Raw genomic sequence first — 72,089 nt, 5'->3', positions numbered from 1 at the left:
TTTTGAACTCTTGTAACTTAGTAAAGGGGAGTTCACTTGTTTTTTACTCTCTTAACTTAAAATTCAATTTTTCATCCTTTGATTTAGTTGTGGGAATTCGTATTGTACTTGAAGGAGAAACAACTTTGAATTTCATCTTTTGTAAGTTCACTTGCTTTAAGTTATGAATTGAAGCTTTGTTATCTCTTTCTATCTTATGAGCAACTAAAACCCATAACTAGGGTTGTGGGATCTATGATTATTATTTCATTGATTTAATAGTTGGATTAGGGTTTGAGTGATTGTGGAAATGTCTTGAAATTTTGTTGTTTTAACTTGAATCTATTGGTTGCAAACATTAGGTTATGCCTTAGGTTTTATTTGCTTCTAATGGAGAAATAGACTAGAGGTCATGAATTATCAATAGGGACTCGGAAGAGACAAACCTTCTGTTTAATGATTAATGTCATAACTGGATCAATCTACCTAAGATAACATCTGATTAGAAATAGATATGTTATCTAAGTTCGAGAAAATTAGATAATAAATTATCTGGTGAGGTCGAGAGATAAGTTATATAGTATCATCAAAAGGGATAATCTACTGTTCCCACCTATCACAAGAATCATGAACAGTTGTTATTCAATGGAGATTAATAGTCACAGTGATCACAACCCTAGTTTTTCTATATCATTGATTTGAAATATTAAAATCTAAGTTTTGAGTTCTAAAATAAGTTTAAACATTAATATTTATCTGATTGATAAAAACCCCTATTTTATCTTTTCTTATTATTTATTTGAATTTAACTTGTAGCAATAGTTTCGAACTACTTTAATCGCCACTCACATTGTTCCCTGTGGATTCGACCCCGACTCTGAAGTTGGGTAAATATATTGACGACAACCGCCTTGCACTTATTTGAGATGTAAGTTGAGCATTATAAAAAATGGCGCCGTTGTCGGGGAACAATTTAGCATATTGAGTTGGTTTGGAATTTTACCTTACTTGCTAGAATTCGAACTTGTAAATATTTGTTTGTGATTTCCTTTGTTTCGTGTGTTAGGTAGATTTTCTTTATTTTTGCTTATTTACTACTATGGCATCATGGAATGAATGTGAGTTTGATGGTTGGAAATCTTATCTAGATGATCTATGTCCATATTATGATGGACCCCACTTTTGGCATGACTGTAGATATGCTCCTCGGAGAGAGATGTATGCACCATCTCCATCCTACCAGGAGTATAATTGTTCTTTATGTTGTGGTCAAGATGGACATTGGTGTGATTGCTCAAATTCCCCCTCCCCCTATTTCACTAACCCAAGTTCTAGTTCTTCTTATGAGTATGACAGGTCTTATGGTTAAGAAAAGGAAGAACGCAGCACTGGAAAGAATGACATTAAAGCTATGCTTCAACTAATGTTGGATCGTATAGACACAATGAATGATGCCATATGTGACATACGTCAAGACATTAGGGCATTTAACGAGGTAAGAGAAAGGATAGAAGAGATGGAACTCGAGGTCAATCATCCAAAACACTTTTCGACATTATGCTTAGATGATATCTTGTCTGTGGAATTATTTAAAATAATGGAAGAGTGTGACGATGAAGAGCAAGATTTATATACTAATGATGATCTTGATATTGATCAACCCTTGGAGATTTCCCAACCAACCAAGCCAACCATGAGGGATGATACCAAGATTGAGGAAATAGTGCTAGAGGCAAAACAAGAAGCCAAGCCAATCTCTTATGAAAACTCTAGCCCAATTCAAAATAAAAATGTTGAGAAGATGAATAAAAGTGAGTATGTAGAGGATAGTGTAAATTTTAAAGTAGGATTTGTTGGGCCACACTCGAAGCATTTTTCCATATTACGTTCAGATGATATCTTGTCTGTGGAATCATCTACACTAGTGGAAGACTGTGAAGATAAGGAACAAGAATCCTATATCCTTTATTTTACACTTGATAAACAACATAACAATATACCTCACTTTTAGGTCTAGTTTTTTACCATGCATCATTCATTACTCGGCTTCTTAATCTTTGTACCACCTCCCTATGAGCGAGGCAAGAAAATGGACTCTAAGTTGGGGGTGAAATTCATATCCTCAAGGTGGAGAAAAAAGCTGAGTTGGGTCATGCCGTGACGTTAAACTAGGCGCTTCTTGGGATGCAACCCAAGGTAATTTGTTGTTTGTATTCATATTATGTGATTGACATCAGATCTTCGTACCCATGGTGCCACAGGTATGTTTCTAACTCTCTTGTTTAGATTTGATGTGTTGGGAATAATGCATGATATTAAGTTGAGAGTGGGGCTACTTGTGGGTGTTGATGTCCTCCTGGGGTTTTTGTTGTCGTGCCTCTTTTCCCCGAAGTCTTGTTCCTACTAGAGCTGGCATGTTTAGGCGTACTGTGTTTGTTTTGTAATGTGATATGGTTAACTGGAGAAAAATAAGTATCTAGAGCAGTTGACATATTTTTGTTGATTTTTTAGACTGATAAACACCTCTCCGTTGGTCTATTTTATAACTGTGTGATATACATTTATGTGTGACCACTCTGCATCTTGTTATGGCATTAGTACTAGTGACATGATATCCACTGCTAAACAATCAGATGAACCGGATAGGTAGTATCTTGTGATGCACCTTTTTGCCATGTGTGTGTGAGATACTACTTAGTTCCCTTTGTGTGTTAAATCCAGAACTTGCCCGGTTAGTCTTACCTTGGTGTAAAGATAGGGGTTAGGAAAGGATCATAGGCCGTTTTGATTTTTAAGTCACTTTTTGCCTAAATGACCTTTCTTGAATGAATGATATCTCGTGATCCCTATACTGAGCCTGAATTGACCATTTCTTTCTATAACACCTATCACCTTCCCGTTTAGATCAGAATGAACCTATTTTGGCCCTGGTCCTCCTTGGACACTGTGCACCTAGACTTAGGTAAACAACCTAAGTTGAGGATAGCTATCATAGGGGTGCGTGATGTAAACTGAGTATGAAGAAAGGTAGAATAATAGGAAAAGAATAAGTGAAAAAGAATCAAAATCTGGGTGGTGCGGAAAAAGAATAAGAAAAGAAAAAGAATGGAAAAGAAAAGCCATATCCATCCTGAATAATGTGTGATCAAGAAAAGGAGAAAAAGAAGAAAAAGGTTAATAAGTGAACCCCAAAAGTTAGGGTAGTGCCAAGGAGGCTTAGTCACTATAATTGCCATTGAATATCATACCAACCCTTAGCCTACATTACAAGTCGAAGAAAAGACCTATAGTGATCCTAACTTACCTGTCTGGACACCTTGGCAATGAAAATAAGGGCAAGCATATGGTATTTGACATGCATTGATTGGAATTTCTTTCTGAGATTAAGTTTCTCTTGACTGTCCCCCCATTGAAATGCTTGAGTTCATATATGAGTGAGAAGGGACTTCTTTATTGTAAGGGCACATCGGTTGCATTGCTACCTGTTAACTTATTTGGATAGTGTAATATTGGTACATGCATGGTTGTTGTTGCTGAATTGATGCCATATCTTGATTCCTTTGGGTAACATTGTTAATCTTCATGGATATGCACAATTGGATTGAACGTGAAGAGTGTCATAAGTTTTGAGCTAAACTTGATAATCAACTGTGATAGGTATCTTATGTGTCTCTTGGTTAAGAATCGTAGTATGGTGTTATGTAGTTGCTTGAGGACAAGCAATTATTTTAAGTTGAGGGTGTTGATGTGTGAGCAGATTCTAACATATTTGAGGCTTTTAACTCTAAATAATTGCGAAATTTTAAGCAACTTTTGGTTATTTTTTATCGTTTTCTTGTGCTATTGTAGTGTAGCAAGGATGGGAAGAAAACATAAGGAAAGATGAACAAAATAAGTAAAATCTAGTACAAGTGAGCTGATATGAGTCTGACGGCATTTTTTGCAAGCCATTAGAGATGTGGTAAGCTACCAGAAAAAGGTGTCAGGAAGAACAGTGAAGAAGAGTTGCTGGATGAAGGTGACAAAATTCTCAATATGTCGTCACAAGTGTGGTAAGCTGTCATAAGATGCCGTCAAGTGGGACAGAACATGGTGAAATAAGCTGAAGGTCTGATGACATTTGCTACATGCCGTCACTCCTCTGGTAAGTTGTCACAGGACATTGTTAGAGTGAGGCAGAACAGGTTAAGAAGGCACGACTTCTGATGACATATCTGAGACGCCGTCATAATCCTGATGATCAACACCAATATGCCGTCACCTAAATCTGAGCCCAACTGTGATTTTGTTATTTTATTACCTTAATTAGTCTTTGGTATAAATAGCATATTTTAGGGTTTCATTCACAGCTTCGGAAGAAGCTTTTGACATCTTGTAACTTAGTAAAGGGGAGTTCACTTGTTTTTGACTCTCTTAACTTAGAATTCAATTTTCCATCCTGTGATTTAGTTATGGGAAATTCTTATTGTTCTTGAAGGAGAAACAACTTTGAATTTCATCTTTTGTAAGTTCACTTGCTTTAAGTTATGAATTGAAGCTTTGTTATCTCTTTCTATCTTATGAGCAACTAAAACCCACAACTAGGGTTGTGGGATCTATGATTATTATTTCATTGATTTAATAGTTGGATTAGGGTTTGAGTGATTATGGGAACGTCTTGAAATTCTGTTGTTTTAACTTGAATCTATTGGTTGCAAACATTAGGTTATGCCTTAGGTTTTATTTGCTTCTAATGGAGAAATAGACTAGAGGTCGTGAATTATCAATAGGAACTCGGAAGCTACCAACCTTCTGTTTAATGATTGATGTCGTAACTGGATCAATCTACCTAAGATACCATCCGGTTGGAAATAGATATGTTATCTAAGTTTGAGAGAATTAGATAATAAATTGTCTGGTGAGGTCGAGAGATAAGTCAGATAGTATCATCGGCAGGGATAATCTGCTGTTCCCACCTATCATGAGAATCATGAACAGTTATTATTCAATGGAGATTAATAGTCATAGTGATCACAACCCTAGTTTCTCTATATCATTGATTCGAAATATTGAAATCTAAGTTTTGAGTTCTAAAATAAGTTGAAACGTTAAAATTTGTTTGATTGATAAAAACCCCTATTTTGTCTTTTCTTATTATTTATTTGAATTTAACTTGTAGCTATAGTTTTGAACTAGTTTAATCACCACACACATTGTTCCCTGTTGATTCGACCCCGACTCTGAAGTTGGGTAAATATATTGATGACGACCTCCTTGCACTTATTTGAGGTATAAGTTGAGCGTTATCACCAAATGAATGCCTAATCAAGCCAACTGATGAACCCCCAAACCAACTTCTTCTTATCATTCTCAATATTAGCAACACTACCCATAGACAATCTACTAAGGGCATATGCCACTACATTGGCCTTGCTTGGGTGATACAAAACACTTATATCATAGTCTTTCAACAAATCCAACCATCTTCTCTGATGAAGGTGCAGATTTTTCTAGAAAACACATACTGCAAGCATTTGTGGTTTCTAAACACATCAACATGCACCCCATAAAGATAATGCCTTCAAATTTTTAAGGCAAACACAATAGCTACTAACTCAAGATCATAGGTAGAATAATTCTTTTCATGGGGCTTAAGTTATCTAGAGGCATTGGCTATGATCTTAAATTTTTACATTAAAACATAAACCAAACCAACTCTAGAAGCATCACAGTAAATAACAAACCCATCTGAACCATCTAGCAATTCAAAACTAGGGCTGAGGTGAGTCAAGTCTTCAACTCCTGAAAACTCTTCTCACAGGAATCTGACTACTAAAACTTGTCTTTCTTCTGAGTCAATCTGTACACAGGGATGCAATATATGAAAACCCTTCAACAAATCATTTTTAATAAATAGTCAAACCTAAGAAACTCTTGATTTCTGATGGAAAAATGGGTCTAGGCCAGTTTCTCACTGCTTTGATCTTTTAAGGGTCAACTCTAATGCCATCACCAGAAATAATATGGCCAAGGAAAGCTATTGATCTTAGCCAGAGCTTGCACTTACTGAATTTGGAGAATAACTGATGGACTTTAAAAGTCTGCAATACTATTTTAAGGTGGTCTACATGATCATTTTCATTACAAGAATAGACAATAATATCATCAACAAAGACTATAATGAATATGTCCAAGTACTACTTGAACACTAGGTTCATTAAGTCCATGAAAGATGTCGAGACATTTGTTAGATGAAAGGACATGACTAGGAATTCAAAGTGACCATACCGAGTTCTAAAAGTGGTTTTCAAAATGTCATATCCTTTAACTCTGAGCTAATGATAATCGAATCTAAGGTCTACTTAAAGAAATACTTGGCACCCTGAAGTTGGTCAAATGAGTCATTGATTCTGGGGAGTGGGTACTTATTTTTATGGTAACTTTGTTCAACTGAAGGTAATCAATCCATATTCTAGGAGAACCATCTTTCTTTTACACGAAAACGACTAGAGCACCCCATGGGGAAACACTGGCCCTGATGAATCCTTTATCTAAGAGATCTTTCAAGTTTTCTTTGAACTCGCTAAGCTCATATAGAGCCATTCTGTAGGGCAGAATAGAGATAGGTTGGGTATTTGGAAGAAGGTCTATTCCAAAGTCAATTTCCCTTTTGGGAGGAACTACGGGAAGGTCTTCAGGAAATACATCTGGAAATTCCCTCACTACTAAAATAGACTCGAGATTGGGAGTCTCAAATTAGAATCTTTGACTCAAACTAGATGATATACACATCCCTTGGATATCATTTTTCTTGCTCTAAGGTACAAAATAAGCTGAACCCTAAGCGCTGAAGAACTACCCTTACATTCAATAATTGGTTCATCTGGAAACTGAAACTGAATAACTATATTTTTACAATCAACTGAAGCCTAGCATAAGTGGAGCCAATCCATGCCGAGAATGACATCAAAATTAGTCATCTCTAACTTTACAAGATCAATTGAGGTAACTTTCTAGGATATTGTGATCGGATAGTTCCTGTATACCTGCCTAACTACAATAGAAACACCTACTAGAGTGGACACTGAGAAAGTTTCTGCTAATGTTTTAGGTCTGACTCCAAAGTTAACAGCTATATAAGGGGTTATAAAAGAGAGTGAAGCTCTGGGATCTAATAAAGCATAAGCATGTAAATGAAAGACCTATAATGTACTATTAACTACATTAGGAGAACTTTTCTGATCCTATCGGGACTAAAATGCATACAATCTGTTCTAAAACTTACCTTTGGTGGCACTGGAAGTGGTGCACCACTGAGTGGGGTAACTTACGGGTGCCACTGAAGAGTTAGTTTGACTCTGCTGGCAATTATTCATATATTTCCACATACCTATTAGATATTCCCTCAACCTGTAGACTGGCTTGACCCATCCAAAAAACACATCATTGCTAGCCCTGTATACACCTTGATGATTCCTACCATACTTTTGGTAAAATGGATTAGTCCGACCATTGTTCACACTACCCTGAATCTTAAAGCCTGGCGCCCTCTCTTGATTACCATTTCTAAACTTTATACTGGTGCACTAGCTGAAGATGGAGCTAGGGATAAATATTTTTGACAGAACTAAGGATGGTTACCACCCTCTGACCTCAACTAAGCAAAACTGAAGCTACCTATGCGAGATTTATTATTATCTTTCTCTCTTTTCTTAAACTTCTGCTCCTCAATTTATTGAGCATGGACCATAAGCATAGATATGTCCATCTCCTTAATCAAAATCACAGTCCTACACTCCTTGACCATACTATCAGCTACACCAGGGACAAACTTACTCATCCTAGATCAGTTATCAGACACAACATAAGGAGCATACCTTGCCAGTTGAGTAAACTTAAAAGAATAATCCCTCACTCTTATGTTACACTACTTCAAGTTGATAAATCCAGAACCTTAGCTTCCCTTAACTCCAAAGAAAAGAAACTATATAAAAAGGCTATAGCAAAATCTTCCCATTCAATAGGCCCTGCATCTGTACCTCTATCTCCCTTTCAGTGCTTATACCAGGTATGAGCTATACCCTACAACTACTAAGCACCCAACATTGAACTCTAACTAGAAGTCACACCCATAATGTCAGTTACCTTCTAAACCATATCAAGGAACTCATGTAGACCCTCATCAGACTTGGATCCCGAAAATAAAGAAAAGGTCATTCAGGTGAAGTCCTAAATCCTAGATGCAGTAGTATTACCCTATGGAACGGTTGGGACAGCATCCTGCTGATTATTTTGAGTTGCTACTAAGTGACCTAAAGTAGTGAATGCAGCTTTGAATTTGGTACGAGAGACATGCTTGTTCAAGGGATCTTCCTGAATAAGTGAAGGTGTCGGTTGATTCCCATTGCTCCTTTCGTTATTCTTTTTTGGGAGGCATGTTCTGTAAATGGAAAGAAAATTGAACTATAAAAAGAGATTAAATTGAGCTCATGCTCATTCGCATGACATGAATACTTAAAGAAGGAAAACTTTACCTAAAATATCTTGTAGTTTCTTTCCCATAAGTGTGACGTGTTTTACACCCATCCACAAGACTCTACTCAACGTAACCTACAAATTCCCTAGGAAACTTTAAAAAAGTAGGCTTTGATACCAAGTTTGTAATGCCTCGGGAGTACATGCTAGATGTCACACAATGCTTACGATCACAAGTGACTACAAGCTAACCCATAAGTTGGTACCTGTTGTGAGCACTGAATAATAATAACAAAATACACATGTACAGAATAACTGAAATATGCCATAGGGTTTTAAATACTAAAACATTACTGAATTATAAATCTAAAAACAACTATCAGAAAACTGATAAAATAATGACAATTGACTGACTATCTGAAGTATCTAAAAGCCTCTAAAACTGACTCACTAAGAGTTGATAGGATAGGCCCCAACTTACTACTGAACTAAAAATCATGAAATAAATATAATCGATCCTCGATATATGAGGACTCACTAATGTTGTTGTTGTTGATATGCTAGAATGTCTAAGTGCGGTCAAAACCTAAGGATCTAAAACTATGATATAAGACATCATAGAACAAGAAATGAGTATGAGGTCAGTACTTTAAATGTACTTATATACTAGATATGGTTAGGCTGATATGCATGGGATCATGTACATGAATAATAACTGACTGAATAGCATAAGATAACTAAGTATTAATGCATAAAACTATAATATCTGAGAATGCATGACCAAGTATGTAAAATGATACTGAAGTAATCTGTAAACTAGAATACTTAAATATTATTGCTGAATAACTGATAAAAGTAGGCTATGGACAAGATAACTAGAAACTGAACTATATACTGAAAACTAAATTGAGACTGTGGGAGCTAGCTATAACCATCATGCCCCAATGTACAATCAGGTTCTAAACTATAACCCCTGTTTAAAGGGTGTCAGTACCATGCCATAGGTACTAACATTGATTATGTGGATCCACTAATCTAATATCTCGAAGGATGAGGGTTTCAGGCCTAACTATCGAGGACTTTTCAAAGTCTATGGTGGCGTTGTAGGTCTGGAACCTAGGGACTGCTACTAATGTCTCATACCTACTGAAGGGGGAGACAAATGCCTCATGCATTACGACGGAGGAGTCGCCATCCCTACATTCACTTAGTGCTAAGCTTTACTCCCAAGTAAAAGACAATGATTTTTGAACTATTCTAAGTTTAACTGAATATGATAGCTGACTGACTGATAATGTTCTTACATATCTAAAACCCTTCTAAAAATACTAAGACTAAGTAAACAGCTAAGTTTTTGGGTATTCACAAACCCCAGGACTCGGTAGCAATAACAATAGGAACACATGTATAATTTAAAACCATGATAGGTACCATTGTTCAAAACTCATCTCTTAAACATTTCATCAAACACACGAGGGTCGTGAATTTAAGCATGAAAATAGTTAAACATAAGATAATAACATAATTTCACTACAAAAATTCATGAGTTAAGGATATGACATGCAAATATCACCATTTGTTTACATGGTTTTAGTATTTCCAGAACGATTTTAGATAAACCATAAGCATTATCATTGAGTCAGTTATTATGACCAGTTCTTGGTTCAGTTAACATCAGTTCAGTCCAGTAGTCAGTGGCTTTAAGTTGGGAGTAAAACTTAGCACCGAGTGAACATGGGGATGGTGTCTCCCCTGTTAGTTAGGCATGAGGCATTTGTGTCCTCCGTCAATTAGGTAAGAGACGTTGATAGCAGTCCCTAAGTTACATACCTACGGCACCACCATAGATTTTGAGGGGTCCCCCGTCAGTTAGGCATGACACCCTAGTCCTTTGGGATATCAGATTAGTAGATCTACACAGTCAGCGTTAGTACCTGTGGCACGGTACTAATACCATTCCAACTGAGATTACGTGTTGAACCCCAACAATAGATTTGGATCATGTTGTTTATATCTAGCTCTCATAGTCTTAATGCAATATTCAATACAGATTCAGCTCAGGTTTGTTTGACAAACCATACAGATTATCAGTTATCCAGTTATCAAATTTTAGTATTTCAGTTTATAGATTATTTTAGAAATTTGTAAATGCTTGGTCTTGATATCTCACATATCACAGTTTTATGTACTCATGCTCAGTATATTTTCATATTCAGATCCTTGAGTTATATCAGTTTCCTTCTTGTAGTTCTTAACCTAGTATTCGTATAGTACCCATGTTTTATTGTCTTCCAGATTCAGTTCTACTTATATTATAAAGTAAGGTTTTAAGAAACTAAGTGTAGTGATTCACCAGCTTATCAGATTATATTTGTTACTCATGATTTAAGCTATTTCAGATTTCAATTTATTTCAGTCTCTTGGTGAGTCTACTTACACTTAGCATACATGTTTTAAGATTACATATGAAATTAGTTTTACTTATTATATTCACCCTCACATACTCAGTATATTCTAGAAGTTTTGATCCATATATACATCTTTGTGGCTACATTATTTCATAATGTAGGTACTAGTTATAGCCCATACATCATGACCAGATAGTTGCCGTTCCAGCCAACAGGTGATGAGTTCTTTTATTTGGGGACTTTAGTCAAATGTTGTTAATGTACATTACTTCATTAATCATATGTATTTATTAGTGGTAGCTGGAGGTATGTCTCTACTATCTATAGTCAGTATAGTAGAGGCTTCATAGATGTCAGTCAGAGTCAGTCATGTAAATTTAGTTCTTTCTTCCATTTTATCATATTGTAAATTATATTAGTATTATAATTCTTCCCAAATTTTGTCATGATTATATTTCTACACAACAGAACCAGTTATTTAATATACTATAAATCAGTTGCTTATTAGCATGTCAGCTCATAGGTTAGCTTGGGATCACATGTGTTTTCAAGCACTGTTTTATGACTATGGGGTAGTCTTGGGTCATGAAAAACTTGGTATCAGAGCACAGAGTTCAAGTGTCCTAGGGTACCTATAAAGTCATGTCTAGTAGATTCTTGTGGAATGGTGCGGAGATGTTTGTATATTTTTTTGAGAGGCTAAAGGGCATTTAAGAAATATTTCTCTTCTTTCATGTCTCATATAATGCAGTAGCAGTGTTCTCTAAGAAAGTTATGTAGATTCTTATGTGAATCCATTCATACCAACTTTTCCTTATTCTTGAGGCAACAGGAATAGCCCAGCTTAAATCCTTACAGACAAAGTTTTCTTAGACAGTCCCCACAGATAGTTATGGGATTGCACACAGTCTAGAAAGTTTCTCAGCTGTTCTTTTAAGTTTCGATGTTTGAAAGTCTTCATTTATATTCATGAAAATCATGCACTAAACCAAAGTCAGATGCACTTTTAGATCCCTTCTCAGAATATTTTGATAGCATATGATCTAAAGCTAGAATCATGAACCCAAAAGTTTAGCAGTAGTAAAGTTAGAATAATGTTATCTAGATTAAATGGATTATGTATACATGGGGCTAGTTGTATGAAAAGTGAATCAGTAGGCTTGAAGCAGTGTATGAAAGAATTTATATATGTTGATTCAAAATTATATGCTGTTGATATTGGTTATGTTGGTGTGATGGTAATTCTCATGGTTTAGGGAGAAATATAAGTTTAGAGATGTGATATTAGTAGGCTGTGATGGAAGTCAGTGTGGTTAAATAAAGGTTTGGAGATATCTATGTTAAGTGTTAGAATCTAAATTTGAATCTTTGATGATTGAGCTAATAGAAGAAAAAGCTGAAATTCTAGATAATGTGAACTCATGGTATGGTGATACTCTTGAAAATTCTAAGCTAGTCAATGTTTAAGTTGTTATATGATGATTTTTGGGGCTATAGAAAGCTAAGAATTATATATCAAAAGAAAGTGCTAGCAGTGGGCCCTATATTTTTATGTATAGTCCTTCAGGGTGAGATTATTATCTATGTGTGTTGTTATATCTCAGATTCTAGAGTAAAATAGTTGCAGTTTAGTTTAGAATTTTCTTACGGGGGTTCCACAAACTTAGGATGATAGCTTAAAGCTAAGGGGGAGATGATTGAACAAGTAATCAAGTCAGGCTCTCAAATTCTAGTAATGATGCCAGTGTGCTGTAGAATAGCAGTAAGGGAGGAAGATATCTGACCCATTCTTGTATCAGTGCAAAGTATTGTATTTTGGTCATCACGACATCTACTCATGCCTTACATGTCAACTCTATGATCATAATTCATATTCATGCACATCATAAAAAATCATGTGTGCTTCCAGTTTATAGTATAAGGAGTTCCAGTTCACTCAGCAATATGAATCATATTCCATGAAATCATAAACTCCAAACTCAGTTCATGCATCTCATGACTCATGTACTCATGCTTTATAGAATGTTCAGCACCAAGTACTCATGGTACACTCTTAATGATCAATTAAATTTAGATTATGTCATGTATATCCCCAATTTAATTCTATTTAATGAATTTATGCACTTGATACTCTATTCCTTAGTCCTCAGTTAAGTGTCCATGTTATGCTTAGTATTCTTTTATATTTCAAGTCCTTATGTTGTAACCTTTTAGTGACCTCTCTTTATGTAATGATATGCTTACTATTCTTTCATGTTTCAAGTCCTTATGTTGTAACCTTTCAGTGACCTCTCCTTATGTAATGATAGTGGTGATGAGTAATTGTTTAGATGGGATAGAGTAAACGGTACTTGTTAAAGAAAAGACTATATCATACTTGTTTTATCTAAGGCTATAGGGCTGAAGAAAGATTAAGGTTAAGATTTTTGTATATGTAATGGTTAGTTGAAAATTCCATATGTGTCTTCTTAATAATAGTGCAAAAAGGTTCATATTGATAGGGGTTTAGAGAATATAAGAAAGATGCTTTTTTGGTTGTTTTCCTAGAAGTTCATGTATGGTTATGAAGTGGTCATGTTGGTGTAAAAGTGGATGAATGCAATACGCATTAGTGAATTCCTAGTAAGAGGTTGAATATAGTTGTTGAAATGGTAATAACATTCATTCATGAGATGAAAAGTTGTGAAAATATAGGGGGTATTGAATTCATGACTTAGACTAGTATCACAATGTTATGTGTGCACTTTGTAAATTCGAGTAGGCTTGATCATAGTGAGAGAATTCATTTTAGCTCAGATGTCAATAGAAAAGAGTTATCAATGGACATGTGAATATTTTAAGTAGCCTTAAGTGAAGTGTAGTTTTGGAAGTGGAATGTATAGTTAAGTAAAATCTTTCAATATGAATCAATCCGTATAGCCAGTTATCCAGTCTAGCAGAAAGACAAACAAGTTTTCTATGGTTTCGCATCTTTCTATCTAGTCATACTATTTGGAGTCTCATAAATATGGCTATTCCAAGAGGAAATTCTATTTACATCCAGTTAATTTGCAAATTCAGTTAGTTCGTGCATTATGCATGAGTTTCAGATTCCAGATATTCAGTCATAATTCAGTCTGTAAGTGCCCTGTGCATCATCTCAGTCTTTCCTTAGTATTTCAGCAAAGTCAGTATCATTTGGAGGACAAAATATCCCAAGGGGGAGATTTATTGTAATAACCCGAGTATTCATGTGCTTAACCTTTCATTTTTTCTTCACAAAAAAAGATCCAGCTTGAAGTAATGGTTACTCATAAGTTGACTCTCTCGTTTCTATCTCAGCCTTAAATATTTCTCATGTCATTGAATTTATTCATGAAGTTGCTTCAGTTTATGTATCATGCTCAGACTCAGTTATGAAGCCATGCATGTTCAAAATATGATCTCAGTTGCCATAGTACTATCATTCTAAATAGTCTCATTCGAGGATGAATGATTCCATAGGGGAGATAATGTAACACCCCATATTTTCGAGCTAAACTTTTAACCATCATTCCTATGCGTGTAAACTCTAATCCCATTATTTATATTTAAGTTTATGTGTCATGATAATTATCCTAGTGTGCGAAGTGCTTTTGAGGAGAAAAATTTTCAAAGGAATCACTTAGAGTAAAGTTGAGCTAAGAGCCTTTGATTCGTTCAAAGTTTCGTATTCGATTCTATAAGGGTCTACTTTGAATGTGTATAACTTTTGATATACATGAAATTATCCATCTCAAGACCCAAAAAATTGTAGATAATTGAGTCAGATTTCCAACAATACCAATTTTGCCTTAATCCGATACCCGAGCATAAATTATATCCATTTTTTTCATAAGAGGCAGTAAGGGCGCGTGATAAGACCGCGCCCAGGACATAAAGAGCCGGACTGGAGCGAGCATCATAGGCTCTACTCCCATGGACTAAAGGTGCGCCGCCTGGTCCATTACTATGTTGTTTTCAACTTCTTAAGCGTCAAGGGGCATTTTGGTCCTTTCCCCTCAACCCTAAACATCCAAAGGATGATTTATAGCATCCAAAAGGGCATTATTTGCCCATCGTCCTCAAAATTTCTCACGTAAAAACCTTCCACGTTACCCCATGAACAAAGTTCAAGGTTTTCTCTCAAGAACACAAAGATCTCAAGATTCCAAGTTCAAGAAACCTCAAGAAATTCTGAAGAATCTTTAAGAAATCATCTATTAAGGTATGTGGGAGTTGATCCATGGGTCCCCTTCCACCCATAAAGCCCAAAAAGCTTTTCTTTAATTAAACAAATGAAATTTCCCTTTTGTGTATGAAGTACCATGTGTTCAAGATGAATTTAAATCATGATTTCATTAATACTTTGACTAAATTCATGTCCAAGGATGTTTTCATAAAAAGTTAGGTTATCTCATGCGTTAAGTTTTGATTCCCATGACGTATCCAATTGAATTTCATGTTATAATATTGAATTATGAACTTTGTCATGTCTTCAAGTGTTTTCAAGTGAATTTATGAAGTTAGTCATGCACTCAGGTTGCTTTCAAATGTATACCATATTCCCATCTTTAAGTTCATGACTCTTATGTGTTTAATGAATTGCCAAAGTGATGGATTTTGAATAATAATTTCCCATTATGGTTTCAAAGCTTTCATATGTCCTTATTGTTATTCCCATTCAGTACTAGGGGTTATGAATACTTGAAATTTAGCTGTTTACATAGTTTCAATATTTACAGAATAGTTTCAGATAAACCATAAGTATTATCATTAAGTTAATTATCATAATCAGGTGTCAATTTAGTTAAGATTAGTTCAGTCCAGTAATTAGTGTCTTTCAGTTGGGAGTAAAACTTAGCACCGAGTGAACATGGGGTTGGCATCTCCCCCATCAATTAGGCATAAGGCATTTGTCTCCTCTGTTAATTAGGCATAAGACATTGGTAACAGTTACTAATTTCCATATCTACAGTGCCACCATAGATTTTGAGGGGTCCCTCATCAGTTAGGCATAACACCCTAGTCCTTTGGCACATCAAATTATTGGATCCATATAGCCAGGGTTAGTACCCATGGCATGGTACTAACACCCTTCCAACTGGGGTTATAGTTTGGACCCCAACAATAGATTTGGGGCATGTTGATTATAGCTAGCTCCCATAGTCTCAGTGTAGTATTCAGTACAGATTAAGTTCAGTTTGCTTGACCAAAGAAAATAGATTCTTAGTTATCCAGTTATAAGATTTCAGTATTTTAGTTTACAGATTATTTCAGAAATATGTATATGCTTGGTGTTGTATTCCAGATATCATAATTTTCATGTACTGATGCTCAGTATATTTATGTATTCATATCCATGAGTTATATCGGTTTCCATCCCATAGTTCTATACCTAATATTCATACAGTACCTATGTTTTACTGTCTTCCAAATCCAATTCTACTTATATTATAAAAGTAAAGTTTTAAGAAACCAACTGTGGTGATTCACCAACTTATCAGATTATGTTTGATACTCATGATTTAAGCTACTTCAGATTTCAATTTATTTTAGTCTCTTGGTGAGTCTACTTACTCTTAAAATTCAAGTTTTAAGATTACATATGCAGTTAATTTTACTTATTGCATTCACCCCCGCCTACTCAGTACATTTTGGAAGTACTGATCCACATATATGCCTGTGTGGCTACATTATTTCATTATGTAGCTACCAGTTATAGCCCACACATCATGACTAGATAGTTGCAGTTCCAGCCAGCAGGTTATGAGTTCTCTTATTTTGGGGACTTCAGTCAGATGTTGTTCATGTACTTTACTTATTACTCATATGTATTGATTAGTGGTTGATGGAGGCATATCCCAACTTTCTATAGTTAGTATAGTAAAGGCTTTATAGATGTTAGTTAGAGTCAGTCATGTAAATTTAGTTCTCTCTTTAGTTTTATCAGATTGTAGATTATATTAGTATTATAATTCTTCCTCGATTTTGCTATGATTATATTTTCACATAGTAGAACAAGTTATTTGATGTATTATAAATTAGTTGCTTAACAGTATGTCATTTCATGGGTTAGCTTGTCATCACTTGAGTTTTCAAGCATCGCGTTACGACAAGGGGGTAGTCTCGGGTCGTGATATATTTGCTAGTTGAGATATTTATTAGAGGGTCAAGGCAACCTGTATGGTTGATATCAAGTTTATTAGGGATGTTTCTAACCCAACTGAACTATATAGAGCACATCTTTTGATATTTTCTAGTATGGCCCACTTTTAAGGGCCATTTATTAAAGTGGATCATGATAAGAGGTCGATATTAAGTGGTGATAGTGATATGGGTAGCCAAAGTGTAAAGCGTACGACTTCTGCAAGTAGGGAGAGGGCTACGAGAATTTTAGATCCAGCCTCTACTTCCATGTTGCCCTCTTGCCTGCTAATTTTAGGATTGGTTACTGTGACTTATGAGTTCTTACAGTAACTGGTCAATCAGCAACTGAAGATCAGCGATTACTAGACACGGACATAGACCCAATTGGATACACTATTTAGATAGATCCATCCACGGGTATAAACTTTTGTTAGAGGATCTCGAGGCAAAGGTTAAGGATAGGATAACCGTTATAGAGCTATTTGCAAAAGATTTGCATAGACGTATAGACAATATTTAGGCTTAGATGAGAGCACAACTTTGCGAGGCTCAAGCACTTGATTTTTAGGGCCTGCATGAGGAGGCGTTTATGTTGAGATCTAAGGTGAGATCTTTAGCTGAGAGATATATTCCAGTCATCCCTACGGTGATTCCTTATTTCACGCAACCACTGCACGGGCCACCACCCTTGATTTTAGACTTATTTGCTTAGGAGGATGAGGTCCAAACTATTGAGGCGAAGAGAGGTCGGGAGTAAGAGGAGTTAGGTGACTCTTAGGAGTTTTAGCATGCCTTGAAAAGTCCATTATTATCTGTGCTACAGCATGATGTTGACTATGATTGGAATCCCCATCTTATGCGGGGTGCCTCTTCAAGTCGACCACCAGCACCTCCTAGCAATAAGCCAGATGAGGCCCCAATTAGGGTTGAGCCAGCTTTTGTCACCTAGAGCATCCCAAATATGTCCCTACACCCTTGTATTTTATATTTTCTGGTACGCACTTAGGTTAGTGCATTAGCTTTAAGTTAGGGGTAGGGATGTACCAAACTACCCAAGGTTTTTGTTATTGTGTCTCTTTTCCCCAATATATGCTATAATAGTAGGCATCATGTTTAGGTATTGTTTATGTTGTTATATGTGTTATGTGTTATTTTTGTTTGATTAGAAAAAAAATAAGGAACCTAAGTGCAGTTAACATATTTTGTTTTGTGTTTTTAAATATTAAAAAAATAATACTGCTCTAAAAAGTTTTGTGAACTGTGTGTTGTGATATATATGTGTGACCATTGTTTGAATATTGTTATGGCATTAGTGTTAAGGAAAAATTATCATTGCTGAGCATTGCATGAACCGGATAGGTAGTCATTGATAATATATCTCTATACCATGTGTTTGTGTGGAATTTACTTAGTTCACGTGCATCTAATCTAGAACTTCCTCATTTAGTCTTGCTTAGTTTGTAGGATGGTTGAGACAAGATCATAGGTTTGTGTTTAATAAGTCCACTCTTACTCTGAAAGACTGTCCAAACAAGAATAAGTATCCCTTAATCTCAATTTTGAGCCTAAGTTGACCCATTTTCTTATTTTAACCCTTTCCCCATTCCATTTAATTACAGTAAACTTGTCTTTCCCCTAGTTCCTCGTTGGACATTGTGCAACTCAACCAGGCAAATTACCTAAGTTGAGGGTGGATATCATAGAGGTGCATAGTTGAAATTAGGTATAATGAAGGGTGTTAAATAAATGAAATGAAAGTAGAGTTGAGTGTGGTAGAAAAATGTATTAAGAAAAATAATAAAAAAATAAGAAAAATGAGAAAAAAAATACAAAAAATGAAAAAACCCCACCCAATCCGAATAAGCAATAAAGAAGAAAAAAAAGAGAAATAAATAAGAATAGGTAAGTACTGGAGCCAATAATATTTGTTTTATTTCAAGGAGAGTGATTCAACATATCCCATATGTATCATATAGCCCCCAAGCCTACATTACAAACCTAGAAAAGTCTAATAGTGATTCTAGTCCAACAGACCAAAAATTAAGGTACAAAAAATAAAGGCAAGCCAATGGTATTTTAGGCGCATTAATGGAACTTCTTTTGAGAGCGTGAGTGTCTTGATATAGTCCCTTTCATTGACATTCACGATGACACTATGAGAGTTTGGAATTCCTTGTTATGAGGATACATGGGTTGTATTGTTAACTGCTTATCTGTTCGAGTAGTGTTAGTTGCAGATATGTTTGGTTGTTTGTCGCTAATGTAATGCCATCACTCGATTCTATTGTGTCATACAGTTATGCTACACGGATCCATTCAATAGTTTTGAAAAGTGTGAATAAGAAGGGATAAGAAATTTGAGTTGATATAAGTTAACTGTCATAGTTGCCTTAGGTTTCTCTTAGTTAAGCATCGAGTTTTCTTTGTCATGTGTTACTTTCCTGAGGACATGCAAATATTCAAAGTTTGGGTATTTGATGTGTCATGGTTTCATGGCACTTTCAATGCTTTAAATAAGAAAATTACGCAAGTACTTTGGTATTTTTGTTAGATATGATATGCTTGTGTGGGTTTTTCAAGAAAACAGAGTTTGAAGTAGAGAAAGAGAGAAAAATGGTGAAGCCTAGCAGTAAGGCTACTTATGATCCTTGTTTATGGGCCGTAGGTAATTCCTACGGGCCCATAAGTGGCCGGCATAGGTAGAAATGTTGAAGTTCTGAAAGATGTTGCTGAGTTCAGAATCATACGGACCTTGACTACGAGGCATAGGGACTACTTATAGACCAGATGCTACCCCTCATTGGTAGGGGTTCTGAAAGCTAAAAATTCCCTTGATTTCTAAGAATCTACTTATGCTCCATAGGTACTACCAATGGCCCATAAGTGGGGTCATAGGTTGGTGTCGACTCTATTTTTAACTTTGTTTAGGATAGGTTTTCTGATGTAACTATAAATACCCATTGGATGTTTTATTATTATGTTACGTACTTTATATACTTATATGCATTGTTTCGAGTGTTGAGATACAATTTTTATCTTGGAATTATTATTCTTTGTTTTAGGGTTTGATATAAAGTTGAGATTTTGGTTTTCATTCTTATTATTTGTGAGATCATTCAATGTCTTTAATTTTGAATTTATGAGTGATGTTGCAATCATGAGCAGCTAAACCTTATAACTAGTTTGTGGGAACCTAGATGAATTAACAAAACATAGGAAGTGCAAAGTCATTCTAAGTTGGTGTTTGTGCATGTATTGTGGTTTTCTTCGCTTTTATTGATTTGTTAACATTTTCAAACATTAGAAACTTGTTTGTATTCAATACTAACTTGAGAGAGGTAGAGATTAGGAAAATAAGCTCACAACAATACTTTGAAGCTACCAACCTTCATCTAACTAATTTGAGACAAAAAGGAGACAGTTAAGGTGAAATCCAGAACAAGGGTTAGTAATGCAACACTTTGAGACCAGAAGATATGATAGAAAATTACCCAAACCAAGGTCAAGAGATGGTTAGGTGATACATAACTTGTTAGATTTTGCCTGAAAAGTACCAAGATAGTTCGACGAGCATAAGAAGTCTGTGGAGTTAAGAAGTCGGGGGAAACATAATCCTAGTGATAATCGTATACTAATAACAACTATATTTGCCAACACTGTTACTATTACTACTATTCTTACAAAACCCCCATTTACTTTCTACACTTTTCAACCACATCAGCAAGCTCGTGATAGATTGTCGTCCTATTCCCTATAGGTTCGACCACAAACTTATTGGGTTCTATATTTGACAAGCGACTGCGTTATACATTTTAAGAGGTGTAATTTGGGCAATATCAAGTTGTGATGCTAGCCCCAATGTGGGGAGCAAGCCTCGTAGCACAGGGCCTAGCACGAATCCCACTCTTCAAGCAAGCTAGTAGCCCTTGTGGGGTCCCTCGCAGTGCGGGGCCATCGTATGATGGTCCCCCCATTATGCTTGATCATTTTCACATCCAAAACCTCCACCAATGAATTAGAACACATCCCAAAGTGCTTTGTGTTCAATTGAGGGGTCACGTGGGTTCGTTTTTAGCTTTATTAGAACTCCTAAACATCCGAAGTGTTATATAGTTCTATATGATGTCCAAATAAAATATATGTTTGAATGACTAAGTATAAGATTATGGAATGATCTATAATTAGGTACATACATTACAGTTGCTTAATTATGAAATAACTAGATGGTTTTATGTTTTAGTTGAAGAAATCTGTCATATGTCTATTGTACATAGAGAAATCAACAAGCCTCATTGCATCATATTTTTTTTGTTGTTACATATTGTGTAATCTGATCTCTAGAATCGCTAACATGTTGTTATTTGAACACATATACATCACAAAGCTAAGCATAAGGATGTGTTTCCATTATCAAGTTATTGTCATTTAAATTCTGATTCATAGCAAAAACTTGTATATGAATGTGTTAGAAATTGCTTAGTTGTTGTGTTGCCATACTTATATATACTAGAATTATGTATAGGGAATGGTTAGCAATTTATCAGTGGTTGTATTATCAAAACTTATACATACCACAGTTATGTATAGGTATTGTTTAGACATTTCTGATCTCACGTTATTTCAACATATATACATAGCATTGTTATGTATGTGGATGGTTATTATTCATCATATGTTGGCATTTTAAATCTAATACATATAGCATTTTTGTATAGGGGGTCGTATCCATTATAGTTACATTGTAACATACTATTAAGTTCATATCAATGTCTGTGTAGACATGCTTAACTTTTTTTACTCGTTAATTTGAGCAACATATTGATGTGATATTTTACCACTTGCGTAAGAAGTCAAAGCAACAAAGGGCCTAACAATACAAATACACCACTATAAATTGCTTGTTAATATACATAAAGAAGACATACCATAAGTATTATCCAAATGCAGATAATAGGGTACTTTCTACACAGAAGGACTATGCACAATCATGTATTATTTATCGGCATAAAGAATTAATAGCCAACATAATTAAAGGCTTCAGCGTCCCCACTGGATTACCTTAACATATGATGGATGAGGTGTACATACCCATACATTATGATGGAGAGTTTCACTAGTTCTCAAGGAAAGGCGCACACATATAATTATGATTCATTATTGAATGCAGGACAAAGGAAACCATCGCCTGAGATTCATAAGCTGGCAGTGATATTTCCTACATATTTGTCTGATAGTGGGTTTGGAAGAAACCAAACATACATACTAGTAAAACCTTGAAGAAACAAGGATAAAATAAGCCAACAAACACAAAGTGTGAACCAACACTAATTCGAGGTTGAATGTGTGAAAGACATTTCTCAGCAAGCAAGTGGTAGTTTGTCTAATTATGTAGAGACAATGTGTAAAACTTTATATTATTGTTGAATAATTTTTGTTAACTCGAGATACTTTACTATTTAGGGACTAAAGTTTTCATAACTGGCTATGTTGAGTAATTGAGTCAAGAAGTGACAGTGCCTTCAGACAGGTTTGAAGCAAAATCTCATCAATTGAGATACGCTTCACTTTTATTGAATTACAGAGTGCTTAAGGCTAAGAAAATCTATTTTAGATACAATAAAGATCTTTCAAGGCGAAGGCTTTAATGTTCCACCTCTTGATGAATCATAAATTTTAGCATAGAATTGTTAGAAAGTTGTCTCTTTTATTGAAAATCGTTTGGCAACTATGTTTAACAAATACTATTGAAGACATGTTTTTTATCTTTATGCTTAACACTTTTATTTTGTATTTTGTACAAAATGATCATAATATATTATCTTCTGGTTGTATTTTCATATTCAGTGATGTATCTTATTATTTGTTGTGTTTGATGTCAGTCTCATTGATACACCACGTCAGTTGATTTACTAGGTGCTTATTTTTCATTGTAATGTGTTACTTATTTTATGTTTGATAGGCATAGAAACTGAGAATAAGTAATGTATCAAATACATTACTAGTTTAAATTAGTAATGTATATAATTTATTAATATTATGTTTTTTTAGTGACACTTAACATTTAAGGTATCATCTATGTATCTGTAAAATATTTACGTATGTGTTTTTTATTAGTTAAGCATAAAGTAGTTAATAGGTCATTCAGACATTACAGCATATACATTACTGTTCAGTAATGTTTCTTAGAAAGTTATTTGGTATGACTATGATATACATAGCAATGCTTAATGTAATGATGTATCAGGTACTTGGCAAAGCTTGAAGAAGTAATATTTTCCTATTGTAAGTAGTAAAGACATAACAAATATCATTTGATAATGTATCTAATACATAGTTCTCTTTCGATTAGTAATATATAAGATTTATTGTTATTCTATATTTAAAATGAGACATAACATACCAAATATAAGCTATGAATTAGTAAAATATTTACCTCTGCTTTTTATATTAGTTAATAATAATAAATCTATTATTTTATTTATACATTAAAGCTTATACCTTATCGATACATGTAATGTATCTCAACTGAAATTTATCTTAAGTATGACATAAATAGCAAACATCGAAGTGTATGAGTATTGAGCATTGTATATGTAGATAACAATCAAACATTTTTTAACTAAATGAAAATGGTGAAAATGCATCTCAAAACTTAAATTAATAAAACACCAACAACTAATGTTATAGTCAACACACGATATCTCGTTAAAGAAGATTTAATAATACTCAAATCAGGAAGAATGAAACCAATGATTAAGTACTATAGGTGAATGATGCCATGTATCTTCCAACATAAATTTCACTTTTCCTTTGGAAAGAAATCACAAGTGCCCTAGTTGTGACCTGTACAACGGCATTTTCCACAATGATCTGTGCCTATGACAGAGTTTCACTTGATTTCTTATGCCTCTCTTTCTTTGGTCTTTCAGATGGTCTTTGATATTTTGGTGGTAATACTTCTTCCTCGTATACAAATTTAAGTACATGTCAATCTTTCATATCTGGCATCAAATGATTGGAACTTCATGTCTTTACTAAAGTGCCAGGATTATAGTAATCAAAGCAGTATGGACCCATAACATCTATATTTTTGCTATTTAAAATAGCAATTATGTGAGGACACAGTATCTCATCAAGTTGAAATTGTCCACAATTGCATGTTTTACTCTATAGATTGAGAACATACCTTCTACTAGATTTGTATACAGAGTACACGTAGTTTAAGGAAGCTTTAACCTGAGAAACATATAACTAGGATTTCAACTGATACATAAATGTAATCTCAATTTAATAAAAATTTCAAAATAAATAAATATTCATAAAGAAATAACAAATTTATGTATTTGTTAGAACATACCATCATGAGAGAAGCTTTCACACTATTAAGAGTTAGAATTTCTTTGAACCTTCTTCCTAATGTACTCTTTGTATATGATATTATTTCTCTATTTTTGCAGCTCTGAGATTTAAACAATATTCTTGCTTCTACAGAAACTCTAGTATAGGAAGTTATCGCACCTCTACCAAACAACCATTTATACATTTAGCATATTATATGTCATTATCCTCCCTCTATTTACGGTGCATGATATCTAGACCATTTTTCTTAACCAACTTCATCTAGGTAATTCTATCATCCTCCCTCTATTTACGGTGCATGATATCTAGGCCATTTTTCATAACCGACTTCATCTAGGTAATTCTTATCCCATGATCCACCTTTCCCACCTTTTCCATAAGGTAATCGAAATCCTCTTTTCTATAAGCTTTCTCCATATAATAGTACAAATCACTAAGTATGTCCTTATTTTTCTGAAAGTTAGTGCAAATATTCTTTTCAAGATGCCAGAAGCATGCAAGATATGGGACATTAGGTTACACAATGCTCATACTTTTGATGATGCTTTTATTGTGATTCGATAAACTACACATGTTGTTACGTTCTCGAACTGCAAAAATAAACTGCAGAAAAAATCATGTTCCACACATGTTGTCACATTCTCTAACTGCACAGCTAAACTGCTGAAAAAATTATATCCATAAAACAATCATTGTTTGTATCTATAACCATATACGTTATTAGTAAAATACAACCTAAATCAGAAAAAAACAAATTAGTTTTTTAGAATGACATTTAGCAACTATTATACTATATAAGTAGAATATTCAACGAATGTATAAATAAAATAATCAACACACCAAAATGTAATACCATTAAATATTACGAGAACGGATCATTAAAACAGGAACATTTCTAGTACATGCACCACCAAGAGTGTTCGTTTAAAGAAAAGTTTTTTTGTATGATCCACTCAAATGAACCCCGTCAACCATTACTACGGGTCTGCAAAACTCAAAACCACTTATCATTGGATTTAAGGCAATAATAAACAACTACATGAACTCATATTTTGTTGACATGTGTATCCTAATGTGAGAGTTAGGATACATAATATTTAGCATGTGAATATATCTCAATATTTTACTATATCCATTAGTAGATCCACCCTAACCGTCTCTATAGAATGCTCCATATCTCGCTATGCCTTCATATAATTAATATCAACCCCAGAAAAAAATTTCATTTCTATAATTATATCTTCTGGTGTGTGTATTCACTTATGATTAACTACCTTCGGCGTTGTAAAGTCACAAACAAAAGTTGTTGCATCTATCAAATTTTTTGGACCCTATCATTCAATCGATATGTATGTTCATCATTGAACTCCCAATCATAAAAACATTTGATTTGTTCAGACTAGATACCTTCATGATCCATTTTAATTCTTTCTTATAACATTGTAGGTTAGTAACTGTAGAAATCAACAACAACAAACCCAATGTATTCCCACCTAGTGGGGTCTGAGGAGGGTAAAATATACGTAATTCATACCGCTACCTCTGAGAAAGTAAAGAGGTTTTCTCCTATAAACCCCTGGCTCAAGACAAAGGATAGTAAACAAATTAGTAATATAACATGCAAGGGGATGAATGAAATAACAGAAATACGACACCCACTGAGAAATACCATACATTCATAAACAAAGACAGCCACCACACCCAACTCTCCTAACTAGCAGCCCTAACCTATGGACACAACCCTAAGATGACTATCCCAGCAAAAACAAAACTTTCCTAACTACTTGCTACGATTCACCCATACGCACTAGCCTTCTAACTTAATCCGTGTCCTTCAAACCCTCCTATCTAGGGTCATGTCATCGTAAGCTATAACTGCTCTATGTCATGTCAAATTACCTCCCTCCAGTATTTTTTCTACCTAACTCTAGCCCTCATTAATTTATCCAAAGCTAGCATCTCATACCTACAAACTGGGGTATCCATGCCCCTCCTTATCACATGCCCAAACCATCTTAGACTCACTTTTCGAATTTCGTCCTCCATCGAAGCCACTCCCACCTTCTCTTTGATAGTCTCATCCCTAATGTTATCTCCCCTAGTAATTCCACACATCTAATGTAACATCCTCAGTTCCACCACCTTCAATCTTTAAATGTGGGAGCTTTTAACTGGCCAACACTCTGCTCCATACAGCATGGCCGGACTGACTATCACTCTGTAGAATTTACCTTTAATATAGGGGGGAACATTCTTATCATACAACACTCCTGAGATGAGCCTCTACTTCATCTAACCTTCCTCAATACGATGAGATACATCCTTGTCAATCTCTCCATTCTCTTAAATCAAAATCAAAATAATAAATTAAGAAAGGTATAAAGGATATAAGTTATAGTGGAAGGCCAAAGGACAAAGATACACAAATATATTAAGAGTCACAAAGTTTATAAAAGTGTGATGATAAGAATTGGTTAATTTAGGGATTAGAAAATCAAAAATCTACTTGATGCAATATTTACTACTAATGTTATTTTTTCTAACCCTGATTGGCCGATGATGCCTAAAAGTACATGTGATTTACTGATGCTAAACATACTATACCTTCAACCTGGGATATAGCAATGGTGCAGGCCAGTTGGAGTTTCTATAGCAGCAGCGACGATGATTATTCTGCAGCAACTCTTGCCCTCTCTATCCTATATAGATGTTATGACATGGACTTTCTATTTTTTGTCTAATGCTCTTGTACTTGCTTAGGATTGTTTCTGGGTATTCACTGCTGATTATTTTCCTCATTAAATTTATGTATTACATATATCAAAATAAATTGATACATGTCATAATCCAAACTCGTTGTGAGTGGCATCCACACTACTCACCCGATGGGAGAACCTTCTATCCCAAACTACCAACTCATAATAAACACTAAGAAGAGTCAAAGAGCGAATCCACCAATAAATAAATTCAAAATCAAATCAAAATATAAGTACAACTAAATACAGAACAATGTACTTAACCATAACCATTACTAGGAATCAAAAATTATTCATACCAAATCTACTAAAGATTGCCAGGAAAGGGATGCACCCCCAAAACTAAAAGGAAAGGATAAGTCAAGAAATAAGAACTATGTCATAAAGGAAGGATCACATGGAAGCAGGGATATGTTGCTCACCCTAAAATCTAAAAATAGTTGTTGAATCATAAGTGAGGTCTCGTAGAAAGCACTGGAATATTCGCTACACTCACAAAAGTTAGAGCAGGTGTAGTATCAGTACACAAGAAAATAATAGTGTACTGGCATGAGCATTTGGCCAATTTATAGTACAATAAGTAAATTCATGCTAATAAGTAAATTCATGCTCAAACCAACATACACTTAGCATAACAAGCAACAAATAAGCAGTTTAAAATCAGAACTAACAAGTCAAAAAATTCAACCAAGTAAAGTCAAGAAATGTAAATAATTATCAAGCATAAATATATTTCTATTTCACTCATGAAACCGTCAAACTCGTCTGACCCTCGTACATACGTGCTACAAGTAAAACATCCACCCTCTAGCCATGACCTACAGAAACAATTTCCATTCATACACTAAATGTTAGACACAAGTGTATGCCAATCTTGGTTCACCAATAACCCGTGAGAACGTTTCAAATACCAAAATATTTCATTTTAGCAATGAGGTAGGTAAAATCATACAATAATGTAAAATTATTTCCATTGACCACACGAAACAACATGCACTAATAAGATACACCACAAAATATTAAACATGCACATATATCACAAATTATATTTAAACTACAATACCATCGCCTACCTCAAACTAAGCTTGTACAACTCCTCAAAGCCACAGTTTTTCCCTTTCGTGCATTTTTGCTTGCTCTTTGAAACACTCCAAATTTTGGCCCTTAAAATACTTGAGCTTTGGGCTCACTGCCTTGGTCATGGCTCGTGAGATATGGTTATGGGTCATAGGACCCTAGTCATAACCAAATCAGAAACAAAGTGGTAAGGTTCTACTCTGAGAACAAGTGGCTTACTAAGAGCCGTAAGGATATGATACGAGTCATAGGTTCAAATAATAGAATGTTCGGTATTCAATTCATTTGGGGTTCTATGTTACTCATGACTATACCTTATGAGTTGTAAGATCTCTTTACGTGTGGGTGGGTAGAGTCGTAAGGTGGGAAGTGTGTGGGGGTCCTAGTCCCTGTACTGGTTACGACTAGTGGTTACGAGTCATAAGTTTTGGCTACGAGTCAAGGGATTGACTTGTAACAAAAGATGATGTATTTCAATTTTTAAGTTGGGGGCACTTTGGACATTTTCAACTTAAAACCCTTTTGAACCCACGTCCATAAAAAAATTTTGGGGTATTCATTCAATACTTTAACAAATTAAATATTCTTTCTAAATTCCCTCAAACAAGTCAAGGTAGGGTTTCACAAATTTGGTCATCTCAAAAATCAAAGGTTGGTTTCTTCCATAAATAAACGTGATTCGGGCATGTTACTCTTCCTTCATTGTAAATTTTGCAAAAGTATATGATTTATAGTATTGTCCATAAGATTATTATGTTGGTTTCGAAAGTAAAGGTTGGGGGTTTTTAATGTTATGAATTGACCAATGTTTTTCATGGTTTTTATATATTTTTTTATGCTTTTAAATATGGTTTTGAACATGTGGGTGCATGGGTTTGGTGGTTGAACTTGAGAATGGTAATTTTCTCTAAACTTGTGGCTTTGAAGTGATTATAACCCCAACCCCATAATGTGACATTGGTTTTATTTATGAGAACTATGGGAATTTGTAAAATTAAACTAGTCTTGAACTACTGCATAATATAAAGAAGTATTTAAAATACAAAGGTATGATTTAATTAACAAAGGGAGTCAATGTACCTCAATGTGTATTTATAAATAAAGAGAGTTATTCTCCCCAATTTAATGAAAACTATTTTGGCATGACATGTTACCTTGCAAGTGTAGTTTGTATGAGAATACCAACAATGCATGCCTAAAACTGTATTATGGTTAAATGAATGGGAATGTATGATACTTGTGTTAACTGGGCTATAATAAGGGTTGTGTAGTTGAGTCGTGAAAGGAGAGGTTCAAGTGACCAATACTTGAAACCGCATTTGCCGACGTGGAGGTCAAAGTGACCAGGAAGGTTCTAGTCCCCCTTATTATTATTTTATAATTACGGAGGTTCGAGTCCCTTGTAAATCTTTATATGATTGGGTGCTTAAGTCACCTTGGTATATGTTGGAGGTTTCTTGTCCCCCATGTGCATATATATAAGATTATTCTCCGGTTTGTGTGGCTACACACATTAAGGCCCAGCCAGGGGGTGAGAGCTAGGTCCTATAAAGACCGTGGGTACTACTATATGATGGTGAGCTACACAATACAGACTAAGGTTTTGAAATGCATGTGAATTTTGAAATGCATGTGAATCCTTATTCCTTATACCGGTATGTGATATATATTATGTATATGCATTTGATTATGTAAACTAGCTTTGAATGATTTTAAACTGTTTATCATATCATTATGTTATCCTTATCCCCTAGTTACATGCTACCGTTCACCCTGCTAATCGTTATCGAACACTATATCCCCATGCAATGCAGGAACTGGCCCTTCTACTCCTTCTACTCAGTGTAGATTGAAGTAGTGAGCTTCCATACTTTGGAAAACTCTATTTCATGATTATGGTTTTCTTTATATTTTGACTATTACATGGATTTAGTTTTTGGCTATGGTATGGGTATGTCCAAACTGGATACTCTTTGGTTTTGATTAGAGACTTTGTCAGACTACTGTTGGTATGGGTGGGGTCGGTAGTGGTATCGGTGTTGGTATTTGTATTGGAAATGATACCAATATAGGTTGGTTTTGATTATAGACTTGTTTTAATTCTTTTAAAGTGATGATCTCTTATCTTGTTATATGTTCAAAATTCATCCTACTTTGGGGTGTGGTGAGTTTGGTTTGGTTAGGTACAAGGAGTGATCTCTAGTCAACGTGGGACTTGAGATACCTACCACGGCCAGGTCTTGGTTTGGGTCGTGACACTCTTGGTCTAGAACATGCATATAAACATATAATTAATGACATGACCTACCATGTTGGGAATTATAACTCACACTCAACCACTAAGGTCAATTTCATCCCTTTTTAGAATTTTTCTACCATAATTCACCTAAAACTACCAATTCCATGGATAAATTAGTGAATTAACAAAATACAAAGGTAAATCAACTAATAATAATCTAAATCATTTAACTTATTACTTAATTCGCTCTCTTATAGTAGAAATCAACTAAAATTAGCCCTAAAACCCTTTCGAAACTCCGTAAATTAGCAACTCTAAATTTTAATTATTAATTACTAGTTAACGGAAAAGAAATCCTTACCTCAACGATTTCAATGATGAAAATCTAGTGGGCATTCCCAAAATCGCCCCTCTTTTTCCTCAAAATGAATTCTAGAAAAATATTTAAAAAGGTAATTAAATCTACAACTTTCGGTGTATAGAGACATACGTCGTTATAGCAGTTGTTGACCAAGTTTGATCGCTGCTATAGCAAAAATTTCTCTGTGATAGCGAAGGTTGATATAGCACTGTGCATGCCTCTATAGCAAATTTGATGGTATAAAATTTTTAGTTTCACCAAAAAATCTCAATTTTTGCAGCACACTTTAAACTAGGGACATTACAAATAATGTCATTTACGCTAAGATCAATTCTGGTAGTTCTATTCACCCAAATTTAATTCCATATATTTATACGGGTTTATCATCATCTTAGCTAACTAAAAATTAAATCAAACACCACCAAACTTTACCAAATCAATCTTGGGCTTCTCCACACCATACTCCGCATTAATTTTTCCTGAAACTAGCCTAACTTAAAATTTATAACTTCAAAACTACAAAGAATTTTTATCTGGAATTTGCAATTAAATGTTTACACATAACAACAAAAATTGTCATTACAGTAGATACCAATTTACCCATTTATCATTCTTGAATGATCAGATGTGAAAAAAAGGGTAAAATAAGGAGAGAAAAGAGTACTTATATCCTTAAATAATTGATGGTAGTTTTCTCGCATGACCTTCTCAATTTTACATATGGCTTCTTAAATGGAACAATGCTTCCATTGAACCTCAACCGGACAAATTTCCTTCGTCCTAAATTTTTGAACAAATCGATCTACAATTGCCACTGATTCTTTCTAGTAAGCCCATTCCTTATTTAAAAGAACTGAGTCCTACTTAATGATATAGTCTTCATCCCTATGGTACCTTTTGAGCATAGAGACATAAAATATCAAATGGACTTAAGACAATCCCGACGATAGAGCCAGCTTGTACACAACTAAACCCACGTCTTCAAAAATCTCAAAGGGACCAATATACCGAGGGTTGAGCTTGCCCCTCTTGCCGAACCTCATAGCTCCATTTATGGAAGATACCTTAAGAAAAACTTACTCACCAAACTTGAAGTCCATTTCTCTTACCTTACGGTCTGCATACTCTTTCTGCCTACTTTGAGCAGCTAACAACTTGGTTGAATAAACCTTACTTTCTCCTAAGCCTCTTTGACTAAGTCAGTGCTCAAACGTTTGAATCACCAGTCTCAAACCACCTAATAGGTTACCTACACTTTCTTCCTTAAAGTGCCTCGTATGTTTCCATATCAATGTAGGAATAATAATTGTTGTTGTATGAAAACTCACACAACAGAAGAAATTGGTCCCAATGACCATCAAAACAAATCATACAAGCCCTCAAAATTTCCTCTAGCACCTGAACCGTCCTCTCTAATTTCCCATCAGTTTAAGGATGAAAGTCATGCTAAATGTAAGCTTGGTGCCAAACTCCTCATACAATATGTCCCAAAATTTGGAATCTTATTCTACATCATTATCAAAAATAATAGTAAGTGCACCCAAAAAAGTCTCCCAATCTCCTTGACTTAGATTTTAGCAAACTATTGAGAGCTTTAGTCTACCTAAACCAGCATACAGTGAGCTAATTTCATCAACTGGTCCACTATCACCCAAATGGAGTCATACTTTTTAATATTTTTGGAAGACCCACTACGAAATCCATAGAAATATGCTCCCATTTCCACATAGGTATAGGTATACACTAAAGCAACCCCGCAGGACTTTGGTGCTAACACATCACCTGTTGACAATTTTGACAGTTGAACACATAGTCTACTATGTCTCTATTTATTCTGGGCCACCAATAAATCTTTCTCAAGTCATAGTAAATGTTTGTTATAGCCAAATGAATAGAATAACTCAAACCATAGGCGTCTGAAACTACATCACGAATCAAATTATCAACTCGAGGAATACACAGTCTTTCCTTAAACTACAAAACCTCACACACATCAAGGGTAGCATCCTTCACCTCCCCATTTACTACTTTATTCTGGAGTGCATTCAACCTCTTATCCTTAAATTTCTTGGCCTTTACCTATTCTACAAAATTTGACTTAACCTCAACTCTAGCCAACACTCTACCCTTATCTGAGACCTCAAACTTCATGCCCTGAGATGTTACAGTTTTGAAACTCTCTAGCTAAAGGTCGTCTGAACACCCTCAAAAATGACAAACTACCATGCTTACAACTTTGTGGCTTAATATGTCTGCCATCATATTGGTCTTACCCGAATGGTACTAAATAGTAACTCCATAAGCTTTTAATAATTCCATCCATCTTCGCTGCCTCATATTCAAATATCGTTAGGTAAACACGTGTTAAAAGCAACGGTGGTCTGTGAAGACCTCATCACACCATAAAGATACTAGCTTCAAATCTTTGATGTAAACACCGTCGCTACTAACTATAAGTCACAGGTTAGGTAGTTCTTTTCATAAGGATTAGCTACCTGGAAATATAAGCAATGGAATTCCTAACCAACATTAGCATAACACCCAAGCCTAAACATAAAGCATCGCGAAACACTATGAAGTCCTTACTTTCAATCGGTAACAAAAGAATAGGCGTTGTAGTCAAGAGTGTCTTGAGCTTTTGGTATCTCTCTTCATATTGATATGAACAAATAAATGATATTTCCTTCTAATTCAACCTTGTCAAGTGAATTATAATGGATAAAATTTTCCTTAAAAAGGACTAGCAAGGCTCATAAATCCTTACCTCGGTCACTAAACTAGTTTGAGTCTAATTTTTAATTACCTCAATCTTTTGGGGGTCCATCATTTCCTGTTTTTCGAAAACCAAGTGACCCAAAAATGCTACTAATACAACCAAAATTCACACTTTGAAAACTTGACAAATAGTTATTTCTCCCTTAGAATCCCAAAACTATTTAAAGATAACATGTGTGTTCCTCCTTACTCTTGGAATAGACAAGGATATCATTAATAAACACAATAATAAAATAATCCAAGAATGACATAAATATACCGTTCATCAAGTCCTGATGGCCATATCGAGTTCTAAAAGTTGTCTTTGTACGTCCTCCAATATTATTTTCAACTGATAATAACCTGACCGCAAATCAATCTTTGAAAACACTGCACCATGTAACTGGTCAAACAAATCATCTTTGCGGGTCAATGGATACTTATTTCTGATAGTAACCTTATTTAGTTGTCTATAATCAAGCACATATTCAAACCACCATCCTTCTTCATAAAAAGAAGGATTGGATCACCCTAAGGTGAAGCACTTGGATGAATAAAACCCTTGTTAAGTAGTTTCTGCAATTAAGTTTTGATCTCCCTAACCTCTGTTGGAGCCATGTTATAAGGAGGGAAAGTATTAGTCCCTAAAGCCTCATCAATCCTAGGATCCATAGCAACAGTAGAGTGAACAACCGAACCCTAAAAATTTGGTACAGTAGGAGTGGCTCCAGACCCAGCCAACTCACTCAGAAAAGCTAACACCTGTTGAACAACCTCACCAAACAAAAGAGGAAGACTATAGCCCCAGCTAGTAATTCCACCTCAGGCTCCATACCCTGCTCCTCTACTACTTTTATATCCTTCAAATGAGCTTTAGGTAGGGCAGGCATTATTAACCTTTCAAGGGTCTGGCCAACTGCTACTTGAGCTCTACCCCTGGCGGGTGTGGCTCGTCCACTCCTTACCCTACCTCTCCCTCTCACTCATCCCTTTTTCCTAATGGTTGGATCCATAGTAGTGTAGGGGTTTTTGATTATGGTTTGCTTGACTTAGTAGTCACCATATTCAAAAAAAATAATGGCAAAGATTAGATACTGATTTTGATTGCCAGATACTAATTAGAATCAAGTTATAGAACGAAAGAAATAAGAATGACAGATTTCCTAAAGCCCTTATCCTCTCGAAGAAAAGTTCGGATGTCTCTGTAGTATTTTGTGAGATTCTACTCAACACATTTTGGTAAGAAAAGATCGACAAACCTAGGCTATGATATCAACTATGTCACGATCTAAACTCACCGTGGGTGGAACCCACACTTCTCACCTGATGGAAGAGCCATCTACCTTAAAATACCGATTTATAATTAACACTTAAGAGTCAAAGAATTAATCTATCAATAAATAGATTTAAAACCAAAACAAAACATAAGGTCAACTAAATGCAGAACAATTTACTTAACCATAACTATTTCTTGGTACCGAAAGTTGTCTGTACTAAAACTACTAAATATTGTCAAGAATGGGATGCAACCCCAAGACTAAAAGGAAAGCATAAGTCCAGAAATAAGAACTATGTCATAAAGGAAAGATCTCGTAGTAGCTCGGATATGCCGCTCACTATGAAATCTGAAAGTCGCTGGAATCACAACTGAGGTCTCGTAGGATATACTGGAATATGTGTTCCACTCACAAAACTAAGAGCAAGTGCACACAAGAAAACAATAGTGTACTGGCAAGGTCATTTGGACAACCCAAGATGAGAATATGAAAACATAACTAATTTATTGTATAACAAGTTAATCCATGATCAAACCAATATCCACTTAGCATAACAAGCAACAAATAAGCAGTTTAAGATTAAAACCAACAAGTCAACAAAATATCACCAAGTCACGTTCATCCAAGTCAAGACATGCAAATAATTATTAAGTGTTAATATATTCTTCGATTAACTCATGGAACCAGCAAACTCACTTTACCCTCGTACATAAACATTAATGATAAAACATACACCCTTGAGCCATGACCTTCAGAGGCAATTTTTGTCCATGTACTAAATCCCAAACCCAAATGTTTGCCAATCTTGTTTCACTAATAACTCATGAGAACCTTCCAAATGCTAAAACATTCCACATTTAGCAATGAGGTGGGTTAAAACATACAACAACATAAAATTATTTTCATTGACTACAACAAACAACATGCACTAACAAGCCACATTATAAAGTAGTTAACATGAACATATAGCACAAATTGGATTTAAACTATAATACCATCACCTACCTCGAACCAAGCTTGCGCAACTCCTCTAACTCAGAGATTTGTCCTTCCGTGTAATTTCTGCTTTCTCTTGGTCTAATACGCATATAAACACATAATTAACGAAATGACCTTCCATGTTGGAAATTATAATTCATATCCAACTCCTAAGATCAAGTACATGATAATTTCCTTTCCATTCTAGGGCTTTTCTATCATAATTCACTGAAACTATCAATTTCATAAATAAATTGGTAAATTAATAAAATCCAAGGATAAATTAATGGTTAATAATCAAACCCCATTAATTTATTATGTAATTCCCTCCCTTGCATCAGAAAATAAGAAAAATCAATCATACAAGCGTCCTCCAACTCCATAAATTAGCAACTTTAAGATATAATATTCAATTACTAGTTAATGAAAGATAAATCCTTACCTCAATGATGCCAAAGGATGAAAATCTAGTGAAAATCGTCCAAAATTGCTCTTTCTTTGCCCCAAAATGAATTTAAGAAAAATTAAACTATTTTGGGAGGAAAATTAACTAAATCTACAACCTTCACCGTTGTAGACTTATGTTGGCATAGCGGCACCTACCACTATAACGACCTTTGACTCGGTTTGACTATCTCTATGGAAAAAATTTCTCCACTATAGGGACGGTTTCTAGCGTGCATGCCGCTATATAGCAGTGTCGATGGGACAGAATGTCCAGCTTCGCTCAAAAATCTCAATTTTTGTAACACACCTTAAATCAAAAATATTTTAAATAATATCTTTTACGCTAAGATCAATTTCGGGAGTTTCACTCACCCAAATTCAATTATGTAAATTGCTACAGATTTTTTATCATCCTAGATAACTAGAAATCAAATCAAACACCACCAAACTTTCCAAAATTATTCTCAAATTTTTTCAGACCATACCTCGCTTCAAATTCACTCAAAACTAACCTAACCTGAAATTTATAACTTCAAAATCGAGAAAAATTTTAACCTAAAATTTTCAATGGAAGGTTTTTTTATAAGGACTGAAAATATTGTTATAATATATGTATAATTCAACTGAATTAAGTTGTTGAATTGTTCAACTTCCGCATGAAATGAATAATTAGGTAGTAAGGATTCTCCTATCTAGGATAGGTGTTAGGTAGGTACCAACACGATCCGTGAATTGGATAGTGACAGATTCTTTCTCCGTAAATAAGAAAGAAAACAAAGTCCACAAACAATGCTTTCAATTATGCAAAAGCTAATGCATTAGTACTTTGATACTTCTTTGATATTATGATGCGACAATATAAATTTATCCCCTGCAAAAAAAAGTATATGTCTTGAGAGGAAAAAATTAAGGATTAAATACAATTAAGTGCAAAAGTTGGAAAAGACCCTATTTACTCATATCCTGTATTTTTATATTTACATAAATAATCGGCTAGATTCACTTTTCGTTTTTTCTATCTAATATACATAAATTAAACATTAATTAAATAAAAATATACATACATCTATAATCTATATCTATAATATATTAAAAGTGTGAAGACCCTTATAAAAGTGATTTGAACTTTTTGCCCTTCATTAAAAGAGTCTCCTTTAGACAAAACTATCTTTTCACTATTTTTTTCAATTTATTATTTAATTATTTTTTATTATATTAATTGAACTTCCTAAAATATATGGAACTCCTAAAATATATGCAGGAGAATCAATTAATATTTTTCTTTCTACTAGACTTCCTAAAATATATGGGACTCCTAAAATATATGGTAGGAGAATTAATTAAAAATTTTCTTTCCGTTGTTTAATTAGAAAAATATTCCTAAAATAGAACTCTATTATGGAAATACATCTATAAATATTATGTATGTTAAACTAGAGAACAAATCGGTTTGCCTATTGGAAGAATATGTTTGATGCTCATCTAACTTGATTCAATTTGGTGGATGCTTGATATTCTAGCCCTCAACTTCTTCATAGTTTTTGTCAGCATAATAGAATTCAACATGTGTGTTTATATATCTTCTTTTCTTTCATTCAAAATTATTCTTTAGGGTCAAAATTTTTTGTCAGACAAGATATTAGTTAGATCAAAATTGAAGCTTTGTGATCACTATTTTATTTTTTTACAGTTTACAGGCCGTAGATGAATGTCGGTTGGATTTGAAGAATTTCTTGTGTAAAGGTTAGGTTTAATTGTATTGTTTTGATATCTTTACTTTCTTATTATTTTACTTTAATTTACAGATGCTAGATGAATGTCGGTCGACTTTCAAAAAAATTTAGGTATAGGTTAGGTTTAATTGTATTATCGTAATATCTCTATTATCATATTATTTGTTATTGTTTACAGTGGTAGATGAGTGTCGAACAACTTTGAGAAAATTTTTGTGTGTAAAGATTAGATTTAATTGTATTATTTTGATGTCTCTATCGTTGTATTATTTTCTAGCAATTTACAGATAGTAGATGAATGTCGATCGACTTTTAAAAATATTTTTTGTAAAGGTTAGGTTTAATAAGTAAATTCTCCATCTTTACATATTCAAAAGATATTAAATTTAATTATTACAGTCATCTTTATTATTTAAACAAATATCCTATTTAGTATAATGTTTGAATTCATTAAAGTGAGATACACGTGCAAGGCGCGTACACCTAAACTAGTTATACATAAAAATACATATCATAGAGCTGATGATTATTTTTAATTTAACCAATAGGACATTATTTTTGAAGGAAAACATTGTTGACATTGATAGTATTACATGACACATTTGTATATCACTTTATCACTTGTATATAATAGGATAGTTAATTGGGTTAGTCTTTTGTCTATTTGGTTGTGCCACTTGTATATTTGGGCCTCTGATTTATTTATTTAATCTGACTTAACCCAGCCCACTTATCATTTGTATATACATAAATACTCATACTATACAGTAGAGACACAGATGAGTAACAAAATATATTTCCTAATTTTCTCTCTCTAGAAGCTTCTCAAATCTGAGTTAAGGTCGATTTAGTTTTCTCAATATGGTATCAGACCTTGTGTTGGTACAATGGAGTTATTGACCTCCCGTCTCATTTTTGGCATTTTTTTGTGATTCTGTGGATATTTTTTGGTGTTTTCTGTGGTATTGGCAGATTTTCGACGGCTTAGACAGCTAGATTCGGCAATTTGCGGCCTACATTTGGCGATTTCCGGTTATATTCTTCCATTCTCTCTATATTGCTATATTGCTACTATTTGTTAGCTGATTTTCATTGTTTCCCTTTTGAATTCATTTTTTGCTATAACAGGTACTGCTTCTAGTACTCTACCTCCTTCTGTCCTACTATATTTTGCTTTCCTTCAACTCTTTGAGAATCGTTTTGGTCAAAACGAACTTCAATGGGACTGGTTATGGAAGTTAGACGAGGGGAATGATGTTAGAATTATTCTGTAAAAACAAATTAGGATTGATAAATGGTACTATGCCCAACTTGAACCCATTTCTCCTAATTTTGAACCATGGAACCGCTGTAATGATATGGTTGTAGCATGGATCCTGAATATCTAGGACAAGGAGATTAGCGAAACAATCATGTATACTGAATTTGCTGGAAAGTATTGGAAAGATATCGAACAAAGATTTGGACAGGCTAGTGGTCTGAAAATCTTCCAAATTCGAAAAAGATATCTCTTCCATTACTCAAGGAAACTCCAATAATGCCTTATATTTAAATAGAATTAAGAGTCTTTGGGATGAGTTGTGCTTTTCCATATCTTATCATGAATCTGAGTGTGGATGTAAGGAGGCCTATAAAAAACTTGACGAGGAACAGAGGGTTCATTAGTGTTTGAGTGGTCTGTGTGACTCTTACTCTACTATTAGGAGAAACATCCTACAAATGAATCCCTTACTTGATATTGATAATGTGTATTCCATGCCCATTAATGATAAAAGCCAGTCTGAATTTCAAAATGCACCTCTGTCATCTTTTAGTTCTGAATCTTCCTCTTTATCCATAGGGATTCAAAAGCCCTATAATCCATATAACCACAAGATTAATTTTGAATCTTCTGCAAGGAGAAATTTTGATTCCAGAAAAAGAAGCAACATAACCAATAGGTATTGCAAGAAACCAGGACATGTGATTGATCAGTGTTATAAGTTACATGGGTTTCCTCCTAATGCTAGACCTCCTAGATTTCAAAAGGACTGTTGCTCTTGTTCAAGCTGCTGAAAACCAATCTTTGGGAGTGTCTGAGTCTTTCACATATAATGTCAAACCTGTCATTGCTAAATCTGGAAACACAAATATTTCTTCAGATCAATTTGCTCAACTGTTGAATTTACTTCAGCAATGTAAATTGGTATCTCTTCCTATTTCTTCAGATCAGTTTGCCCAACTGTTGAATTTACTTCAGCAATGCAAATTGGTGTCTCCTCCTACTGAGATATCTAGTGTTTCAGCCAACTTTGCAGGTTTGATTAATTCTCCCATTTTTGATAAGTGTGGTTTCTTAGCATGTAATTTTTCTAAGATAGAGGATAATCCTTGGATTATTGACTAAGGTGCAAAAAATCACATGACTCCACATTCTTCCTTTCTCACTGATATTAAGCCCCTTATTTTTCCTTACCTTGTAACTTTATAAAATGGTTACAAAGTAAAAGTTACTAGTACTGGCGCTCTCATTCTTTCTCTTGATTTTTCTATAAAAGATGTACTTTTAGTTCCTTATTTTTAGTACAACCTAATTTCCCTTCCACAGTTGATATCTCAATTACAATGTATAGCTTATTTTTCTCTTATTCACTATGTATTGCAGATCTGAAGAAGCTAGTGGTACTTGGTAAATTTCAGAATGGGCTCTACATCCTCAAGGGTCCTTTTATAGAAACTTCTACTAATTTTGTTTGTCTTGATAATTTTCAATCTTACAATCTTCTGTAAATACCATTCCTGCCTTTGACTTGTCTGGTATGAATAAGAGCAGTGCCTTATCTTCTAATGTTGTTTCTTCAACTAGTCAAATGAATATTTCTACGACCCCATTGCTTGTCATTAGTTTGTCTGTTGATCATGCTTGGCATCTTAGACTTAGGCATATGCTTTTTTCTAAGATGAAAACTATATCTATTTTATTTGACCAACCTCCATAAAGACAATCCTTTCTCTGTTCCATTTATCCCATGGCAAGGCAACAAAGAGTCCCTTTTCCTGAAAGTCAAATTCACTCTACCAAACCCTTTCAACTTATATACGTTGAATTATAGGGACCATATCATACACAAACTTATAATGGGTTTAAATACTTTATGACTATTATAGATGGTTATAGTAGAGAAACTTGGACTCATCTTTTACCTTGCAAGGGCAATGTAGTTTCCAATCTTCATTCATTTACAGCAAGAATTCAAACGCAATTTCACATCACTGTTCGAACTTTAAGGTTTGATTAAGCCCTTGAGCTAGGGTCCAGCTCAGCTATAATGTCTTTATTTTATGCACATGGTATTCTTTATCAAACCACTTATGCACACACCCCTTAACAAAATTGGGTTGTGGAAAAGAAATGTAAACATCTTCTTGAAACTTCTAGAGCACTCCTTTTCTAATACAAATTACCTGATAAATATTAGGGTGACTGCATTCTCACAGCTACTTATCTCATTAATAGATTTCCTACTCCCCTATTGAAACACAAATCTTCTTTTGAATTATTACATAGGATTTTTCCCTCTATTTCCCACCTTAAAGCCTTTGGTTGTCTTTGTTTTATTGTTGTCCCAAAACCTCACAGGTATAAATTCACATCTAAGACCATTCCATCTATTTTCATTAGCTATCCACCTGGAAGAAGGGTAATAAATTGTTCAATCTTAACAATTTTAACATCTTCTGCTCAAGGGATGTAATTTTCCATGAACATAGTTTTCCTAACATCTCTCCTCCTTTTTCCCATTTTTTTCCACCTTCTGTGCATTTTCCTGAACTATTTATTCATAATAATGCTATTTGTTCTCATAATGTACCTTGAAATTCTTATCTTATTTCCTCTTCCACATCTCCTCCACCTCTTAGAAAATCTTCTAGGGTTCCTACGGTACTCTCTTACCTTGCTGATTATGTGTGCACCTTTGTCACTACCTCTAAGGACTGTTTTATATCTTCAGTGGATTCATTACAAAAGCCTATTTTTTATACCATCACGCAGCGTCCAATCCTACATGGAAAGAGGTCATGATGAAATAATTTCAGGCCTTAGAGTTGAATAATACTTGGGATATGGTCCTTTTACCCACTGGGATAAAGGTTCTTCCCTGTAAATAGGTCTATTAAATTAAATAAAGAGATGATGGTTCCATTGAAAGATATAAGAAATATTTAGTCATTCGAGGTGATGTTCAACAAGAAGGAGTTAATTTTACTGAAACCTTTTCTCATGTGGTGAAGTTCACTACTGTCAGGTGCCTATTATTTGTAGCTGCTAAGAAAGGTTAGGTTGCACATTAACTTGATATAAATAATGTTTTTTACATGGGGATCTCTATGAGGATGTTTACATGAAAATCCCTTAAGGGATGACTGTCTCTACTTCATCTTCGGTCCCTTTGTCCTCCTTGGAATAACTCAATAAATCCTTATATGGGCTTCGACAAGCTTCTAGGCAATGGTATGCCAAGCTCAGTTCTGCCTTCCAATCTAAGGGGTTTCTGCCTAGTATGAATGATTATTATTTGTCTGTCAAGACTATTGGAAGCAATCGTACTATCATTGCAGTCTATGTTGATGACATTTTGATTTGTGGCGATGATTTAGCAGAAATTTCACTATTAAAATAATTTTTTAATGATCAATTCAAGATTAAAGATCTCGGGGAGATCCATCATTTTCTTGGTCTTAAAGTGAGCAAATTTTCTCAAGGGTTTTTGGTTAGTCTACATAAATTCATCTTAGGTTTACTATCTAAGCTCCATTATTTTTTTCTCACTCCTATAGTATCTTCGTTGGACTCTCATCTGAAACTGTCCACTGATGTTGGTGACCTTCTTCTTGATCATTCCCTTTACAGGATGTTGATTGGGAAACTTAGTTTCCTATAACATACAAAACCTAATCTTTCTTTTACTGTTCAGTACCTTAATCAATTTACTACTCCTCGAGTGCCTCATCTTGAGGCCGGTTATCATGTTCTGAGGTACTTGGTTGTTACTTCTCATTTAAGTCTGCTTTTATCCAGATCCTCTAGTTTTCCTCTTCGAGGTTTCAGTGACTCTAATTGGGATAGTTGTGCTACTAGTCATAAATCTGTATCTGGATTTATGTTGTATTTGGGTGATTGCACCATTTCTTGGAAGTCCAAAAATCAACCCACCAGTGCCTTATCTTCTGCAAAGGCAGAATACCGGGCTTTGGGGCTATTGGTTGCTGAAATTACTTGGCTGATACATTTTTTGGGTGATCTTGGAGTTTCTGATCTTACCCTTGTTGATGTATTTTGTGACAACCACGCAGCTGTTCACATTGCTAAAAATCCTATTTCTCATGAACTGATACGAGAAAATAATGGAAGGCACTAAACACACTCCAAAATAGTCCACAAATCAAAGGATCCTTGGACTTATTAGAGGCCAACTCTTGAATTTACAATACAACACAAGGATGAGAAGATAACAAGCTTTTTGACCCCTATTTCAGCCGATCAAACTACATTAACAACACATAAAAATGAACAACAAGAAGACAACAATTTCGGCTATAAGAACACCACAAAGCCTAGAGTAGGCAACAAGAACAAACACAACAATATTAAAAGAAAGAAAAGGATAGTTAGTGAGACAAAGATTATTGCAAGATTAAGAACCAAGTGTATATCAACACTAACCCCTAATGAATATAATAATTGACACCACACTCTTACGGTGACCTCCAAGGGAATCAACTCACCTCAAGATCCACCATTTTCAAGCAAAGGTCAATATTAGGTTTTCCAAGCCCTAAACTACAATGGTTATTCCAAGCCCTAACTAAGACTACACTAAGGTGTTCTACTCTCAAGAGAGAGGAATTACAATATGTCAAATGTTCATCATTCATAAACTAATGAGTAAAGACTTAAAAGAGACTATATATAGTATATTACAAAAGAAAAACAAAATGACTCCAATGCCCTTAATTAGGTAGGGTGGTCATGGAGTGTCATTTAGAAAAGTCTGAATGACCAAAATACCCACAAGGCTAAGTGACCAAAATGTCCTTAATAAAGGAAACGAAAACTGTGAACCACCAAGTGTGGCCCAAACCCGAGAGTCCTCAAGTCTTCAAGGCTCCAAGCAATCCTCCACACTCGGGTTTGTTTAATGGCATTCTCAAGATGACCCCTCCAAGTATGATCCCGTGCCCTCCATGTGATCAAAGCTTGATTCTTCACGTAGTGACTTTGAATGATGTCATCGAAAGTTAAGGCGTCATTTGACTTGTATCATGAACACGTCAAACATATTGAGGTGGATTGACATTTTACTCAGAATGCTTTAGCTATTGGTCTGATTTCTCTTCATCCTATCTCCACTTCTGTTCAGCTGGCTAACATATTCACTAAGACCTTACTAGGTTTTCAGTAGCAAGGTTTCCTTCCCAAGCTTGGCATGGCTAGCCTTTCCAGTTTGCGGGGGGTGATGGCGGTGATAATGTTACATGACACATTTGTATATCACTTTATTACTTGTATATAATAAGATCATTAATTGGATTAGTTTTTTGTCAATTTGGTTGGGCCAATTGTATATTAGGGCCTCTGATTTATTTATTTAATCTGACTTAACCCGGCCCACTTGTCATTTGTACATACATATATACTCATATTGTACAGTAGAGACACAGATGAATAACAAAATATCTTTCCCAATTTTCTCTCTCAGGAAGCTTCTCGAATCTGAGTTGAGGTCGATTCAATTTTCTCAATAAACCGTGGAGGAAAACAGTTACCCAAAAATAAGGGAATCTCTCTCATATATTTGCTTTATCAAACCCTCACCACCAATCTAGCCACCAAAAGTGAGTAAAAGCATATTAAATCGAAAAGGAGTACAACTATGTGTGATAATTTTTATCTTTAAAGATGCACTCTAGAATTCAGTTCAGTTATAATAATGAAACTATGTTAAGTTATGTAGCATGTGATCAATCAAGAAAGCCTACCATTAAAGTTGGTGAAAATTAATTATCATAAGTTTTATATATATAGGGTCATGTAAGTTAGTGACCTTTGTGAACTGTAGATTACCCTCCTATACCCATTTACACGGCCATGCATAAATAAATAAATGGAAAAACAACATGGCATGGTCATTTTGAAAAAAAAAAAAAAAATGGTCCATAATTGAAAAGGTAGACATGCTATAGTCAGTCGGCTAAAGTAATTCACTTTTTTAGCCATTTGACCCAATTGGACACATGCAGTCTCTATACTCAATTGATACACTTTTATACCACATTGATACACTTTTATACTATATTGATATACTTTTAAAAAAAAAAAAAAAAAAGAAATTCTATGCAAGCACATCCAGTCTCTATACTCAATTGACACTCTTTTATACCACATTAATACACTTTTATACTACATTGATACACTTGCAATATCCATATACTCAATTGATACTCTCTTATACTAGATCGATACATTTTTAGAATGCATGTAAAAACTATATAGAGTCGTATAAAATATGTATCTAAATAATAATTGTAGGTAAAAATTGTTTAGAATGTGTATAAAAATGCTATAATTATTATATAGAATATGTATATATATAGAAACTGTATCTTTATTATATATAAATATATATATATATATATATATATATATATATTTAACAATTGTATTATATTAAAAGTATATGATATTGTATTTTATTGTATAAATAACTAAAACTAAACTAAACAAATAGTATGTTATTTTAATAATGTTATATCACTTAAAATAGATTGTCATGTAAATGGTTTAGAATAAAACTTATAAATCTACCTAAAAGTTCAGTTGAATTATCCAACGTCTGCTTTGACTTTTAAAAGTGAAATGGATTCAACTTTGCATTATTAAAAAAGAAAAGGAGCCAAAAAAATATGGACCCATTGAAGATAAAAAGTCGGCCCAGTACACAAAATGGAAATGGCCTAATTGTGATGCTTAATGGCTATTTACTGGATTTTTAAATTGGATAAATTACACAAATCCCATACTTAAGAGACTATATTACCTAATATCCCTTACTTTTTTAAAATTTGCATAAAGTTTCAACTTTACTCTTGATACATATCAAGAAAACCCCACATCCTATTTTTACTCCACCTTTAAATCATTCAAGCTTTCATTCCCTAAAATATCTCCCTAATTATCAACAATTAAATCATCTTTCTTCCTAATTTTTTCTCTTCTATTAATGTTTAAAACATCTTCCTTCCTGAATTTTTCTCCTCCATTAAGTCATGCAACTTTTTTTTTCTCTCCTAAAATCTCTTCTATTTTTTTAGAAAAATCTATTGATACATGTATAAATTTATTTAGTTATTCATATAAGTAGTACTCTCAACAATAAAGTCACACAAAGTAGAAGGAGAAGTAGTTTCCAAGACCATACACACCTTACCCTTAAGAGTACTCTCATCTTCCAAGAAGAGATTTCCATCTTTAGGAGGAATATTGTCATACCATAGTGGGTTAGCATATAGGCTATAGCTTCCAAGGCAAGCTATGCCATCATTTTCATCACTAGGTATATTAGGAGTGTTTATATCATCTTAAAACAAGAGATTATACCTAAAGAGAGCATGATCTATTTCAAGGGCGGATTCGAAACAAACACGTTCGTCACTCTCAAAAAGATCAATATCAAGTTTCAAAGAGATTTTAAGTACAATATTATCCCAAGAATAGCTCTAGGATTCACTCTCATTTTGTTGGCCAACATTTTCAAATACTTCACTCACTTGAGTTCTAGTAAGCACATCACACATAACCTTAAGTGGCGGAAAAGTTTCATACATAAGTTGATCAACACCAATTACACAAGACGATGTACTTTCGTTCAACATATTGGCTTCAACACTAGGTGGACATAAATTGCTCTTACAAGAAAAGTCAATTTCGTCATCAATAGGATCAACTAGTGTATCCACACTCACAACATGTACATCATCTAGGGGTGTGCAAAAACCGAATCGACCGATAAACCGATTCGATAAAAATGTTATTGGGTTATTGGGTTAGTAGTTTTTTATTGGTTTTGTAAATAATTTTATTGGGTAAACGGTTCAATTTCAGTCTAGCTTATTGGGTTATCGGTTAAATCGATAACTCAATAAGGATACACTAAGTTACTGTTTTACCCCTATTTGTGTTAATATATAAATATTTATATTACTTTATATGTGTGTATGTGTGTGTGTATATATATATATATACACACACTACTTATTCACAATTCAGAGATTCACAAAGTATTAACCTATTCAGGGAAACAAAGGCACAATACAAAGCATAGGAATTGTCGTATTGAAAAGCTTGAAGCATTTAGTAGCTTCCAACAATCAGGGTTTAGCTTTTTTCCAAACTAACATTCAGTTCAAGTTTGAAGATTCTTGTAAACTAAAATGCATTGCGTATGATTTTGGCGGCAACTAAAATTTCATTTTTTTATGTTGTTACTATTTTTATTTTATGAGTATTTTCTTATTGGTTAAACCGAAAACTGAACCGTTAAGGACCAAAAACTGATAAACTGAAAATCGATAAGAAAATATCTTATTAGTTGGTTATTGGTTTTGCATATTTAAAAACCGATAAATCGAACCAATAATATCTAAAATCGAATCGAATCAACCGATGCACACCCCTAACATCATCAATAAGAGGCAAAGAATCATTAGACTCATAAGTAAGTAAGATACTACTCACACTCAATGGGATACTAGCCACACGATAACCACTCAAATGCACAAAAGTGTGAGAGTTAGCTATTTTACCTTGAAGTTCTTGAGTAGACTCTCTTTTGCCGTGTTGTGAAGGTCCTCCACAAGCTAGGGCAGCAACTTTACTTCGGCATTGCGCTCCTTCACTTGCCATGTCGGTACCTACATAAATATCCTTAGAAATAGAAGAACAAATAATGTTAGCTCGGTTTGGTGGTAATCCCCTCACTTCGCTCCACACAACCTCTTATTTTTCAACTCTCGGATTACCACCTTGCACACCCTTACTCCTCTCAATCTTTTGTCTCTTTTCATCATTTGAATTAGATTAGGTGAACACTTCTCTTTGCGGTCCGGGCAGAATATACGTCATGAGACTATTTTCCCATCGGTCTCTTACAATATTGGGCCAATTTTGGATATTTGGAATTTTATGTTGTGCAAACCAATCGGTACCCATTCTCACATGACCCTAGGTTAAGGGAAAAACATCATACCACACCTCATCATGGTAATCAAATTGGGAGAAGATAACCCTCACCTTTTCGGTAACCTAAACCCGTCCAAGAAGTGTGGAACAAGCAAAGGCTCTCAAAACAACCCCAAGTAGTCAACCATGGATAGAAGGATGTATTTTCTATAGTATCTATCATTTAACACAACAAGGCAGCCTGGTATCCCACAAATGGTCACCTTTTCTAAGTGTACACTCCTTCTCGGATCAACATTGTAAGGCACACGATTATCCGTCAGTTTTGGAGATGCATATCCTCTTCTTCTTGTCGAACAACCTCTACTATAGTTAAGATAACCATTCACACCATGTTGATCCTGATAAGAAGTACTACAAGGTGAAGAAAATAAATTTTCACACTCCTCACATGTACTCTCATCATAACTCTCATAAGCTTTGCAAATGAAAGGGTTATACCTAACACCAAATCTAGGTTCGGAGTGAGAGGTGTAAGACTCCTCACATGTCCCAATGTCATCATAAGATCCATCATGAGGTCCTACATCATCTCCAAGTTCCCCATAAGTACTAGGAACTTCATTCACCTCATTTTCTCCCTTAAAATTGTAACTCTCAAATCTACCTATGTTTTGATCATGGCTATTTCATAGCCTCCGCAATCTCCCTCAACTTTGTAGCCATAAAACCTCTCACTACAATCATAGTCTCTCATATTGTAGTCACAACAATCCCCGGCTATCGAAGACATGTTCCCCTTATATCACCTTTGTACCTAAAAATAAACAAACAAGATTAGAAGTAAAGCTTCCGTACCAACACTCGCATACACTCACTTTTGTGATCCTCACAATTGAAGCGGCGAAGATTGAAAGTTGCTTATACTCTGGTAGTCAATAGGATGTCAATTTTACTTGGCGGGTGGAATGGATTCTTGTTTGATCGACTCAAGACATAAAAAAAGAACAAAATGTACTTACAAACTTGAAACAAAGAAGTTTCTATGATTTAAAAATGAGAAAAGTGCACAAATAATGAAGACAAGAAAGAAACGAATTCAACAATTAATCTACAACTAAGTAGGTGATTACTAGTTGTTAATTAATTCTAGAATCAAGACATGAAACTAATGAAAAAATTAAATGAAACTAAGAATCTAAAATTTGTGCTTCAAAGTATTTTGGGATGTTGATGATATTGCACTTTGATGATGTGGCAGTTTGGTGATGTGATGGTTTAGGTGACATGGCAGATTTTTTTCCTTGTTGGCAATTTGAATTGGTCAAATTTCATTTGGAAGATGTGGAAATTCAGTTTTGGTAGGGTCAAACAAAACTTTGGAGCCTTTTTTTAAAATTCAAAAAGGAGTTTGACTTCTTTGCATGTTTTTGGCAAAACACCTTTTTGAAGACATTTTGGCTCTTTCCTCTTTTGTAAGTCTTGGAAAGTGCTCTTTCTCTCTTTTGGTAAACAAGACTTTTGAAAGACCCTTTGTTCCCTTTTCATTTTGGATGTCTTAGAGTTGTGTTTTTCAAGACTAACAACAAGACACTCTCTTTCTTCAATTTCTAAGATCAAACAACTATTTTTTCTTTAACAAAACATGAAGATGGTGAAGAACACCAAGAATACAACTTTTTCAACTTTGGAGTTCTATGGTTCAAGTTAGATCCCACACATCAATAAAATATTTTTCAAGCTCTAACCTTCAACAACAACATCAACAAGACGTTTTTAAGCAACAATCTTAACAACACTCTTTCAAGCCACCAATCCTCAAAAAACAGTAACCTTCAAAGTTCAAAAACAACTCAAAAATCGCTTAAAATTTAGATCTAGACTCTGTAAGTGTTAGTGAAATAGAGACTAACACTAGAAATAACAAAATACACAAAAAACACAAGAAAACTAGTCTTCAAATTTTGGCCTAAACACAAAAACGTAGACAGATTACTATTTTTGAGTTTTTCAGTTATTCAATACCTCTTTTTTTTTATTTTTGAGTGAACAAGCCCAAGATTAATCTCGTGGGAACGAAATCAATGATGGATCTAATACCAAATGATATGAGATAATAATGGAAGTCACTAAACACACTCCAAAATAGTCCACAAATCAAAGGATCCTGGGACCTATTGGAGGCCAACTCTCGGATTCACAATACAACACAAGGATGAAAAGATAACAAGGTGTTTTGACCCCTATTTCAGCCAACCAAACTACATTAACAACACATAAAAATGAACAACAAGAAGACAACAATTTCGACTATAAGAACACCACAAAGCCGAGAGTAGGCAACAAGAACAAACACAATAATATTACAAGAAAGAAAAGGATAGTTAGTAAGACAAATATTATTGCAAGATTAAGAACCAAGTATATATCAAAACTAACCCCTAATGGATATAATAATTGACACCACACTCTTACGGTGACCGCCAAGGCAATCAACTTACCTCAAGATCCACCGTTTTCAAGCAAAGGTCAATATTAGGTTTTTCAAGCCCTAAACTACAATGGTTATTCCAAGCCCTAACTAAGACTACACTAAGGTGTTCTACTCTCAAGAGAGTGGAATTACAATATGTCAAATGTTCATCATTCATAAACTAATGAGTAAAGACTTAAAAGAGACTATATATAGTATATTACAAAAGAAAAATAAAATGACTCCAATGCCCTTAATTAGGTAGAGCGGCCATAGAGTGTCATTTAGACAAGTATAAATGACCAAAATACCTTCAAGGATAAGTGACCAAAATGTCCTTAATAAAGGGAACGAAAATCATGAACCACCAAGTGTGGCCCAAACCCGAGAGTCCTCAAGTCTTCAAGGCTCTAAGCAATCTTCTACACTCGGGTTTGTTTAATGGCATACTCAAGATGACCCCTCCAAGTATGATCCCGTGCCCTCCATGCGATCAAAGCTTGATTCTTCACGTAGTGATTTTGAATGATGTCATCGAAAGCTAAGGCTTCATTTGACTTGTATCATGAACGCGTCAAACATATTGAGGTAGATTGGCATTTTACTCAGAATGTTGTAGCTACTGGTCTAATTTCTCTTCATCCTATCTCCACTTCTGTTCAGCTGGCTAACATATTCACTAAGACTTTATTGGGTGTTCAGCAGCAGGGTTTCCTTCCCAAGCTTGGCATGGCTAGCCTTTCCAGCTTGCGGGGGGTGATGGCGTTGATAATGATATATGACAAATTTGTATATCACTTTATTACTTGTATATAATGGGATCGTTAATTGGGTTTGTCTTTTGCCAATTTGGTTGGGCCACTTGTATATTTGGGCCTCTGATTCATTTATTTAATCTGACTTAACCCGGCCCACTTGTCATTTGTACATACATATATACTCATATTGTACAGTAGAGACACAGATGAATAACAAAATATCTTTCCCAATTTTCTCTCTTTGGAAGCTTTCTCGAATTTGAGTTGAGGTCGATTTAATTTTCTCAATAAACCGTGAAGGAATATAGTAACCCCAAAAATAAGGGCATCTCTCTCATATATTTGCTTTATCAAACCCTCACCACCAATCTAGCCACCAAAAGTGAGTAAAAGCACATTAAATCGAAAAGGAGTACTACTATCTGTGATAATTCTTATCTTTAAAGATGCACTCTAGAATTCAGTTCAGTTATAATAATGAAACTATGTTAAGGTATGTAGCATGTGATCAATGAAGAAAGCCTACAATTAAAGTTGGTGATAATTAATTATCATAAGTTTTATATATATAGGGTCATGTAAGTTAGTGGCCATTGTGAACTGTAGATTACCCTCCTATACCCATTGAAAAGGTGGACATGCTATAGTCAGTCGGCTAAAGTAATTCACTTTTTTAGCTATTTGGCTCAATTGGACACATGCAGTCTCTATACTCAATTAATACACTTTTATACCACATTGATACACTTTTGAAAAAAGAGAAAGGAAATTCTATGCAAGCACATCCAGTCCCTATACTCAGTTGGTACTCTTTTTTACCATATTAATACATTTTTATACTACATTGATACACTTGCAATATCCATATACTCAATTGATACTCTCTTATACTAGATTGATACATTTTTAGAATGCATGTAAAAACTATATAGAGTCGTATAAAATATATATCTAAATAATAATTGTCTTTAAAAATTGTATAGAATGTGTATAAAAATGCTATAATTATTATATAGAATATGTATATATATAGAAACTGTATCATTATTATATATAAATATATATATCTTTAACAATTGTATTATATTAAAAGTATATGATATTGTATTTTATTGTATAAATAACTAAAATTAAATAAAACAAACAGTATGTTATTTTAATAATGTTATATCACTTAAAATAGATTGTCATGTAAATGGTTTAGAATAAAACTTATAAATTTACCTAAAAATTCAGTTGAATTGTCCGGCATCTACTTTGACTTTTAAAAGTGAAATAGATTAAACTTTGCATTATTAAAAAAGAAAAGGAGCCAAAAAATATATAGACCCATTAAAGATGAAAAGTCGGCCCAGTACACAAGATGGAAATGGCCTAATTGTGATGCTTAATGGCTATTTACTGGATTTTTAAATTGGATAAATTACACAAATCCCATACTTAAGAGACTATATTACCTAATATCCCTTGTTTTTTAAAAATTTACATAAAATCCCATTTTTCAACTTTACTATTGATACATATCAAGAAAACCCCATATCCTATTTTTACTCCACCTTTAAATCATTCAAGCTTTCATTCCCTAAAATATCTCCCTAATTATCAACAATTAAATCATCTTTCTTTCTAATTTTTTCTCTTCCATTAATGCTTAAATCATCTTCTTTCCTGATTTTTTCTCCTCCATTACGGCATGCAACTTTTTTTTCTCTCCTAAAATCTCTCCCATTTTTTTAGAAAAATCTATTGGTACATGTATAAATTTATTTAGTTATTCATATATATTTATTTTTTTAATGATGATTCATATGAATGATAAATATGATATCATTATATGGGCATTATGGTGATTCATACGATAGATACATTTTGTATGATTTTAACGGGTGATATATATGATATTAACGGGTCATACATATTGTATTATGGTGATTCATATGGTAGATAAAATTATTGGGTGATTCAAGAGATGGGAGATATATATGGTATTATGGTTATTTATATGCTAGATACAATTATTTATTTCAATTATTGGATGATTCATATCTATGGTATTATGGTGATTCATATGGTAGATACAATTATTTATTTCAATTAATGGGTGATATATATGGTATTATGGTGATTCATATGATAGATACAATTATTTATTTCAATTGATGGGTCATTAATTTGTTATTAATGAAAGGTAATGATGTAGTCAGTGTAGGAAACAAAAGTAATAATATTTTTTAAAAAAAGACTAAAAGTAGAATTGAAACATAATTAAAATTAAATCTAAAAAAAGCAGACTAAAATTAAAGATGAAAAAAAATAACAAAAAAATATCTTTCATAATTAAAGAAGAAAAAAATAGAAAAACATAATTAAAACACCTAAATTAAATCTAAAAAAAAAAAAGAGAAAAATTAGATATCTTTCCTTAAATAAAAGAATACAATGAATAAAAGAGAATCTATTATTTCCTTAAATAAACATCTTGTTAGTTTCAAATGTATCTCTTTTTTATATGTATTACCATATAACATATGTATCACCATTTCAAAAATTCAGGATAAAATATAATTAATAGTCGAAATTTTATGTAATAACACTTAAAGATTCAGGGATTTATGTAAGTTACTCTTTTAAATTTAGGTGCTAGTTTTGTGGAATTATTTTAGTTTTAAGTATTATTTTTATGTTTCCCCTAAATAAATTTGTACATTGTATACTTTGGATATAGAATTTTTACATAATTGTGTACGTAAGCAGTAAAATTAGTTGAATCACATTTTATTAAGATATATGTTATACAATATGTTAATTGTATACAATAAAGGTATATAATACACATACCTACTCGATATTTCATATGTATATACAATATATAAATATAATCCGAAGGTATACATTTTTTCCCCTCCACGTCCTATACAATACACATGCCTTACGTTTTTTTTTGTTCATCATCCTTCTTAAGTTCAAATATAAAAATTGTTGGCATAAAAGGATTCAGTGGACGATTTTGTCAAGAGTCGAGACGGTTTCAAAATTTAAATTTTATGAGTTCGTGTTCAAAATTATTCGATGCTTTATTTGATTTATTTTATTTGGAATTAATTATTTGTATTTATTTATCAAATCAATTTTTAGAGACAACATATCAATTATTTTAAATTGAAGGGAGTATTAAAAAAAATCCTTTGAGTGACATTTTTGATAATAAAAGTCATATGAAGGAAAGCCTAGGCCTAACTGGTAAAGTTACTGTTAGTAGCGAATCTAGGTTCAAATTGATGGTTCTTCGGCACGCGTTAAACTCGATGCAGAATATGTATAATTATATAAAAATTGTATAAGAATTGGTATAAAATGAAAAAAAGCACCTTCGAAATCAAAATGATAGCTGGGGTGCTTTGGTTTCCATGCGAAATCTTAAAGCTTTAAGTATCAATACATGTGTTCCAACCTTCCGAGCACCCACGATGCCATGGATCCGTCACTAGTTATTGCCATGTGATCAGAAGATTATCAAACAAATTCTAGTTGTGTTGACATAACTGATAAAGTTGTCATGTGACCAAGAGAATATGGGCTTGAGTTTCCTTGCATACCCAGTAACATTTTATTGTTATGTAACCAGGAGATTATGAGTTCGAGTTGTGTATTATAAAAAAAATGCAGGATTATCAAGAAGGAAATTCTGGAATCTGCTTTTTGGTTGCTCGAGGATTTCTTGAGCGTGAGAAAAGTGGAGATTGCTTACAATTTTCTTTTCCTTTTCTACCAATATTAACATGAAATTCTGGTATTTAATATTTTCTGGGAAAATAAATGTTAAAATAGTAATGTTGTCAGCATGATATTGGGAATGAGAAATGTTATGTTGTATGATACCGATAGTCACAAATTAAGTAGCTAAATACTAAAATTTGTTGTTAGTTATTTATTTAACAATGAATTGGTATTAAATTGCTTAGATTATATGATGTCACAAATTAAATAGGGAGACAATATAATTTGTAGCTAATTTTATTTAATGATGAATTAGTATTAAATTGCAAAAGATTATGCTAGCAATAATTTAGCAATAAATTAGTGATAAATTCATAACTTATCTTAATTTATTTATTTTTTAATGATACAAGTTTATTCCTTGCATTTTCTACTAAGAACAGGAAAGAAAGGGGTGGAATTCGGGATAGTAGGGTCAAGGGTTCGATCCTGAGTATGGAGAAAACTTTGTTGGAAGTACTCCCATATTAATGGGCCCGCAACGCGCGATTCAGATTAGTCGGGATCCAATGCGGATATCGAATACTGGATGGAAAACCAAAAAGAAAAAAAAAAAAAACAATATGCCTACAAATGTATCATTCTTTTGGTTGTTGTATCAAAAGAAAAAATAAAGATTGTAGTGTATACTAGTAATGTGGTGGTTCACTTCTCTGTCACCATCTGACCATCACTTTTTTTGGTATAAAACATCATTATAATGATAAAACATCGTTATAATGGAGTGCTGTCGAAATGCAGTTGCAAGATTTAAAATTTATGAGTTTGATTATCACTAAATCCACCAATCGTTTGAGTTACTGCTTTGAGTTTGATATTTGTACACATTTTATATGCATTTCTTAAACATATGCAAAATTTAAAATAAAATTATTGAATTCAATTAAACTCGATCGTAGCGAATATATACATCCACCCCTTGGTGTATCGCAATTCTACTTGCTAATGCAACCATTTTGATCCCCATATGTAAGTTTAGTAATGAGTTTAAGTTAATCAGAAGTAATCTAAAGCAAATATATTAAATAATTAAAAACTTGGTAAAAATGATAAATTAATTTGTGTTTCTCAGGTAAAACTCTTTTTTTTAGTGGCAGGTTAAACTCTAGGTTAAAGAAACTTCAAATTATTATCTATACATCTATGTAGTAACTTAAATGCTTAGTATTAAATTCAGATAGCTGGCAACTGGCAAGTACAAATACTCCACTTATTATCAAAAAGAACGGAACGAACTACTTGCAAATATAAATAATTAATTTCACACATCCACCAAAGTATTTAAGGACTCAATTTCACATATGATGTACAATATTATACAAATATATATCAAACAATTCACATATGCTGTGCATTGTGCAAGATGGCATAATAATAGAGAAGAAGGGGAAAAGAAAAAAAAGAATGTATCCTGTCATCTAATAATTTTCAGCATAGAGGCTTATTGGTCTGAACTGACAGTCGCTTGCGCTTACTACGTGTGGGATAGATTAGTTATACATATTAATTAGATAGATTATTTTATTTTATTTTTTAGAGAAAATACATCAAATCATCCTCGAACTTGTCGTCAAAATTTACTTTAAACCCTAAAATAATCGAGCAATTATATAACCTCCTTAATAACTTTAAACTAAATTTTTTACCATCCTATAAAAACTATATCACTCTCACTACGGAAAGTGAAGTACACATGCCTCACGTCATTGTTAAATCAGCGCCACATCAGTGTCATGTCATTGCCACGTAAGAAATTATAATTATTTTTAAAAAAAGTAATCCAACACACATTATTTTTATATATATATTTTAAAAATATATATATAAAAGAGCCCCCCTTTCCTCCTCCTCCTTCTTCTTCAACAGTCCACCTCACCCCCCCCCCATCGTTCCTTCTTCTTCTTTTTCTTCAACAGTCCCCCCGTTCCTCCTTCTCCTTTAATTTCTTTTTCATCATTAACAGCATTATTTCATCATTAATATCAATAATTTGATTTGAATTTAATAAGAAATTGATAAATAACTTGTTCATGAGTTGTAGATCAATTTAAAGTGAATGGTAAATTAGATAAGACGAAATTCGAAACATTGTTATTAGCAGACTCAACTGCTTCATTTGCCTTTTTAACAACACCCTTTTCTTCTTCAGTCTTCCTATCCACTTCATGTTTTTTTCTGTGTTTAATAACAAAGATTTCTTTTTTCACACTTTCTCCTTCTACCTCTTTCTAGATCTCTACTTGGGTACTAATTTTGGTGATTTCTTGATTTATATTTGAAACTGCAACAGTAGAAGAAGAAGAACAAGATGTGCTTTTCTTACTCAAACAACTCCCTATTTTTTTCCAACCAGAGTCATTCTCAACCAGAGACATTCTCAATCCAAAATTTTAATACACAAAAATCATGAGTTGATCACAAAAATACACTAATACACAAAATTTCAAATTCAAATTCCTTCACATTAATCAAAACCAAAAATTCTAAAACTCCCAAATTCTCAATCTTTTACTTAAAAATGTCAACAGAAATGGCACAAACAGTCCCAAATTTAGAAATGGCATCGATGATATTCGCATGACATGAAATTCTTGGCCAAGAACCAAACTTGTTCATCAATTTTGAATCCTTTTTGGTTGTTGAAAGATGAAGTTTTGGATCAATTGAGATTTGGTTTGAAGGGATTAGGAAGAAGACGAAGAAACGGATGCAGATTCGAAGAATGTAGACACGTGATTTTTGATCCTCCCTAAATTTTAACTTGTCTATCAATATTAAATATTTATATTTATATTTATATTTAATCATACATTATTTTAATTTTTATTTCTATTTTAAATAATATAAAATTAAAATATATATCTTTTCTTTTATAAATTTTGAAAAATAAATTAATAATTTTAATATTATTTTATTATATTTGTTTTTGTCTATGTTGTTATTATGTTTTGTTAAATATAAAATTAATTAATTATTTTTTTGTTATTATTATTTTATTGTTTTTATTAACTATAAAATTAATTAATTATTATTTTAATATTTATTATATTATTTATTTATTAATTTATTATTAGTATTATTTTTTATAAATTAATTTGAATTTTTAAACTATTCTTTCCTTATTTGATGAATAATTTCCCCACTTTAAAGTAATTGTTCCCCCAAAAGTTCCCATATATAACGACTTCTCAAGAGGGAGGACGTACATTAATCAGTGAAAAAAATCAGTCAGACACTATCAGATACTGCATAAAACCAAAAAGAAAATAAAGGGAGTAAAAAATCAGAGTAGGTACATTCACACAGAGTACATACTTGAACATCAGAAACAAAAAAAAATAAGTAAAGAGAGAAAATAAAAAGTTTGAAGATTGAGTTTGATTTTCAGATGAATTTTTGGTGACGATTGTTTCTCTCTTATTATTCAGTTCAAACAATTACAAGTTCTTTTCAATCTTGAACCATTTTATGTTGCAAGTCTACAAAAATATGAAGAAAAATGCTTAAGTGATTTATCACATTATTTAACATGAGTAATTGATTAATTATGTGAAATTTCATATCATATCTTGTGCAGTCAAAAATACTGTGTATTTGCAATTCTTAATACATAAAAAAGTTCCGTCTCACAAATACCTTATATATACATAGAAGACAGAATAGAAAAAATCGAGCAAAACCCAATGAATAAAAGGAGATAGAGAAAATGAAAAGAAAAAGAATTTGTTTTCTCCATCTCCGCTAAACAACCAAAGATGGCAGAGATCTCTTACCGCTGTTATTTTACGTCCAACAAACCGCTGGAAACACCACCTCTGCCGAAAATCGTTACAGATTCGACCAACACACTCCAGTGCTGCCATCGCTATTTCTCTCTCCCCTTTCCTCGCGCTGTTCTGACGTCTCTTCTCCCCTTCCCTTTTCCCGTCGTCAGCTGGCCATTGCCGCCGGCAAAAGCGTTGAAAAGCCGAACAAAACCACCCCAAAATACCCCTGCCAGCGCCGATCTCCCCTTTCCCTATGTCGTCGATCTTTTTATTTATTTTTTCTTTATTTTTTTTTCTTTCTTTTTCCCGTCATTTTTTTTCTTTCTGGTAAATTTTGGATATCGAGGCCAGTGGCCATTTTCTTTTTCTTTAAGTTTGGTTTTGATTTACTGTACGTTTAAGTTTGCTGTGATATGAAAGAAAGAGTATTTAGTTAGATAACTTTGATTTTATAGTATTCTAATATTATATTAATTAAAAGTGTATAAACTTGAGGATTATTTTAATAATAGAAATAGTGTAGTTAGCAATAGATATTTATATTATTTATTATTATTATTATTATTTTAATTGGTTCGTCATTGTTATTAAACCTTGATAATTATTTTGTTAAAATTAACTAAGTATCTAATTATATTTCACTTAAAGTTAAATAATATTTCAAAGAAGCAAGTAATTTAATGCTAGATAATTTGTTATATATATTTTAAAAATAATAATAATAATAATAATAATTCAATTAAGAATGCGGCATACGTATCATTCCGAGATATTTAAAAACACAAGGATGTATAAATACACCTTGATAAATATTTTTTCTAAACTTGATTTTGCAAATATTTTAACTTTCACCGATTTATGCAATATGAAATAATAGTTAAATTTCGATATAATTAAAAATGAGCAAATTTTAGGCTTTAATATAAGTTATCAAAATAGTTTGAGTCAAGATAAGTCAATAAAAGAGACCGTGCAAGAACCACGGGACTCGAGGGGTGCCTCACACCTTCCCCTTGGTCAACAGAATTTCTTATCTGGTCTTCTGTTTTCGCAGACCAACAAAGTGTCATTTCCTTTTGATTAGGGATTCAAAAAGGTGACTTGGAACACCATAACTCGATTCCAAGTGGCGACTCTATAAATAAATTATTCCCTATTCAAAATCATCACTTTAATTGGAAAAACCCTTCGACCGATCCCCGTTGGGTAAAAAAAGGGTGTGACAAAGAAGATGAAGAAACGAAGTATTGAGAATGAAGAAACGGAGTGTTGAGGGTGGGGGTGGGGGTGGATGACTTCATTCGGGGCCCAGTCCAGATAACCCGAGCTAGTAAACTTTGAAGCCCTAACTACGCTGCCTATTGTGGTGGGGGCCGAGAGCCTAACTGAATAACTACCCTAGCCACAACCTACCTTTGTATTTGTCCCCTAGTCTGGTGTGGAACAAAGGGTGCACTGTCTTCACTTACAAGGTAGATATCCATGGATCCATTCTACTCGAGAGACTTATCAGTCATCCTAGACTACACTCCCTCTTTTGTGTAGCCTTGGGTGCCATAATACTTGTAATAAGATTTGTTGTACTTGAATCACAATACCAAAATAGGAAATGAGAAGAAAAATAAAGTTTCATTTCATGGGCTACCTACAACCTCTACCTACAGGCCACAGATAGCACCTACGGTGTTGTAAGTAATCTCGTAGGTAGTAGACAAAGCCTTGAACTTTTAGGGCTTCAGATTTAACGCCTACGTGGCCACCTACGGGCTCATAAGCACAACTTACGTGCTCATAGGTTAGTTTCATGGGTGTAGGCTAAGGGTATTTCAACTTAATTCCCAAAATTCCCATCCAACATAGATAGTTTTTTCAATTTTTAGACCAAATTTAATTACCATGACACGTATCAAGTCAAGTTCCATAGGTATTTCACACATTATTCGACTTAGTCAACTTCTAATTATATTCTTGGAGTGATCACAAGCTTCTAAAATCAGCAATCATGCATCAAACACATTTTCACAATTTTTGGGCTCCAAATATTGCAAGAACCATGAGATTGTAGTAAGTTAAAGGTTATTCTAAGTGCAATCTCAAGTTCAATTCTCATGAAGAACTTTTCAACTGAATTAGAACCAAGAAAATCTTACCTTAAATGAAGATTATAGAAGAAGAAGATGAAAAAGTGATAGTAGCCTAACTCTTCATTGTTATATGCACATGTGCAAGGAATGTGGGGTAAGCTTCACCTTTTATAATTTTAGAAGGGAGATAAAGAGTTTGAGTTTAAATGGGAGTCTTAAATTTAAAGAGATGGGGCATTAAACGGTCGGATTTAGGTTGTATGTACATCGGTATGTCGGATCAGGTCAGGTCTAAAGAACCCAACTCGTAAAATTTAAAGAAAAATGTCCCACTATATTTATCCTACCTATGAGCCTACTTACAAACCATAGATAGTAACTATAGGCCTGTAGGTAGGTCCCGTAATTAGGTTCTACAACCCTTTTTTTACTCTTATTCCTATGATCCTACCTATAGGGTCGTAGGTTGTACCTACAGTGTTGTAGGTAGGGGTCGTGGGTTGTTCTTCAGAAACCAAAAATTTCTTCTGATTCCATGACTTAACTTACACTTTATGGGTTGGACCTATGACCCTGTAGTAAAGTCATAGGTCATCTTACCTCAACTTGTCTGAAATTTTGAAATTTTTACCATTCTCCAGGTGTTTGTCCATGCTTTTAACCTGTAAAACAGAAACAAAGTGAACACTAAAACCTTGGTTTGCCTCCCAAGTAGTGCTTTATTTAATGTCGTAGCATGATGTAGCTATATTAGGTATTTAGACTTCACAAACAAACCCATGGGTTGCCTCTTATGCAATGCCTAATTTAAGATCGCGGCACGACTCAACTTTCTTGGCTATGTAGACTTCCCAAGGCTGAGATTCTCACATACTTTTAACTTCTCCATGCTTCCCATGTAATGCTAAACCCAATGACCATTCACCTTGAATGGGGGATCACCATCTCACTTTAGTTCAATTACACTATGTGGAAATACTCTAACCACGGTGAATGGTTCAGACCACCTAGACTTCAACTTGCCAGAAAACAAATAAAGTCTTAAATTAAACAACAAAACCACATCACTGGATTAGAATACCTTCTTCTAGATCTTTTTGTTGCGGTACAACTTTATTTTCTCCTTATACAAGGCTGAACTTTCATAAGAATGAAGTCGAAACTCATCCAACTCATTCATCTTATCTATTCTCAAGTATGCAACATCACTCAACTCAAAATTTAGCTTCTTTAATGCCTATAGTAACTCTTGATCAAGTTCGACCGACAAGTGGCATGCCTTGACGTACACAAGCTGATAAGGAGAGGCATCTATGGGAATTTTATAAGCTATTTGGTAGGCTCAAAGTGCATCATCTAAATTTCTCGACCAGTTAGTCTAGTTGGCATTCATAGTCTTCATCAAAATAGATTTTATCTTATGATTGGAGGCCTCAACTTTCCCACTTGTTTGTGGATGGTAAGATATTGCCACCTTATGTTCCCTACCATATTTCTCAAGTAGGGCATTCAATAGACGATTATAAAAATAGAGCCCACCATCACTAATGATAGCTTGTGGAGTACTAAATGAAAGACAATGTTTTTAAAAATGAGGTGACACTTCGACCCTCCATATGTCCTTCGTACCATGAGAATGCACAAATGTACCCATGAAGTTAATACCCCACGCATCAAATAACTCAAGCTCAATATAGGTGTCATAGGGAGATTATGGTTACATGAGATATTTCCCTGTCTTTGGCATTGGTCACAGGCCCGAGCATAATCAGGTATATCTATATTAATCATCATCCAATAATAAACACATTGCATAATCTTATGGGTAGTGCAAGCACCTTCATGTATCAAAATTTTTATCAGTGCCCAAAATACAACTCCAATTGAAGGATAAAAAGGTCACTGTAAAGTAAAGTAACCCATCTAATGTTGGGGTTGATCCCACTGCGAATATGTGGATTTATCTCTCTAGCTTGCTGAACTCTACCTCCAAAACTAAAACTAAATGATGGATTTTGTTGTTGTAAACTTGAACAAGTAAAAGAACTCAACTTTGGTTGTAATCAATCAAAATCGATCACTAAAGATGTGTTCCCCCTGGCTTCTTAACTTAGTAAGTTTATCATGGTTTGTTAAACCAACCCAATATCTAGCATGCAAAATGTGATAAGTTATGTACCATCAATTGTCTTGTGGACTCATTAATGAATTTTACCCTTTACTTTCCGAGTCTCAGGATGTCACCTTACTAACCCTTATCCTAGATCCCATTTAACTATTACCTTTTGAGTCTCAACTTATTAGATGATAGATAACCGTCTTAAATAGATGATACTGATTAGCCTAGATCGACAATTAATCTTTAAATTACTGTTGTGATTATCTTTTCATAATCCCTACTCCTCTTGTGAAGTAAGTAGTGATATGTTAGGTGGGATCTTAATGTTTGCAACCGCTAAGAAATCTGTTAAGCTGAAGATAACCACAATACATACAAGAATATCAATTTAGAATAGCTTTACACATCCCCTACTTCGTCAATCCACTAAGGTTATCGCAACCCTAGTTAAGGGCTTTAGCCGCTCATTGTTGTGAAACAATCAAAGGAATTCATTATTGAAAGCATTCAAATAATATCACAATTATTAATGAATAAAACCCAAAGTATCAAATCGAATTATCAATCAAAATCAAGAACAAACTTATCCCAAGATCAAAATCAAATCTTGGAATCAAATATACATTTATAAGTATATAAAGTTCATAAACTAACTAAAAAAACATCAAAAGGGTATTTATAGAATACAAGGAAACCCTAAAAATCAAATCTCGAATGAAAAAGAAAAACCAAGACGGTGGCCACCTATGGGTCGTGGGTGGCACCTACAGACCGGAGATGGAACCAACGGACCATAGGTGGTCCTATGTCTAGCAGATCCTGAACTCTTTGGAATTTTCTCTTCTGCAACCTAATTTGTCACCTATGGACCATAGGTGGTATCTACGGATCATTGATGTCCTAGGTAAGTGACATAGTCTTCTTTTCTACACTTCTAAGCCTCTGGACTTCCAATTTCTGACACCAACTTTGGCACCTACGCCCTGTAAGTGGTACCTACAGGGTGTAGGTTCCCAGGTAACTATACCAAAACTTCAATTTTTGTTCTTTTCAGTTTAGCATTCAAAACCTGGTTTCCTGCAAATCATAACACAAAAGACATCATATCTAACAAATTAACCCAAGTAAATTGTATATTTTCAGTGTTTTAAGCATCAAAATATCTATAAATCTATAGCACATCAACACCCTCAACTTAGAATATTTTCATATCCTCCGAAAATACAACACAACACAACAAAATGATGGTTAACTAGGAGAACTCTAAGCTATCTAAGGCAGTCAATCATCAACTTTATGCTCAAACACATACCCCCTCCTATTTCAACACTTTAAATCAACTATGTGTATACATGAAGCACAACAATGTTACACTATGGAATCAAGATATGACATTACATTAGAAATAAACAACCATGTACATCGCAATAAATTAGATTACCTAAACAAGTAAGCAACTAGCAATACAATCCATGTGCCCTCACAACAAAGAAGTTCTACTCACTCATATGAAATCATGCATATTAATGCAAGGACACTGAAGAGACACTAACACTCATAAGAGAAATTCCACTAATGCACATCAAATACCATAGGCTTGCCTTTATTTTTTTTACCTTAGCTTTCAGACAATCAAATAAGGATCATTATAGGACTTTATTCTGCTGGTAATGTATGCTTGGAGATGGTATGATATATATGGATATATCAAGTGCCAATAATCCTTGGAGCTACACTTACTTTGGGGTCCACACTTTAACTTTATTTCACTCTTATTTCTCTCATTTTTTTCTTTATTGTACAGTTAGGTTGGGTGTGGTTTTCTTCTATTCATTTTTTTTCTTTTTTCAAAATTTTCTCTTTTTTTTTAATTTTCATACCACACCAGCCTTACTATCCTTTTTCTTATTTTACCCTTCTTTATATCTACTTGACATTACACACCCCTATAATAGCCACCCTCAACTTAGGTAATTTGTTTGAGTTGAGGTGCATAATTTTCAAGAAGGAACAATGCCAAAACAGGTTCATTCTAACACAAACAGGAAAGTGAATGGTGTAACAAGAAAAATAGGCATACCGGCTAAAACATAGGGATCAAAGGATACTTATTCACATATGGAAGGTCATTTAGGCTAAAAGTGGACTATCATTAGAAATGACCAGTAATCCTTTCCTAACCGATTATCCTACAATCTAGGCAATACTAACCGAGAAAGTTCTGAATTCAACACACAAAGAAAACTAAGTACTATCTCACACACTTATAGAAGATGGTCACATCACAAGCTACTACCTATTTGGTTCATGCAATCGTTAGCAAGAATTATCATGTCCCTAGTCCTAATGTCATAACAAGATCCACAATGGTCACACATATATACATTCACACAATCTAAAAACAAAATTTTGGAGAGGGGTCATTTTTTCTTAAAATCAACAATAGAACATGTCAACTTCCCTAGGGACTCAAAAATCTCCTTATTACACAAAAATAAAATACAATATGACACAAATTTAACCTAGACATACCGGTTCTACAATCATATTGTAGCCTATAAAAAATAAAGCATGACAACAAAAACTTGCGGCATCTATGGTACACCCCATCCCTAATTAATTGACTGAACACTGTTTCCAGTGCATGAAAATAATGTAAAGCTAGGGAATAAGGACATAACTGAGACACACTAGGTGTTCGTGTCATGCTCATCCCCATGTGTGGGTATCTTCACTGGAGGAGGAAGTGATGGTGAAGGTGCACTACTAGAGGATGCACACGCAGCATACCTCTGCCTATCAACAAAGCCAGTCTTCCTCGAATCATGTGTTGCCCACTTCAAGGCTTGGTTAAATGGCATGTTGGGATATTATAACACCTCCTCTCTACCTCTCTTAGTCCCAACTACGGGTACCACCTCATCATCCTCTACGAACAAGTCAAGGGGTTTTTTTTTGCAAGAAAAATTCACGCGTTTGTTTTTTTATCACGTCAGCTGTAGAGGGTGTATTTAATAAAATTTAAAGATGTTAAGGGGGTATATAATTGTCCGATTAGTTTAGGGTTTAAAGTAAATTTTGGCGATAAGTTTGAGAGTGATTTGATGTATTTTCTCATTTTTTTAATATAAATATAATTATAAATATTTGAGTGAAAATCAGTTTAGGATATGTTGAATTAAAACTAAATCTTCATGCTTCAGAAAAATTATTGAAAAATCTTCATAGACTATAAAAATTTTGGGAAGCTACTAGAAGACCAATAGAGCAATTTATTTCTGATCAGAGAGCAAAATGCATTAGGTCAGAAAAATAGATTGAAAATGAAAACGGCTCAATTTAAAAAAAAAAATAAAAAAATCACGAAGTTACTAGCCAACACAAATGGACATGTAAAGAAAAACAAGAAAACATCTCTAGTAATAATATTATTCTATGTTATTGGCTTATTATCAATGCCTTTAAAATTAATTAACTAACCTATCAAAATCATGTCTTATATGCTGCAAGTCCTACACATCCCACCTTGTTTGGCTGTCTGAATTCTCATCTTCGATGAGGGTTCAATTTCCACGTTGTAATTCGCTCTTTAGTTCCCTTATTTCTACCTTCATTAGTCCTACATGTCATATTATAGTGTAAAATGTTTTTTTTACCGTCTCAGGTACACCAATTAAAAAATGTACTAAGTTAATTCCTATGGTAAGTGGAAACTAATTATTACCTGGAAATAAAGTAGTCAACCTTCTATAACAAACTAAATAAAATTGGTATTTGGTCATATACAGGACGGAGCTAGTATATAATAGTTACAAGTTTGGTCGAATCTAATAACTTTGATTTCCAAATTTTAAATTTATCTTAAACAATTCGTTGAATGCATATGCACAAATTATTTCTTTTAAAACACTAAAGAACTAGAATATCGAACCCATAAACATCAACTCTAACTCTGTTCCGCCCTCGATGATAAATTTTTTTCGTAGGTTATCAATATTTAAGATTTAAATAACCATCTCTTATAAAAATAGAGCTCATTAAAGAAACAATGGGCACAACTTTTCAACAGAAAAGGCATTTCAATGTGCATGTGGGGAGAAAGAAAAATTGTTATCCAAAATTTCAAACAAATATTTGTTTTGTTTTGTTTTGTTTTGTTTTTTGGTTGAATCAAAATTTCAAACATGAACATTATATTCATGATATTCCACCGACATATATTACTGAAAATAAGGAGGAAAAGATGTTTGTCATTGTTGATTGTCCTATTTAAGAAGCAACCTCTTTCATATAGTCAACTCATGATTTCATGTAGAAATTCAGACATATATGCACATGCAATACATTGTGGTGGGGGGAGGGGGGGGGGGGGGGGGGATATTAAACTAATGGATATTTAGTTAAGAGATTAGTGACACAAAAATTATAGTGGAGAGATTATTTCTTGTTTGATGAGTATTACAACACAATATATAACTTAAAATGTGTTAGAATTGTGTAATCATCTCTTCAAAAAATTTAATAAGCTACTAAAAAGCAAGATATATTTAGTTACTTAACTATATCGTATATTTCAACATGTCCCTTCATGTTGAATTTTTTCTTTTGATCAACGACAGTGAAAATTGAATATAGAACTTCTATCTACTATTCATATACTATGTACGTTGAAATATGTGACCAACTCATATAAAATGTATCTGCCACAACAGGCATAGTTATAAATTTTGTCATTTTTGTTTTCTTATTCATGGATTACTACTACTACACAAACGTAGATCCTGCATAATATATGTTAATGTCATCTATGAGAAAATGGAAAGTAGCAACAAGACATATTAGGAAGAGTAACAATAATGAACTTTATATGTGAAGATTAAATTTCGCTATTACACCAATTACCAAAACACCCCTTAACTAAGAGTAATTAACTAATTAAAGCTAATTAACATAATTAACTAGATATCATTACAAGACCAAAATTTGTCAAATGTCAAGATCTTGGAGGTGGAAAAAATTGCGTACCAGCCATGAAAGTGTTAATTAGGGGAGCAGAATATAGAGAAGTTTCTAGAAAATGTGACCCATCCGTGGCCACCGCAGCAGGAGCATCACCACCACTGCCTGCAGTTGCGTTATTCGCAACTGATGTGGCGGTGCCTGCCACGCCAATGAGGTTATGCGGCTGTGGCATTGGATCACCACCCGATGAGCTGTCACCACCACCAACATTATTCATATAATTATACTCATGATCATCACCTTGATCATATAAAATTCCTTTGAATATATGTCCATTAATATCAACAACAGCTTGATATGCTATTTGATCTTCAGTTTCTTCAATTGAGCTCATTCTAACACGTTGAAACACAGCTGTTGAATTTACTTTTGATGGAAAATTATTTGCCACTTCTAACCCTAAAACATAAAATAAAATAAAATAAAAAGACAACAACATTAGAAAGACATTATTAAGCAAAACATGTTACAATAAGTAAGCATTATTAGTAATTAACACTATTACATGTAAATTAAAGAGCTAGAGATGGAATTGACCTAAGTTTAGACAAAATAAAATCATGTACATTTACATATATCCCTTACTAGAAGTGTAAAGTTGAGTCCTGAAAATAAAGTTTTCTAATATAAAGAGCATTATAACTTTTATAGTGATTTTCTATCAGAAATTAAATCATGGGTGAAGCTAGAGTATGAAAGCAAGTTCAGTAGAATCAATCTTCAATAGCTCAAAAAGATTAAAACTTTGAACTCATGAGCTTCAAATTTTGACTCAATCTCTATCGAAAATGGATTTAGAATTTAAAGTTATTAATTCTGAATATTGTTTATGTACATATTCAATAATTATTCAATAATTTCTCAACAAATATACAGGATTTCAACCAGAGTTACCTTTACATCCCATGTTAGTTACACCCTAAATTACTTTTTATAGCGTAAACCTAAAACTAGTCGAGTTAGTAAATTTCATTCGTGGACAAGTAAATTTCATACACTGACTCTACCTCTATCGAAAATGAATTCAGAATTTAAAGTTTATTGATTCTGAAAATTGTTTTATGTACATATTCAATGATTTCTCATCAAATATGCAGAATTTGAACCAAAGTTACCTTTACATCCCATGTTAGCTACGTCCTTAATTACTTTTTATAGCGTAAACCTAAACTAGTCAAGTCAGTGAATTTCATACGCAGACAAGTAAATTTCATACGTTGTCTCTAGCTACCTCTATCAAAATTGGATTCAGAATTTAAAGTTTATTGATTCTGAAGATTGTTTTATGTACATATTCAATGATTTCTCAAAAATATATAGGATTTGAACAAAAATTACCTTTACATCCCATGTTAATTACGTCCTTAATTACTTTTTAGTGTTAATCTAAACTAGTTGAGTAAGTAAATTTCAGAAACGACAAGATTACATGAAGAGAAAGATAGGGCTTTCTTTGACATTTTTTTGATAGGAATACCAAGAAACAGTGATGATGAGAAAAAGAGACAAAAGAGAAAAGAAAACAAAGCTGATAGATTTCACTGTTACTACAAAGGGGAAGTTCAGTTTTTTTTTTTTGCAGTATTCAATCATCATAACAGTAGTTAATTATGAGTACTCTTCAGCGTTTAGTCAATCAAATTTCAGTACATGAATTTATGAGACAGTAGAACCGAAATAAGAATTTTATGTTTTATAATTTTTTTATTTTTTTAAATTAATTTATAAATTTTGAATAAATTATTTACATTTATCAAGTGAATTTATACGAACATATATATAAGGTCTAAACTCGAAACCAAAATTATTGAAGTTTATTAAATCCTTTAGGTAGAACATTAGCCACATAAAATGAAGGGATTTAATCTCCTTATAGGGTAAAAATAATTTCTTTTACATATAAGACTAGAAAATTTTGAATTCACTAAGACCTAAGGAAAGATACATGTTAAATCTCAAAATGTGGTGCTTTTGAAATTTTTGAATTTTCTTATTAGAGTTTTGGTCTTTGTAGTAAAAGACAACGGAAGAAAATGATGAACTAAGACAAGAGTAAAAAATCTTCGGATCCCTTCAACATAAGGGAAATCCAAGTGTCACATTCTCGAATTCCCTAGTCAGAATTTGTGGTAGAGCTACCTCTATAGTGAAGAACGATAGAAGAAAAGGAGGAATTAATAAGATAAAAGTATAAAATCTTGGATCCCTTCAACTTAAGGGAAGTCCAAGGGAGATCTTCTAGCTTTTTTTCTTTCGAATTTCATTAGAAGAATATATGATGAAACTTTTAACTACATCACTGCAGAATGAATGATTGAAAAAAAAAAAATGAGAAATTAAGATGAGAGCATAAAATCTTGGATCCCTTTAACATAAGGAAAGCCCAAGCATGACATTCTCGAATTTTTTCAAATACCCTTGTCAGAATTTATGACGAAATTTCTTAGTTTCACCATAAAGAACATTGAAGAAATTAAGATAAGAATAAATTTTAGATCCCCTCACCATAAAGGAAACTCAAGCATTACGTTCTTGAATCTTTTTGAATTTCCTTATCAGAATTTATGATGAAATTTTTAACTTTGCCATGAAAGAACGATTGAAGAAAGTAAAATATAATTGTAAGATCCCCTCAATATAAGGAAAACCCAAGCGTGATGTTCTTGAATTTTTTTCAACTTTTCTTGTCAAATTGTAGTAAAACTTTTAGCTCTACCACTATAGCAGTGAAGGACAATTGGAAACAATAAAATAAAAGGAAAGGAAAAAAATAAGAAAGACAAAAATATTACCAGTGATTGGATCATCTTTTTGCCTTTTGAACTTATTTTCTTCTTGTTGATTCAAAGAAGCAAGTTGTTGTTGCCTTTCTCTTCTTTTAGCAGCTGGAACCCAAGTACTTTTCACATGTGTTTGACATTGAAAACCTCTACTCTTACAACAAGTCCTACATCTCATATGTTGGCAATCTTTCTTAGCTTGGTTACCACAATCTTGACAACTAATTGCTCCACTATTACTACTTCTCATCATCATAAAATTAGACATAGATCTTGAATTATTGAGCCCTCCATGATGATCATGACTAGGCCCAATATCTAATCCAAATGGATTAATAATTGAATTTCGAAGAAGTTGGTAATTTTGTTCGTCGTGATGAGATTGTTGTTGTTGTTGCCATAGTTCGAAACCTTTGTATGTTGGTAATTCTTGATAATGATTTTTGTACAAGAACCAATTGTGTGTACTTGTGTTTTCTTGATGATGACGATAATTTTCTTGACTACTTGTTTCTTCTCTTCCTACTCCTCCTAGTGAAAAGAATCCAGCCATTTTTCTATATATAATTGTGACTCAGAATCCATAACATAAGGACACACAGAGACTACTTTTGATACGATTCCATAGAATCAAGAACGAGCTCTTGGTCAGTCAACAATATCCAAGAACTTTTGATGTATGAATAAGCCACGAGCTTCAATTTTGATGATGTCCTCTCGTCAATTTTTTTTTTAAATTTCAGCCTTGCAACCGTACTTTCTCCTAACCGAACCCATAATCTTTGCTTTTCACATAAAGTTCCTTGATTTTCTTGATTTGTGAGATAAAAGAAAGAAGAAGAAATTAAGGAAGAGTGGTCTTTTTCTCACTCACTCTCCCTTAATTTACCTTTCTTAAGAAAGAAAAAAGAAAAGAACTAAAACAAAGTTGAATATCACCAATGTATGTAAGTGTGTAAGGGGAGAGTAATTGTATAGGGGAGTATATAAATAGTCTTTATCTTCTCTGTTATAATTTACGTGATATTATTTAATTTTAGACGAGACTTAAAGAATGAGAGGAAGTGTTTTCAAATTTGTAATCTCAAATAAATGTAGAAAAAATGATATTATTTTTTAAA

At 33.6% G+C, this 72,089-nt stretch overlaps 2 protein-coding genes across 2 annotated transcripts; one reads left to right on the top strand and one right to left on the bottom strand.

The window, feature by feature from the left end:
* The first annotated feature begins 38,748 nt into the window (after positions 1-38,748).
* LOC107869792 lies at positions 38,749-43,368 on the top strand. Its single transcript, XM_047411541.1, has 8 exons — positions 38,749-38,752; positions 38,942-39,001; positions 39,098-39,225; positions 39,358-39,445; positions 39,979-40,266; positions 40,614-40,699; positions 42,925-42,986; positions 43,029-43,368. Exons 1-8 carry the CDS (start codon positions 38,749-38,751, stop codon positions 43,366-43,368), a joined length of 1,056 nt encoding a protein of 351 aa, XP_047267497.1.
* A 24,639-nt stretch (positions 43,369-68,007) lies between these two features.
* LOC107869793 (protein EXPRESSION OF TERPENOIDS 1) lies at positions 68,008-71,934 on the bottom strand. Its single transcript, XM_016716224.2, has 2 exons — positions 70,981-71,934; positions 68,008-68,587 (listed from the first exon to the last, which is right to left on the bottom strand). The coding sequence occupies exons 1-2, from the start codon at positions 71,519-71,521 to the stop codon at positions 68,160-68,162; spliced, it is 969 nt and encodes a 322-aa protein (XP_016571710.2). The 5' UTR covers positions 71,522-71,934; the 3' UTR covers positions 68,008-68,159.
* Between the last annotated feature and the right edge of the window lie 155 nt (positions 71,935-72,089).

This window comes from Capsicum annuum, chromosome 4 (genome assembly GCF_002878395.1).
Source record: "Capsicum annuum cultivar UCD-10X-F1 chromosome 4, UCD10Xv1.1, whole genome shotgun sequence".
NCBI lineage: Eukaryota > Viridiplantae > Streptophyta > Magnoliopsida > Solanales > Solanaceae > Capsicum > Capsicum annuum.
This window is presented reverse-complemented; position numbering and strand designations above follow the sequence as displayed.

Excerpts from the sequence above, each read along its gene's own strand:
- LOC107869792 (XM_047411541.1), top strand. Across the intron at positions 39,226-39,357 it reads AGTTAGACGAGGGGAATGAT|GACAAGGAGATTAGCGAAAC; the intron begins GTTAGAATTATT and ends CTGAATATCTAG. Across the intron at positions 40,700-42,924 it reads TAGAAACTTCTACTAATTTT|TACCTTAATCAATTTACTAC; the intron begins GTTTGTCTTGAT and ends TTTACTGTTCAG.
- LOC107869793 (XM_016716224.2), bottom strand. The coding sequence starts at position 71,521 with ATGGCTGGATTCTTTTCACTAGGAGGAGTAGGAAGAGAAGAAACAAGT. Across the intron at positions 68,588-70,980 it reads AAAAGATGATCCAATCACTG|GGTTAGAAGTGGCAAATAAT; the intron begins GTAATATTTTTG and ends TTTATGTTTTAG.